General features: G+C 43.1%; 1 protein-coding gene across 2 annotated transcripts; it reads left to right on the forward strand.

Moving 5' to 3' along the window:
- Positions 1 to 5,003: 5,003 nt before the first annotated feature.
- On the forward strand, positions 5,004 to 57,455 carry Bub1b (BUB1 mitotic checkpoint serine/threonine kinase B). 2 transcript variants are annotated; one of them, NM_138540.1, is made up of 23 exons: positions 5,052 to 5,261; positions 6,641 to 6,787; positions 11,812 to 11,871; positions 12,995 to 13,139; positions 19,818 to 20,014; positions 22,111 to 22,277; positions 24,319 to 24,533; positions 24,809 to 24,900; positions 26,740 to 26,969; positions 30,333 to 30,445; positions 35,578 to 35,693; positions 36,767 to 36,816; positions 38,438 to 38,495; positions 39,687 to 39,795; positions 42,886 to 43,148; positions 44,060 to 44,193; positions 44,850 to 44,990; positions 45,476 to 45,576; positions 50,215 to 50,364; positions 51,781 to 51,923; positions 53,587 to 53,761; positions 54,693 to 54,799; positions 56,197 to 57,455. In NM_138540.1, the coding sequence occupies exons 1-23, from the start codon at positions 5,248 to 5,250 to the stop codon at positions 56,426 to 56,428; spliced, it is 3,159 nt and encodes a 1,052-aa protein (NP_612549.1). In that variant the 5' UTR covers positions 5,052 to 5,247; the 3' UTR covers positions 56,429 to 57,455. The 2 variants fall into 2 exon arrangements, 1 of the variants encoding a protein (NP_612549.1); XR_352538.5 differs by lacking the exon at positions 53,587 to 53,761 and having other exon boundaries at positions 5,004 to 5,261; positions 56,197 to 56,214.
- Positions 57,456 to 65,701: the final 8,246 nt, after the last annotated feature.

Consider the following 65,701-nt stretch of genomic DNA (forward strand, 5'->3'; position numbering starts at 1 on the left):
CTCAATTCCAGGCGAGGTTGTTTATTGTGGCAAGGTAGCCACTGGGCAGAAATTGCCTATTTCATCTGCAGACCAAAACTGTCCAGGAAAAGGACACTTTATGCAAAATAGTCGACTAGAAGGCCAGAGTCTGATGCGCCAAGGTTTTGAGGAATGAGGGGCTGTCCAGGTAGTCAGCTGTCTCTACAGTTGTTTTAGAAGCTTTGTTTGGTGCTTCCTATAAACTCAGGTGATGTTGAAATCATTCTCATATTTCTGATGGGGTTGAAAACTAGTTTTAGTCTCCTAATCAAACTCAAGTTAACATTGAGAGAGAGAGAGAGTTTATAGAGTGGATGACATGGTTTTCAGATGATGTTACAGGCTAAAATCTAAACATGATCTAGAGAAAAAAAATCATAACCCAGCAGGAATGGTGGTAGAATATTTTATCTAATTGACAAATGTGATGGACTGGGTGTCATTTGTGTCCCGTACCGTGTAATTTACATGATTGTTATGATTTTGTTCAATTTATATCTGGGAGAAGAGGTGTTTTTTTTTTTTAATTATTGGACAGAAAAGGTGTGGTGCAAGAGGAGGTTCTGACGCTTGCCCTGTTCCCCAACTGGTCCTTGATTTGTCAATAAAGAAGGCCAGGGGCCAATTGTTGGGTGGAACCTATAAGTGGGACTCAGAAGTCCCACTTCAGGAGGAAAGGGCAGACACAAGGAAGGACAGAGGCCTCTTCTGCCGTGTTTTGGAGGAAGACCAAAGCATTAATCATGCAAGGCCTGGGGTTGGGGGGTGAGCTATGACCTGCGGCCTCCAATACAGGGGTGGGGGGGTTGCCAAGGGCGTTTCACAGGGGCATGACTAGCCACTAAGTTTAGGGCAGAAGGAGAGACAGAGATAATACATTGGTGAGGGCAGCCTTTTCCAGGTGAGAGATATCTGCACTCAGTAATTGTGCCTTGAAGGCAAGTTAAAAAGCAACAAGCTGTGTGTTCTTTATCCGTGGATTCAAGAGTCTCCGGTGGGAGCTGGTGGCATTACCCCTCCCAGAGCAAAGGCGGGTAGGAAAGGAAGCCGGGTTATGGGGCATGGACAATCCCAGAGCTAAAGGCAGGAAAAACAAAAGGGTCTCGGGAGGGGCTAGAAGTATGGCTGCAGTCCTGGGCAAAAGCGGATGCATTTTTAAACTAAACGCAACACCTATATTTTTTAAATGTTTTTTTTTAAAGATTTATTTATTTATTTCATGTATGGGAGTACCCTGTCATTGTCTTCAGACACAGCAGAAGAGGGCATCAGATCAGATTACAGATGGTTGTGAACCACCATGTGGTTGCCGGGAATTGAACTCAGGACCTCTAGAAGAGCAGTCAGTGCTCTTAACCACTGAGCCATCTCTCCAGCCCCACGCAACACCTATTAGTAAAATTTATTCCTTTATAAATTTTCTTCTACCAAAACTCCCTGTTAAAATATAGAACACCCTGGAGGGGGCAATATATTAAGTAACATATTCCCAAATTTATCCTGAAAGAAAAAGCATGGAAAGGTTTCTTTATGATTAAATTATTATAGAGGCAATAGAGGTGTCTCAGGGTTTTATTGCTGTGAAGAGACACCATGACTAAGGTGTCCCTTATAAAGGCGAACATTTAACTGGGGCTGGCTTACAGTTCCACAGGCTCAGTCCACTGTCCTCACAGTGGGAAGCATGGCAGCATGCGGGCAGACATGGTGCTGGAGGAACAGAGAGTTCTAGATCTTGACCCAAAGGCAGCAAAAGAAGACTGTCTCCTGCAAGCAGCCAGAAGGAAACTATCTCCCACACTGGGCAGAGCCTGAGCTTGGGAGATCTCAAAGCCCACCTACACAGTGACACACTTCCTCTAATACGGCCACACTTCCTAGTAGTGCCACTCTCCATGGCCAAGCATTCAAACATGAATCTAAGGAGGCCAAACCTATTCAAACGACCACAAATACCGATGTAATTTTCAACCTGAGGTTGGTAGAGTAATGACTCTTCAAATGGCTCCTGTGACTACGTCAGCTTATGTTGCCAAAGGGACCTGGCAGAGATGATTAGGGTTTAGAATTGGGGCATTGTGGGTTATTTGATCACACTGTGAACCCTGTCTTATGTACCAAAAAGCCTGATTCTAGCTGTGTGCGGCTCAGCCCCCTAGCACATACTTTTAATCCCTCTGGCTGGAATAAAGACACATCCCAAACAATGAAGGTAATAGCTAGTTTGTAGAAAGAAACATCAGAAAGATTAATGGGAAGTGATGTCTAATTGAGTGGCAGACAAAGTGATGAATCAGAGAAAGACGTTGCAGAATAGGATCTGCCCAACTCTCATGAGAAGAGAGATGAAAAGGGAGCTACTTAACAGAGAGTAGTGCAGAGAGGAAGGAGGGAAGAAGGGGGAAGTTTTACCATGACAGTTATAGGGTTCCAGAAAGAGAACAAGCCAGAGAATGAGAAGGAACCAGAACAGTAGAATCTAATGTCAAAGGCAGTGTGAGGCCGAGCAGAGCAATCAGGCAGAGGCCAAGAGAGAAACAAGATTGAATCAGTCAGCCGGAAAGGAGATTTGAGGCAGGACAGTTGAGTTGACCAGCCATCCAGAGTTTGGGAAGAGCTAGAAGACTTCCCAGGCCTAGATTAGATCATATGGAGACGTAAGCTTCCAGGGCTGGGCCTGGCAGTAGGATTAGCAGGTGAAGGCAGTAAGCCTCAGAGACAATTACTCCAGGCAAATAGAAGATACAATTACATTGAGGGGTTCATTCTCCAGGTGAGCCCCTGCTGATCTCATGAGCCTTTAAAAACAGAGAAAATGTCCTGAGTATGATCAGAGAAAGGCACCCAATGCTGGAGCCGGGCTGAAGTGACGCCATATCCCTAGCCTTGAGGATACAAAGGGAAGCCTGAGCCAGGGACGACAGTTAAGCCTCTAGAAAGCTATCAAACGAGAAGCGCATTCTCCCACAGCAGCGCTGGAAAACAAATCAGAATTCTCCATGCCTCGGTCAACCCGGAGAACCAGTGTCGAACTTCTCACCCATCAGACCAGAACACAATGAGTTTGTGTCACTTTAAGCTATTGAGTGGTGGCATTTCCTACACGTGCATCAGGAATACCAACACCCTTAGAGGTTCCTGGTGCAATCTGACTGATTAAGTCCTCGGGGGAGCTGGTCACATAACCCAGCATTTCAGAAACAACCAAACGCTAAGTCTCTAGTCTCCTATAACAGGTATTGGTATCTTAAGACACCCACTCTCAGGACCACCTCATCACCATTTAGCCCTGCTTTCTATATGATGGTTAGGTGAGAAAATGGAGCACTTTTTGATGGGCCAGCATGCAGGTCCAAGAGGGGAGACCTGAGGGAGGAAACTCACTGGACAGTGGTGATAAAGAGGTGGAAATCTCCCACAGACACACTTCAGTTGCTTCAGAACGTGGTTCATTCTGATCAGTAGATTGTGCCAACTCATCCTTTTTCTTATGCTCACTGTCTTCTGTAGAAAAATTCCCATGGCTTCCCTTTCTACTCCAGAGCCTAGCTGGAAGCTCCTTTTATAAACTAGTTTATCTGCTCATAGGACTAGTTTATCTGCTTCTGGTCTGGGTAGCGATGACCTGAAATAATTTGCTTCTTTGCCCCTCCCCTCACGAACAGACTAAAATTTGACAGAATAGGCTATGTCCACCTCTAAGGAGAAGGAGAAGAGAGAGGAAAGGGAAGCTACTTAAGGGAGAGACAGACAGTCCAGGAAGCAGAGAGTGCAGTACAGGGATACAGGAGAGTTCATGGAGAGCTGTACAGCAGAGTGGAGAGAGTAGAGCAGCAGACAGGGGGAAGGAGGCGGTTTTACCTGGAGAGTTTTACAGGCAGACTGAAGAGAGAACGAGCCAGAGAATAAGGAGACAGGAGATTAGAAAATAGGAAAGATTGCTAGAGTTAGTTTGAGGCCAAGCAGAGCAATTCAGGGGCCAAGAGAGAAGCCGGATTGAATCAGTCAGCTGGAAGAGGAGTTTGAGCCAGATCAGCTGAGTTGAACCAGCCAGGTAGAGTTAAGTAAGAACAAGAAAGGGTGAGCTTATTCGACAAGTCTCAGAGGCTAGAAGTTTCTAGGACTGGGCCTAGGTTAGCAGATGAAGGTAGTAAGCCTCCCAGACAAGTACAACAGGAGAATAAAAGTTACTTTTATAGCCTGGTCTACAGAGCAAGTTCCAGGACAGTCAGGGCTCTACACAGAGAAACCTTGTTTTGAAAACAAACAAACAAAACTAAACCAAACAAAAACCAAAGTGAACTTTTTATTTGAGGTAAGGACTCACTAAGTTGTCCTGGATGGTCTTGAACTCTTGATCCTCGTATCTCAGTCTCCAGAGTAGCTGAGATATAGGCCAGACCTTTAGCCCCAGTGAAACAAGAAAAGGGTTTACATTGTTTGTATTCTGTGTTATATCATAGTTTACAGGACTTCTGGCTAGGCTGCATGAGAGAACAACTAATGGTACACTTCCAAAAGAGCTTAAAGGAAGTTGGTCAAAGTTGAGAAGTTGTAGAGGTGAAAGGGCTTACTGGGGGAAAGGAAGTGCAGTGCTAAACCAGGTCTTGTGTAAAAGATAAAAATGAGAACATAGTCTTTCCACAGGAAACAGCTGGGCGAGAATGGTCTAAGGATCCCTGGACAGGTGGAAGACCTATGGCGTAGCCAACAAAACCTAGGGGAGCACAATTAAGGGACCCAGAAAAGCAAAGCTAGGCACGTGTACTCAAAGACATCTTGTTATTAAGGTGTCCCTCCCTGGGTTCGAAGACTTGCCTTAAAGAGGAAACACAGAGTAAAGCTGAAGCTTGCCTGAGCCTGCTGCAGTGCCAGGACAACCACTGGCCGCTTCCCGAAACTACAACTCCCATTATGCACCGCGCAGCGCGGGCTTAAACCCGGGATGCACTACAATCCCCAGAATGCTTTGGGAGGAGCGAGGCGGGGATGCGGCCACGCTACGTCTGCGTCCGGAGACGTTAAATTTGAAAGTTGGCGGCCCTGGCGTGATGGGGCGTGAGGTAGTTTCTTTGAGACGGATTCGGGCGAGTGATTTTGTTTAGGAGTACGGGATAACGGTCTTCGCAGCTCCAGAGTTAGCTGAAGGTTGAGGGAAGCTCAGACAGTTGGCACTCCGAGGAAAAAGGTCTGCGGACGGGCGAGAGCAAGAACTTGGAATGCAGGATGGCGGCGGCGAGGTAAGGACCGGAGCCAAGTTGTTGCAGCTGGGTGCTCGGCTGGCGAGGGCAGGATCGCGGAGGTCGGCAAAGAGCAGGTCTTCCCCAAACCCCTTCCCAACGGCGTGGAGCCCTGCATCCAGCCAAGGGTCAAAACTGGGAGAGTTGGAATTTGCCTTGTGATCTGGGTCTGAAACTCAACTCAGCCGTTTTTATTTGACCTTGAACATGTTTGTATGGGAACCGGGGTATCACGCATATATTAATACTGTTTTACGGAGTTCTGGGAGAATTCAAGATATTTGTAAAGTTCCTGCTTTCAACTAATAGGTGTTCTCATTTTGCTGGTAGCATAGGGATCTAAAGAGGAAACACTTGCAGCTTTTCCTCATCTGTAAAATGAGAGCATCTTTTCTAGGTTAGAATTTAATATGCGTTTCAATTATGGAACTCATAATAACTGGGTCATCGCCCTGTCATAAGCTGTCATTCACGGAACAGGATTTATTGACTACCATTTGAGCACTGAAGGTGAACAGTGAAAGACACACACTCCCAGACTTTGTGAAGCTTAAGTTCTGGGAAGAACAGTAAGACTCATTTAAAATCAGATGGAATCAGTATTAAAAAGTGTAAAGCAAGAGTTGACAAACAGCACGGGAGATGGAATTTGCAGTTTCAGAAAGGTTTGGGCGAGTAACTAAGTAGAGAGAGCACTTAAGGTATGTGAGGCCTTAGATTCATTACCTAGCAATGAGGCTTGGGGGTGGGGGCAGGGGGAGATTCCTCACTGATAAGATAGGATTTGGGTCAAAACTAGAAGGAACTAGTCATGGACTGGTGAGGTGGCTCAGTGGATAGAGATAATTGTTTTGGTGACTGAGAACCTGTTTGCTCATCCCCCGTGGTGGAAGGAGAGAACCAACTCCCCAAAGTTGTCCTCTGACTTACACGCATGCACACACACGTGCAGAGAGGGAGGGAGAGAAAGAGAAAAATAATTTTTTAAAAAGAGCTAGTCATGTACATATTTAGAAACAGGAGTGGAAGCTGCTGCTAGCATCCGTTGTCACTGGAACTCGTGTGACATAAAACTGCTGGCTTTTTTAAAAAATCTATTTTGCTAAATTTATGATGCTTTTAAAAATACTTTTTCCCTGGCTTTAACTTTATTTGCATAATACTATCAACCACACCCTTGCCAAGTTCTCTCCTCTGTTGAGCATAAGCTCGGAGAACATGTGGTAGGCTTAGAAGCCTTGAGAGAATTAACGATGCTCCCAATGGACCAGCTTCGTCCCACCCCACAGATCTCAGAAATCACCTTTCTGACGATGGTGTCACAGTGTTGTGCTGTAACAGTGTTGGCGTTGGGTTTATTTCTGGTTCCTTCTTCCTAGTGAAGCCACGTGCGTGGAGGGAGATGAGTGGGAACTGAGTAAAGAAAACGTACAACCCTTACGGCATGGACGGATCATGGCCACACTTCAGGGAGCGTTGGCACAGCAGGAGTCAGCCTGCAGCACTACCCTGCAGCAGCAGAAGTGGTATGTAGTGGGGTGCTTTGTCCCAGGTGTGATGGACTGCATGGGGGTGAAGCTGCAGAAGGCCTAAGGCAGCGCTTCTCAACCTTCCTAGCGCTGAGACCCTTTAATACAGTTCCTCATGTTGTGGTGACCCCCAACCACAAAATACTAAGTTGCTTTAATAACTAATGTTGCTACTGTCATGTATCTGATATATAAGATATCTGATATGTGACCCTGTGAAAAGGTCCTTTGACCCCCAAAGGTGTTGCAGTTGCAGCCCACAGGCTGAGAACCACTGCCCTCAGGAATACTCTTCAGTGCTAGTGTGGGAATCTGTTCTCGTCTTCTGACTGCAAGCTCTTCTGTTGCCTGAGATAGTATTTATTTCAGGCTAAAATGTACTGTATAACCACAGTTATTGAATTAGATCTTTGAAAACAGTCTTTTCATGGTTTTGCTGTAGACCGTAGTATTCTGTTTTTGTTTGTTTGTTTGTTTGTTTGTTTGGGGGGGGGATGGGCTCTTTCTGTAACCCTGGCTGGCTTAGAACTCACTATGAAGTTCCAGGGTGGCCTTGAACTCACAGAGATCTGCCTGCCTTTGCTTCCTGAGTGCTGGGATGACACCATGTGCCACTGTGCCTTTATTTTAATACTTATTCTGGTGCCTGGAACTTGCTCCTGTCCTGGTTTCTCTACTTGTCTGACTCTTCTCCTTGCTGTCAGCCCCCTGCCCTGTTTTATCCCAGTCTCTGCCCTTACTTTTGCATTTACAACTCCCATTGACTCCCTTGCCTTCTCAAAGTATGAGCTGTAATGTGTAGACAGCCCCAAGCTTGAGAAGATTCAGCTTATGATTGTATGGCTCTGCGAGTGTGGAGATGATCCTCGTTTGATGGAAATCAAACTATGAAATGTCATCTCTTCCGTGGTGAGGGATATGCAGAAGGCTGCCTTGAGATGCTGGGCAGATGGAGAGAGTACCCAGTGACCCTGAGGCTCTGAGGTGGCCACGTGCTGGGTGTTATGTTGCTGACTCGTGGCACCTGGCAGGATGGATGTATTAATTCGTTTTCACCTAGGCTGCTTTCAATGAGGACAGGTTTAACTGGATGCAGTTCTGTTGTCAGAACAAACCTCCTCATTCCTAATGACCTTCCCTTTTCTATTTCCCTGTTTTGGTTAATGTTATAAAAACTCATCTGAATAACTTTTATTCATTGCCCCCCCCTTTAAATTACTTATTTTCAATTATATGTATGTTTATGAGTATGTGTGAGTTCAAGTTCCCAAGGAGGTCGGTCAGAAAGGGCTTTGGTCCCTCCAGAGCTGGAGTTAAAGGCTGATGTGAGCTGCCCAGCACAGTGTCCTCGGCAAGAGCAGTGTGTTCTCGTAGCCCTTGAGCCATCTCTCCAGCTCTCATGCTCTCAGGGACTGGCCCCGGCCTCCTGATCACTAAGCATGCCTTTACCACTGAGCTATCCCATGGTGCTGGAAGTTTCTTTGGAGTATAGTTTGGATACAGTGAGTGCTCAGATCTCAGTGAGTGTGCTGAGAGAGAGCGCATCTCGTCATAAGACCTTACTTAGGTCTCTCCTCATTCTCCTCAGTCCTCCCCTCCCCACAAAGCACCTGCTGACTAGATAGAATTCTGTCATGATAAGTTACTTTGGAGTTGTGTTGTTTGTTTGTTCTGTAGCCTAGGCTGGCCTCAACTTGTGAGTCACCTTCTGCAGTCTCCCAGATCACCTTGTGGGTCACAGGTGTGTCACTGCGACCAGCTTATTGTAGAATGTTCTATAAGTAGACTCCTATGGTTCCTTCATTCGTCGAAGTTTTGAGTATTTCTCATGTTGCATGTGTCAAGCGTCTCTTTTCACAGCTGATAAGTACTCTTTACCACTCACCAGTTGCTGGACGTTTCAGTTTGGTCTTTTGTTCTTTGAAAATCAAGCCAGTGGATATTTGACAAAGCTTGTTGTGGCGCCACTACCACCCTTAGAGTAGCTTAATCCCAGGACCATGAAGGCAGATGATCTACTAGAAAAATCCTCCTTTAATATATTATGATTGCTTCCCAGTTCCCACCTCCATTTTGGCTTCTTAAAACCTGTACTAACTGTTCCTGGCAAGGGCACATCTGCTTTGTATTGTTGATTGTTTTTGTTTTCCACATGTATACTTTGCCTTTTTTATTAGAGGTATAATTCTTCTGTGTCAGAAGCTCTTTTGTTTATTTATCTATTGTTTTTGGACAGAACTTCTCCAAGTATCCTAGGCTGTCCTTGAACTCACGGTGGCAGCTAGACTGGCCTTGAACTTTCAGCCTCTCTTGTGCATCAATTACAGTTACTGACATAGGACGCTTTGGCTATTTTTTTTTTCTTTTCTTTTTTTTGGAGCTGGGGACCGAACCCAGGGCTTTGCGCTTCCTAGGCAAGCGCTCTACCACTGAGCTAAATCCCCAACCCCACGCTTTGGCTATTTTATTATGAATGTTTTAAAGGATTTTCTGTTTGTTTTTTAGTTTTTGATTTTTTTTTTTTTTTGAGACAATTTTGGTTTTTTTTATGTAGCCCTGGATGTCCTGGACCTTGCTCTGCAGACTAAGATGGGCTAAAACTCACAGAGAGAAGTGAGATTAAAGGCTTGTACCCACTACTACACCCAGATTAAAGTTTTCTTTACAATAATTATTATTTATATTTTTATTACTTGACACTTTCATATGTTTATATAATTATATGGGTAATTTTCACATCCTCTCCTTTGCCCTCTTATTTCCCTCTGATTCCTGCCCAACTTCTTTATTCCCAACAAGAACCATTTCTATTTTCATGTCTTTTTGTTGTTTTGTTGGGTTGTAGGTTGTGTGTGTGTGTGTGTGTGTGTGTGTGTGTATGTGTGTGACCACACTGAGAGGAGCTAGGGTTGCTTCCATGAGTCATGGGTTACTCGATCATGAGTAGCCAACAGTAACAATGACCTGAAGAAGTGACCCCACTTTCCACCAACCATTAACTGCTGGTAGTGTTTCAGGGAGGGGCGCAGCCTCATAAGCCTGTCTCCATCCATAGTTGAATGTCACTGGGCCTGATCTTGGTTGTAAGTTTGTTTTGTTTTTTTAAGTACTTATTTATTGTATGTGTGGAGGTCAGAGGACAGCATAGATTTCTATGATTTTTGAGGTCAGTCTGGTCTACAAAGAAAACCCTGTCTCTAAAACAAACAAAACAAGTATGTATAGGAACAAACCCACTGAGTAATATTATGATCTCCATTTTATAGGTGAAGAATCAGAAAGCAGAGAAGTAGCTATCCATTGTCTGAGCTAAGAATGTAGAGCTGGGTTTTGTTTATTTTTAATAAGCTTTCATGTAGAGCCCCGGCCAGCCAGGAACTCACTGTATAAATCAAGCTGTCCTCAACCTCAGAGAGATCTCCCTGCTTTGAGTTCTGGTGTCAAGGAGGGCTGTACCACCATACGGTTGAGAATCTTAACTGTGACTATTCTTTTTACGTGTTTATTTAATATTGCTGGACTTTCTTGGACCCACTAGTAGATGAATAGTGATGCAGACTTGTGAATTTTTATTACAGCTTAGGCTGGCTCATCTGACTTAGTTAGCCTGACTATTCTAGTTTCTTCTCGCATGTTTACAAAATACTGAGGCAAGTGATGGCCCATAAGAATGACAATTTCAGAATCCACCAGTACTCAGCCAGGATAGAATTAACGACTGTATACAAAGACAACCTTCACACAGTGCATCCCCCAACAATTTAGGATTTATTTTTATAACTTAAAATTGACATATATGTATAATTGGGTATGTGCATGTGGATGCATGTACTTGCTAAGGCCAGAGGCCATCAGATCCCTGTCACCTGGAGTTCTAGGTGATCATGATCTACTCCATGGGGGTACTGAGAACTGAACTTGGGTGGTCTGGTTTGCTTTTTGTTTTGTTTTGTTTTGTTTTGAAAGATTTTATTTTTGGAAAGGTGGGACTAGAGAGATGCCTTAGTGGTTAAGAGTACTTACTGCATTTGCACTGGATTCAAATTTGGTTCCCAGTCACTCACGATGGCTCACAGCCAACTGTACTTCTCTCGTATTTCTTTCAGCCTCCTTGGGCACTGCATACATGTAGCACACACATACATACATGTAAGCAGACACCCATACATAAATAAAGCCGTAGGTAGTTGTGAGCCACCTGGTGTGGGTGCTTGGAATCAAACGTGGGTAGTCTTCAAGAGCAAGCAGAGTAGACTTGCTCCCCAGTTGGTGGAACAGTTTGGGAAGGATTAGGAGCTGTGTCCTTGTTGGAGGAGCAGTGTCACTGAGAGTGGTCTTCGAGGTTTCAAAAGCCCACACCAGGCCCCCTTAGCCCTGTCTGTCTGGCGCTTATAGATCAACTCCATAAGCCCTCAGGAACACTCTAGCTGTGCCTGCCGCCGTGTTCCCTGCAGTGGTGGTCACAGACTCTAACCATTTGAAACTGTTAGCCCCCAATAAACTCTGTCAGTTGCCTTGGTCATGGTGTCTTATCACAGCAACAGAAAAGTAACTGAGACAGCATTCTCAACTGCTGAGTCATCTCTCTAGCCTAAACAGTATTCCATAATTGATTTGTGTGATTTTTGTCGTCGTCGTCGTCATCATCATCATCATCATCATCATCATCATCATCATCATCATCATTATTATTATTTTTTTTTGGTTCTTTTTTTTCGGAGCTGGGGACCGAACCCAGGGCCTTGCGCTTCCTAGGCAAGCGCACCACTGAGCTAAATCCCCAACCCATTATTATTATTTAAAAAGGCTGCCTTCTGAAATCTACTAGGGTCTTCATGAGTACTGTACCACTGAGTTAAACCCTGTCTATTCTTTTTTTGTTTAACAAATTCTCAAACTCTAGTCTAGTTCCTTACTTAGGTCACGGTGAACTCCTTGAGAAGTGAATATACTTAGAAAAGAGACCTGCTTCCTGGGGCGGTCAGAACTGTGAGTGCTAACATACTTTGTTTCAATTCCAGGGCGTTTGAATCTGAAATCCGCTTTTACTCTGGAAATGACCCTCTGGATGTTTGGGACAGGTGAGGATTTTTATCTGGAAAGAACGACAGACATTCACAGATAAGTGTTTTTGGCCTCATTTCTCATATAGAGTGGTGGAAGGAACGGAGAGTGCTGTTTGGCAGAACATTCCAGAACAGCCACGGTGGTTTTCTAAGATTTGTTTTACAGAGCTGTACATAGAGCCAGAACTTTACATATGCTAAGGGAGGGCTGGTTGTACAATAGTTAAACTGCAGATGATACAACCTGAAGGTGTGTCTGTCTATCTCTTTCCTTAGAGTATTTGTTACAAGTAAGAGAGGCTTGCTGCCATACAAGAGTTGGGAACCCAATTCAATCCTCTGGAAGAACAGCCAGTGCTTTTAACAGATGATCAACTGTTCTGGATTTGTTTTTAAATATTTTTTTTTTTTTTTTCCGGAGCTGGGGATGGAACCCAGGGCCTTGCGCTTCCTAGGCAAGCGCTTATTCATTTATTTTATGTATATGAGTATACTGTAACTGTCTATAGATATACCAGAAGAGGGCATCAGATCCTTTCACCCTAGCATCTGGCTCCAGAGTTTTGTTTTGTTTTTTTTTTTGTTTTGTTTTGTTTTTTTAAAGATTTATTTCATATGTGAGAGTCATTGAGAACTTCTAAAGAAACATGCTTTGAATATGTTAAATATTTCTGCTTAAAATCCAGAATAGAGGGGCCTGGAGAGATGGCTCAGTGGTTAAGAGCACTGACTGCTCTTCCAGAGGTCCTGAGTTCAATTCCCAGCAATCACATGGTGGCTCACAACCATCTGCAATGGGATCTGATGCCCTCTTCTGGCCTCTAATGGCACTGCACACATTCAGGATAGAGACAGACATATACATATACATGCAACTAATAAAATATGTAAACCCAGAATAGGTTGGGTGTGGCGGGACATGCCTTTAATCTAAGCATTCAGGAGGCAAAGGCAGGCAAATCCCTTTGAGTTGAGTCCATCTTGGTCCACATATTTGAGTACAGGCCAGCCAGGGCTATAAAGCAAATAAACCATTCAGAATGAGCCTTAGAATACTTGTATACTTATAAAAATGTATACTTAGAGCAAAAGTATACATCAGTACAAACTATGTTCTTTTCTTTCTCCTCTCATTCAGGTATATTAATTGGACAGAACAGAACTACCCTCAGGGCGGGAAGGAGAGTAACATGTCAACGTTACTAGAGAGAGCGATAGAAGCCCTCCAAGGGGAGAAGCGCTATTACAGTGACCCCCGGTTTCTCAATCTCTGGATCAAATTGGTGAGTGTCATCTGAACTCAGAATATTAAATTGATAGTTTCCTGTAAAGATTTCTAGTTAAAAGGCAAAGGAGGAGCTATTTAGCCGGTTATGATTGATAAGTATTTTAGATCTACTGAGTTGCTTTGACTTAAAGGTTTAAATGTAATATTGCAGGATATTTGATCACACTGTAAGCCCTGAGATTGTGTTACTTACTGGAAAAACCTGTTTCTAGTTGTGGTGCGGCTTAACCCTAGCACACCTTAAATCCAAGAATTTTCTTTTTATTGTAAACAGGATTAAATAAAGTCAACCGCCAGTCAAGAGGAGGAACAAGCCGTTGACAGGGAGTGAACATAGGAAAAATGATAGAGAGTAGAAGGGAGCCAGGAGGGCAGGCAGAGAGGCCCAGGAAGTGGAAGGGAGGGACATCCAGCCTGAAGGGGTTGGGACTGGTGTGGAGGAGGAGAGCTATGTTTTCCTTTTGTGAATTTGGCTGTGGAGGAAAGTCAGCCGGGTGCTTTCCCTGCCTCTCTTGAGCTAGCAGCCTTTCACCCTAGCATCTGGCCCCAGGGTCTTTTTTTTTTTTAAAGATTTATTTCATATGTGAGTACAGTGTTGCTGTCTTCAGACACACCAGAAGAGGGCATCAGATTCCATTACACGTTGTTGGGAGCCACCATGTGGTTGCTGGGAATTGAACTCAGGACCTCTGGAAGAGCAGTCAGTGCTCTTACTTAACTGCTGAGCCATCTCTCCAGCCCTGATTCCAGAGTCTTTATTGGTAAAATTGAACTTTTGAGATTTTGTTATAAACAGTGTAACATCCTAAGGCTTTGTGCTTTAAGATTGATCATAACATCTCTAGATTTTTAAAAAATGAATATAGGGTTTTTTTGTCTGTTACTTGTAAGCATAGTTGAACCATGTAACTGTCTTTGAGGAAGAACATACAGGACAAGCTTCCTTGGTGAGTCTAGAATTCCTCTCTCCTTTATGAGAGTCACTATTATAAAGGGTGATATTCTGGGTTTATTGGTGTTTGGGCATCTTTCTTCCAGGATATCACTATAGCCAAAATTGTCTGCCTCCTGACATGCTCTGCCTTTATATCTAGAACATGCCTGAGCTGTTTCTCCATGACCGTATCTATGTTATAAAGTAATCCCAAGGTCTCTCAGACAAATTTTCTTGCATTTACCTTAAAAGAAATTTTAAAAAAGGAGGGTGTTTAGAATTGTTGGCAAGGGCTGGAGAGATGGCTCAGTGGTTAAGAGCACTGACTGTTCTTCTAAAGGTCCTGAGTTCAATTCTCAGCAACCACATGGTGGCTCACAACCATTTGTAGTGGGATCTGATCTCTGATCCCCTCTTCTGGTGTGTCTGAAGACATAAATAAATTAAAAAAAAGAAAAAAAGAAGGAATTGTTGGCAATCACATTACATAATGAAATACTGATATTTGAAACTGACAAAATTTAGAGCTGAAATATATTCTTAAGGACTTAGCAAACTTCAGATAAGTCAGGTGTGACTCATTCATGTTTTTCTTAGCAGGAGAATCTTGAGTTTAGACTAGCTTGGACTATAAAGTGAGTTTCTTGCTATCCTGGACTACATAGCAAAGCTAAAATAATAATACCACCAAAATCACGTATAAGAGGTCATGTGATCCTTATTTCTGTGGAGTGTTGGCATGTTTTGACATTCTAGTGACAAGCTAGAATTCACCTGAGAGATACTAGTTATAAGACTGTATTTATAGCAAAGGATTGTTCTCAGAGAACGGTAAATTGATTTCTTAGCTCAGAAGCTGTGCTCCCTGCTGGCTTATCAAGATTTTTGTCCTTCATTCTATCCTGTGTAATATTTGTGTGTGTATATGTGCATGCACTCTCAGGCACACGTGCACGCGCACACATATGGAAGCTAGACAACAATACTGAGTTTTTCCTTATTCGAGACAGAGTCTCTCACTAACCCTGGTGCTCACCATTTTGGCTAGGTTGGCCATCCAGTGAACTCTAGGGATCTCCTGCCTCCTTCTCTGCCTCCCCAGGGATGGAATTCTACATTGATGCTGCCACAACTAGCTTTTAAATGTGGATGCTGGGAATCCAAATTCAGGTCCTTGTGCTTGTGTGGTAAGCATCTTACCAGCTGAGCCTGCTCACTAAAATAGTCTTATATGTGATTTATTCAGATGTTAGACTGAATAAACTTCCCGAGTTATTTTTAATTCTAGGAATTCATGACTATTTAATTGGAGTTATTAAAAATAACAATTACAGGGGTTGGAGAGATGGCTCTGCAGTTAGAGTTCTTGTTTCTCTTCAAAAAGGACTCCCAGTTTGGGTCCCACTAGTTAAACTAGGCAACTCACAAATGTCTGTAACTGCAGCTCAAGGGAGTCAGCACTTCTGGTCTCTGAGGACACCTGTACTCGTGTGCACATATCCCTCCCCCACCCCAATTAATAATTTCTTAAAAAAATCAATGAGACTAACTTATTTCTTTGTTCAGTTGTGTTGTCCTGATGTTAGAAGAAGGGAATAATGATATTATGTGGTGGAAAGTGTAGTGTAGGGCTAGCTGATTGAGCTCAGTTATAGAGGGAGAGCACTGCCTCGCTAGCATGCATGAAAGTCTGCATTCTGTCCCTAGCGAAGAAGAAGAAAAGTGCATAGTCTAGATCCACAGAAGTTCTGCAAACTGTTAACAATACTACAAAAATTAAGAGTAAACGTTTAGAAACTTGAATAACCATTTGAACTGGGCTTGGTGATGCATATAATCTCTTATTTGAAAGGCTAAGGCTGAAGGATCATAAGTTTAATGCCAGTCTTATTGCTGTATAGTTAGTCTGTTTTATAAACTAAGCAAACATAAAAAGTCTTGAAAAAAATAAAATGTTGAGATTGTGTGTTAAGCACCTTACCAACTGAACCATCAGTTTTCAGTAGCTTCTATGTGTGGTTTTTTGTTTTTTTTTTTTTTTTCCTTTTCTTTTTTTCGGAGCTGGGGACCAAACCCAGGGGTGTTTTGTTGTTTCTTTTTAAACAAAAGTTTATTCATTTTTATTTTATATAAATGTTTTCCTGCATATATGTAAGTGTACATGTGTATTCAGTGCCTTTAAAGGGTATCAGATCCTTTGGAACTAGAGTTCCAAATGTTTGTGAACTTCCAAGTTGGTGCTATGAACTGAACCTGGATCCTCTGCAAGAGCAGATCTCCGTAACTACCAACCCACTCTCCAGCCAACTTCTGTGCTTAGTGACTACTATAAACACTAACTAAGCAGACTTGTTGGTATAGACCCATGCGTGATCCCACTACTTAAGAGGTTGAGGCAGGAGGATCACAGGGCAAAGCCTGCCTGCCTGGACTATGTAATATACTCAGGGCCAGTCCAGGGAAGTCAGTAAGACCCTGTCTCAAAATATAAAAAGTGCAAGAGGGCTTGGGATGCACCTGGGCAGAGCACTTGCCTAGTGACTGGTGCTTTACCACTGGGGTCAGTGCCAGGTTCATATCCCAGTAGTGGGGGAAAATGGCAGTCGGAAATGAACTAGAAGTCTACACACACACACACACACACACACACGCACGCACGCACGCACGCACGCACGCGCGCGCTAAATGATTTTTCTTTTTCTTTGGGAGGGTGGTCAAAGGTGTAACTGAAGAACTCTTCACACTATACCTTTTCTTTTTCTTTATGAAAAGATTTTTCTAGTCAGAATTGTTTTATAAATGATTTCTGTAATCTAGCTAAGAAAAAAATTGTTCCTAGAAAATCAGTATTTTCAGTTAAAGAGGGAAAACTAGTTTGGATATTTAGAAGTTGCCAAAAATGTTCATTTAACTTTTGAATCTTTTCATCTAGCCATGTTGTCTTTTTATTTATGTTTTATGTCTTAAGCGTTCTTCTACGCTGAATAATTTGGCCTTTACTGCCTATGCCATATGCAAGAGCCAAGGTCACTCAGAAAGCCGCATAGATTAAATTGTTAAGCTTTATCTGTATGGCAGAACCAAAGCCTGGATCTTAAACTGACATTACACTCAGTAAGTTTTCCTAAAGCATCATAATGAGAAAACATCACTAATTTAGTTAAGCAAAAAACCCACAAAAGTGTTTACTGAATTACTGTAAATGTACACTATGAAGTAATGATGGTTTTTGTTAAGAATATAAGTGGAAGAGGCTGGAGAGATGGCTCAGTGGTTAAGAGCACCGACTGCTCTTCCTGAGGTCCTGAATTCCGTTCCTAGCAACCACCTGGTGGCTCACAACCATCTGTAAAGAGCTCTGATGCCCTCTTCTGGTGTATCTGAAGACAGCTACAGTGTACTTATATATAATAAATGAATAAATCTTTAAAAAAAAAAAAAGAATATAAGTGGAAGCTGGATGTAGTAGCACAAGTCTGTAGTCACACCACTTTGAAATTAGAAACAGTAAGATCCTCCAGCGTTTGAGGCTGCCCAGTAAATAGGGAATCCAGGCCAGCCAGAGCTAGCTGGTAAGACCCTGTCTCCAAAAGCAGAGTGCAGTACGAGTAAGGGTTTAGGGGGTATGCTTGATCCAGTCCATGGTTTTCAAGTGGACTGTTTCATTTATTCCAGAAACACCCTGGTTAGAGACAGGATAATGTGTAGGTGGCAATGCTCTCTACCATTGTGCAGACTGTCTGAGGAGAGAGAGGCTTGAGGCCATTGAGTGTAAGAATAAGGAAAGCCATTCAGAAGGAGCTGTATGTATTCCATTGTTACAGGGAGTAGGAACACACATAAGGGCCTGATCTAGTGTTGCTGGGCAGGAACAGATAAACATGAGAGCAAAGTGTGACTTACTACACTGTAGATTTATATAATCCTCTTAGAAAACAACTTACTACTTTTAGCCTAATTTGATCTCTAGGGGTTTACTTGTTTCCTGTGTGTGTTACTGTGTCTTTCTCCATGCCTGAGCCACCCCCGCAGCCTGCTGCAGTTATTTTTAAATGGATGCATAATGTTACGTCTAGTTGATGTGCTCTAATTTGGTAACCGATTTTTCTGTATTTAAACTTCTAATTTTGCCCAATTATAAATAATTTGTTAAGAAATCTCTTCGTGCAATTTACATTTGTTCCTTAAACTCCTGGAAGGCGAGGCAGGTGGCTGGGCTGGTAAAGTGCTTGCTGTATAAGCAGAAGGACCTGGGTCCTCGTCCCCAGCGCACATGCTCACCCAGAGAAAGGGGGGGAGACAGACAGACAGACAGACACACTAAAACACTTTGCAAACACAGTAGCATGGAAAATGCTGCATGCTGTGATTGCTGTGGCTACCTGGGCTGTCAGGTTCGTGCAGTAGTTGAATATATCTGTCCTCATAGTTATTTTAATTGTGATACTGTTGGGTGCTTTTGGGGACTTCTTCCCTTGAAGAGTCCTGACTCGACTAGGTGAGTTTGCATTAAAACCTAGTAGTTACTTGTCCTCCTGCTGTTTCTAAGTGTTGATCCTCGAATGCTCGTTGGTTAACCTTCCTGCGGTGTCTGACTCTTCACAGAGTTCTGTACAGTGCAGGCTTACACTCTGATTTAGATGATTTTCTGATAGTTTAGGGGCATGAGTGGCTGAATTGTACAGAGTGGTATCAGTCATAATACCACACGCTGTGTAGACTTACTGTTTATTCTGAATCAAGCTTGCTACTTATTCTAACTTCATGTGTTAGGTGACATTGGATTATTGTTCAGTAAAATTTGAGGCCAGGTATGGTGGCTCTGTCTATAGTACTAGCACTTGAGAGGCAAAAGCAAGAAGACTACCACATGTTCAAGGCCATTCTATTCTACACAGTGAGTCCAAGTCAACCTGGACTATAAGTAAGACCATGCCTCCATAAATACACAAACACACACACAATTGATATAAAAGAAAAATACAGCGAAATAAAATTTTCTTATGGCCAAGAAATGTAAAAATATGTCAAACATGGAATTTTTCTTTTTTGGTTTTAAATTTTTCTACACTTGCTAGATAGTGGTAGCACATGCCTTTAATCCCAGTAGGCAGAGGCAGGTAAATCTCTGAGGTCCAGGCCAGCCTGTGTCTAGAGTGAGTTCTAGGAGAGCCAGGGCTACATAGAGAAATCCTGACTAAAGCCAAACCAAACCAAGCCAAAACAACAACAACAAAAATTCTACACTATAGCTGATCTCAACGTTTCTTAACCAGACAGACTTAACCACATCTTGCCTTTGCTTTTAACTCTCTTAGCCCAGAATATATTTACTCTCAGACAGAAACAAAATCAGTTAGTTTGACACTTAAGACCTGTGACAGTGTTTTCCTCTGGATTCCCCATCTTGCCCTGACTTGGTAGACTGTCTTTCCCTTACTTCTGCCAGACATAAGGAAAATACCCTTCGTTTCCCATTCTGTGTCTGATTAGAGTCCAGTTCCCTGTTCAGGCCAAGTCAAATGTCACCTCCTGTTTGAAGCCTTCTGTTCCCTTGCCTACTTGTAAGTTGATCTCTTCCTCTTGTGTCTTTCTTGGGTCCTTATCCCAAGTGTATTCTATATGTATTCATCAACGCAGGAATTGCATGTGGCTTCCTCAGTGGTTGTTTGGCACATAACAGGTATTTGAGAAGTGAAAGGAAGTTGGTTAACTGTTACTACTGTTACTATATTGCAGGGGCATTTGTGCAATGAGCCTTTGGATATGTATAGCTATTTACACAGCCAAGGCATTGGCATTTCCCTGGCCCAGTTCTATATCTCGTGGGCTGAAGAGTACGAAGCTAGAGAAAATTTCAAGAAAGCAGATATAGTATTCCAGCAAGGGATTGAATGCAAGGCGGAGCCCCTGGACAGACTGCAGTCCCAGCACAGGTAATCTGTTTCCCCAGAGCCTCCCTTCATGCCTATTTAAATATCCAAAGACTGCTTTGCTATGTTAAATTTACTTAATTAAAGACTTTTGACTTGCTGTAAAATCCATTTAGGTGGCTTACATGTTTTTACCACTCTCCAGGGTGGGGTGATCCCATTCCCTGTAAGAGAACCCTCATGTTGCTCTTTACGGTTCATAGCTATTCTGTCTAACCCCACAGACACCTGCCTGCAGCTCTGTAGTTTTGATTTCCTAGGATGTCACAGAGCAGCCAGTATGTAACCGTTTGAGTTTGTTCCTTTAACTAATTGTGGTTCTAAGAATTCCTCTTACGAGTAAGGCACTTGGGAGGCAGAGGCAAATCCATCTGTGAGTTTGTGGCCACTGGTCTACAAAAAGAGTTTTGGGACAGCCAGGGCTGTCACAGAGAAACCCTGTCTTAAAACAACAACAACAACAACAAAAAACCAAAAAGAGTTATTTTTGTAACATAGATATGATTTATAAGTCTATTTCTCCTGGATTAAGTAGTTTTTGTTTTAGAAGAATTATAGTGTTGGGAAATGTAACCCATGGCCTCATTCACTATTCTTTAACTATCTTACAGATAAAAATTTTCAGCTTTGAAAAGCTCCATTGAATTTAGCTTTTTGTGTTGTTTCTGTCTAGTCTACTATAGTCCCTTACAACAACATAGAGGCTTTATTCTAGAGGATCAGAGGATCTGAAGCCCTCTAATGGCTTCTACAGGTACCAGGCACACACATGGCAGGCAAAACACCAGACATGTAAAAATTAAAAAAAAAAAAAATTTTTTTTCTGATGAATCGTAGTTATAATAGCTATTTTAAAATCTCATCAACATCTGGAATCTTTGATATTGGTATTTTTTTTTTCCTTTGAGAATTAGTTGCTTTTTTTTTCTATGTGTCAAGGGATTGTGAATTACATGCAGGGCATTCATTCTAATAGTGTGCTAGATCCTTGTCTCTGGAGAGTGAGTGATGTTGTCTCCGTAAACTAAATTCCAGATGTCTCCAATTCTCTCACCTTACAGCAGTGGTTGATCTATTGCCATTGAGCTTTGACACCTTTGGGATGCTGTTTTTGTTTGTCTCCTACTGTACTGCTTGGTTTGTGGAGACTTGGGCAGAAGACTGTCAAAGTTCAGTTCCCAAAGCCTGTATGTACATAGCTCAGTAGTGAGCTGAAAGGCAGGAGTTAAAAGTGCCTCGTCTTCAGCATATGGCACTCATATATTCTTCTAAGAGTTTTGGCCCTCAGAATCTCCTGTGCCCTCTCTGTTGGCCAGAAAGGTAGGGTTTCTCAAGGAATTGAAGGTTTCCCAAACCTTCATTCAAACAGGACATGAAGGTCATGTGTGTCCTGCTCCTCTGCTGCTCATGGAGGTCATGTGTGTCCTGCTCCTCCAGCTCACCTGCTATTGTTGACCTTCCAGAGTCATGGCTTTCCCTTTTATGTGTATTTAAGTGGTGGGAGAGAGAGGTGGGGGTGAGTGTGATGTGTCCTACTTGGCACCTACAATCTGTTTCTTTGTTTTTCTAATACTTTAAAATGTTGTAGCAGCGGCGTAGGAGTTTAGTTTTTACATTTCAGACAGCTGTGTTAAAGTAAAATGTCAGGTTGCATGGGAACTCGTTTCATTTGAGTAAGAAAAACGTGTGTTGGGGGAGGGGGGATACAGCAGGATTCTAACAATTGGTTGGCCTGGGTGAAGGGTATTTGGATACTCATTTTCTCCTGACACAACTCTGCACGTTATTTTCAGATGTATAATAAAAAGTTGCTAAGAAACTTGAATTTCATCAAGTTTCTAGTCTTGGCTGGTCCTTAGATGATTTTTAAAGCATCTCCAATTAGTCACATATAAATTTTAAAGGACTCAAAGTTATCTAGCCAGTCCTTATGTCATAAGCTCGCCTACTGATTCCTAGAGAATTAAGTTTTTGTAGAATAGTTCTATGTATTTTTTCTCTATTTGTTCTTATTGTTGACATTATCAAATTAGAAATATAAAGTCTGATGACAACTGGTCATTTCTATTCAAAGCTGACTGTCCTTTGTCTTGCTTTAGACAGTTCCAGGCTCGAGTGTCTCGACAAGCTCTCTTGGCTCTTGGGAATGAAGAGGAGGAGGTCTTGGGGTCCTCTGAACCACAAAGAAGCACGCTCGCTGAGCTGAAGAGCAGAGGGAAGAAGATGGCCAGAGCGCCCATCAACCGTGTTGGAGGTGCTCTGAAGGGTGGGTAAGCTTGTTAAATATTACTCTGCAGAGCCTGTAGTCTCTTGTAGTAGGCAAATTATGTGAGAAGGCAGCAAGCACATAAATACACGTAAATGCATGTGTGGACACTGCCCTAGTTTCCTGAATACTAGGTGGCAAAAAGAAAAGCCAAAAGAGCTAATTCACAGACTGCAGGAAAGCCAAAGGTGCAGTCTTTATGTTGTGACTGTGAATGAGACTGAGCGTTGAGATGTGACATTTCCAAATAGATGAAAGATGTATAGTAATACAGTAGTATTATCAAATAAAGCTTAAGTGTACTAATTCCTTAGAGGATTTAGGTAATACCATTTTCAGCTGTTTAGCCCTACAAACGGTTACTCTTTTGTACTGAGTCAGGGTTTTATATAGTTCAACTTGACTTCAAGCTTGCTGTATGTTAGAGTCTGGCCTTGAACTCTTTCTTTTGCTTCCACATCCAAGTGCTAGGATTATTTGTAGGCAGTACCCCACACCTGCATAAACTTTCCCCCTCTTTTTAATTAGCAGTGACTATTTTTCAAAACTGTTCTAGAGACACAGAATGGTTGTCCAGAAAGTAGGGAAGAAAATAAGCTTTGGTTACCTGAAATTATAACCATCAGACATGCTAACCAGATGGGTTTCCCTTACCCCTTTCCTTGTTTCATTTTATCAGCAATCAAAATGTGGGTTGAAGAGCCTAGAACTGGGGCAAAGGGAGTGTCAGGCTATTCCATGATGACCGTCACAGTAAAGCTCGAAATAATTGTCTTACAATAGAAGGTACCTCTAGTAAGTGTGCTGGCTCTGTGATTTTGGTTCTAGTACATCTCTATTATTTCAATTAAGATAAAATAGAAAACTGAAAAACACTTAGGTTAATTTCTGATAAAACTAAGACAGTGTGCTGGGTGTGGTGGTACATACTGTTGATTCAGCACTCAGGAGGAAGAGGCAGGTGGATCTCTCGAGTTCGAGGCCAGTCTGGTCTACAGAGTGAGTTCCAGGACAGCCAGGGTTACATAGAGAAACCCTGTCTCAAAACAAAAACAAAACACCTGAAAACTAACCATCCAAATGACATAACGTTAGGCAGTGATACAGTGATGACTGAAGGAAGCTGTGAGACTCTTTACGTTATGAGCAAAAGAGAGGTTGTGTGGGGCTGGGGATTTAGCTCAGTGGTAGAGCGCTTACCTAGGAAGCGCAAGGCCCTGGGTTCAGTCCCCAGCTCCGGAAAAAAAAAGAACCAAAAAAAAAAAGAGCGGGTGTGAGGGTCATGTATAGTAGTGGACTGCTTTCATATGGTGCTTGGGACACAGAGGCAGGCAGATCTGAGTTTAAAGCCAGCCTAAAACGTCTGAAGTATGGGTCGGATAGAAAGCTCAGGAATTAGAAGATGCTCAGAGGTTAAGAGCACTTGTTATTCCTACAGAGGACCTGAGCTGTTCTCAGCTTCCATATCAGGCAGATTACATCCGTGTGTAACTCCAGTTCCAGGGGACCCATACCTCTGACCTCCACGGGCACCTATGCTCATATACACATACTCAGGCAGACACACCCTTATACATAATTAGAAATAATGAAGATAAATCTTAAAAGACTGAAATGTTAGGACAAAGGGAAATGTAAAGGAAAATGTACAAAAATGTCACTAGTTGAATCATTGAGAATTTATTATTTTTTTTTAACTAAGATGTATTTGTTTTTAATGATTAGTATGTTTGTGGGTCTGTGTATGGGTGTGTGCATGTGAGTGCAGGTCCCCTTGGAGGCCAGGGAGGGTTCCTAGAGTTTCAGGAATTACGAGCCACCCCATGTGGGCACTGGGAACTCAGCTTGGGTCCTCTGCAAGAGTAGTATTAGCTGCTGAGCCATCTCTTGACCTTAACTTAAGGTTTTTAAAAAAATCTTTTAAATCTCATTTTGAAGAAATCTTCCTCTTAATTTGGAGCAGAATGTGTGTATCTTATATGGCTTCTAAGTTAATACTTAAAGCTTTTACATGACATTGTTGTTGTCACCTTCTCCCTAGCTCCAGGTCAGAGCAGAGGATTCCTAAATACACTTCCTCAGCCAGTACACAGCAATCGCAGGATCACTGTTTTTGATGAAAATGCTGATAGTGCTTCTAGGCCGGAGCTCTCTAAGCCTGTAGCCCAGCCATGGATGGCACCCCCTGTCCCTAGGGCCAAAGAGAACGAGCTTCAGCCAGGCCCGTGGAACACAGACAGGCCCTTGGAATATAGGGTAAGGACTCATGGTATTTGCAATGTAATGAAGACTTGATTGGTCTCTTGGTTTGGTCTTGTTTTAGGCTAACCTTGAACTTGCTGTGAATCTCAGGCTGGCCTTCAACTCTCAATGCGCCTGCCTTAGCTTTCTGAGTGCTAGCACTACACTTGTGCACCACCCTGCCTGGCTGTGTTTAACAGTGCTTAACTCCTAGAATATTTAGAGATGGTCTGCATAAGTTGGTGCAGAAACTTGTAAATTGATTGTTTTAACTTTTTTCTCCTTCTTAGCCTCATAGCAACCCAGCCTCTGTGACATCTGTACCCAGTGTGCTTCCCAACTTTACTCCGTATGTGGAAGAGAGCGCCCAGCAGACAGTAATGTGAGTGCTTCCAGATCCTGTGCAGAGGGATTGCCAAGGATGGGCAGAGTTCCTGAGAGCCCCAGACAGAGCCTCTGGTGGTGGGCATGACGGCAGAGAAGCCTGTCTCCTTTGTATCTGTTGCCTATGCTACTAGTGAACTAGTAGGATTACGTATTCTTGCTGTAGCAGAAATAACCACCGTACTCCACGGGAGAGACATTGCTCTGTTACTGACAGTAATTAGACAGAATTTTTGTCTTACTCTGTTTTTCTCTTCTGGTTGTCTCTCTTCTCCTTCATAATCCTTAACACTTTAAAAAAAAATTAGATTAAATAATCTGTATGAGTGCCAGCATGTATGCATGTATGTGCTCCACATGCATGTCTGGTGTCCACAGAGGTCAGAAGAAAGCAGTGAATCCTCTGGGATTGGAGTTAGAAACAGTTGTGAGCTTCCATGGGGGTGCTGGGGATTCAGCATGGTCCTCTGAAGGAGCAGGAGCTCTGACTGCTGAACCAACTCCTCATCCCCTAATGTTTTCGTTATAAGAAAAACATCTGCAAAATGGTAGATAAATAATCACCCCAAGTTTTAATCTTTAAAGATTGTGAGTTCCAAATACTAGGTTTAATTCATGTTTCAAAGTAAGAATTTCCTCATAGCTAATATGTGCATTTATTTTAATTTTTTGGAAGACAAAGTTCCTGTTTAGACCATGCTCTTGTAAACTCAACGTGATAGGAACCATAGAGATGCAAATCGAGTACAATATTGAGCAAGAACTCCATGTAAGCATAAAACACGGGAAGCCATCAAAACCTTTATAGAATTGATTTTGAGCTTAATGTCAATTTCATTTTAAATTTAAATTTGTTTTTTTTTTGAGACAGGTTTCACTATATGCAATGGCTGTCCTGAAACTCATTTTGTAGACCAGATTGGCCTTGAACTCAACCAAGATCCACCTGCCTTCGCCTCCCTAATGCTGGGATTCTAGGCATGTGCCTCCACTCTGGCTCCTTTTTAAAAAAGATTATTTTAGTGCGCGTGCGTGCGTGCGTGCGTGCATGTAGTGTATGTGTATGTGTGTGTATGTGCACTCGTGTATGTGCGCATGCACGTGTGCATGTATGCACATGTGTGTGGTGTGTGTGTAAGCCAGAGACAACTCAAATGCCGGGATTGTATACTCAAGTACCCTCATGCCCAGTGAGGTGGTTTTTCTTAATGATTTGTAGTTGCCTTTCATGTTAAGAGAATCATTCTTTGCTGGAATTCTCCGGCCTAGCTGTGTTAAGCAGTTTTCTGTCATTTTCACAAATGCCTGAACAACCAGATCAAGCAAACCTATCATGTTGAGTTTACAAGAGCTATGAAGCTAAAGGTATAAAATGCCTTTAATCCCAGCACTCAGGAGGCAGAGACATGGAGCTCTATGAGTTCAAGGCTAGCATGGTCTAAACAGGAACTTTGTCTTCCAAAAAATTAAAATAAATGCACAGAAAAGGTTTGTTTTGGCTCAGGTTTAAGAAGTTTTAGTATGTGGTCATTTGGACTGGATGACCCTAACCTGCTACTAATTCTCCTCAAAGCAGGGGTGGTCCTCAGAACTCCCACCTCCCACCCTAGTGTGGAGACCAAACTGTTCCTTGATGTAAGCATATACCTTACCACTGGGCTCTGGACATAATTACTGTGACCCTTGAGTTATTTTAGCCCCATTTTCAAGTCTCACTTTGTTTGTGATTCAGAAACATCACAATAGTCCTGCTGCTGGTATTGTCCATCTGTTTGGGCGAAGTAAAGAAGTAATGCACTCTGGCTTTGAGTGAATGATAATTGTTTCCTTTCCTTAGGACGCCATGTAAAATCGAACCTAGTATCAACCATGTTCTCAGCACCAGAAAGCCAGGGAGAGAGGAAGGAGACCCCTTGCAGAGAGTTCAGAGTCATCAGCAAGGGTGTGAGGAGAAGAAGGAGAAGATGATGTACTGTAAGGAGAAGATTTATGCCGGAGTTGGGGAGTTCTCCTTTGAGGAGATCCGAGCCGAAGTGTTCCGGAAGAAGCTGAAAGAGCGAAGGGAAGGTATGGGAGTTGTTCTAAGAAAATAACTTTCCAAGTATGAGAGCTCGCCTCCCTTGTACCTTCATGTGCTAATGTTTCTATGCTGGTGTAATTCCTCCCATAAAACATTATGTTGAGAACGCAGCCTGTTCTCAAGAGTAGAAAAAGAGCTGTCCGACTGCAGGAGCGTCCATTGCACAGGAGCAGCAGGCAGCTGTGCCTGCTCTGCAGATGGGGCCGCTCCTCCTCAAGCACCTTTCTTGATGCGGTCTGAAACAGGGGTCTCAGTTTCTCTAGCAGCCTCTTTATATTAACATATTCAGTCATACCTCAGTCACTTAGAGTATTTATTTCTATTATTTTTTAAGTCATCTCATTTTAAAATTAGGGAAGATTTGGAAGTTGAGGAGGAGAGAAAGCAGTTTCTGTTCTAGAGCTGTGTGTTCTGGGAGTTAGGAGGCAGCTGATGGAGTGGGATAGTTTGATACACAGGAGAGGGAATGCCGGAAACTTAGGGTGTTAGAACAAGAGGGTAAAGTAGACTTCAAATACTCTTACTGAAAACTAGGCCCTCTGCGCCTGTGTGGGAAGAAGACATGGTTGCAAAGCAAGGGGCCAGCTGATGGAGGCTCTGTTTTGCTCTGTTTGTTTTGAGGCAGGGTCTCATCTCACTATGTAGACCAGGCTAGTCTTAGCATCCCGAGTGCTGGGATTAAAGGTGTGAACCACCACACCAGACTGAGTACTGCCTTTTGAAATCACAAACTGGAGGACCGGAGAGATGGCCCCGCATTAACTGCTCTTACAGAGGACCCCGGTTCACTACCTAGAACACATGTTCACACCAAGCATTCTCTTCTGCTCTCTGAGGCATCAAGTACACAGTAGTACACAGTCATATGCACGTAAAACATGAGTGAGTGCACATAAAGGGTAGGGATAATCTCTTGTGCACTGTGTAAAAGAATCACCTGCCAATCAAAAGCTGATGTTCCCTAGCACAGGCAGAAAGTAGAAGGTGGCACTTCCGGGAAGAAATAGAAACTAAGCTGAAGGGTGAAGCTCAGTGATAAATATGTGTGGAGGCCTGCGTTCAGTTAGTCTCTGGCACAGGAAGTACCCCAAAGAGCCACGTTAACAAAGTACCTCTATAAAAACATTTTTCTAAGGAAAGTTTTTAGTTCATACCTACTGTATGGAAGTGAGGTGAAACACATCTTATTCTCCACTGAGGGAATCTCTGAGCTGAAGTTTAGTGGGATGGGTAGAGGTCTTATTGCTGTGAACAGACACCATGACCAATGCAAGTTTTATAAAGGACAGCATTTAATTGGGGCTGGCTTACAGCTTCAGAGGTTCAGCCCATCATCATCAAGGCAGAAGCATGGCAGCACCCAGGCAGGCATGGTGCAGAAGGAACTGAGAGTTTACATCTTCATCTGAAGGAAGCCAGGAACAGACTGAGCATCCTCAGGCAGCTAGGAGGAGGGTCTTCAAGCCCACCCCCACAGTGACACACTTCCTCCAACAAGGCCATACCTACTCTAACACCACACCATCTAATAGCGCCACTCCCTGGCCAAGCATATGCAAACTATCACAGTAGATAAATTCAATTTTATCTCAAATTTTCAAGTCTTACATCTGCAGCTCTGGTTTTCTGCAATAGTTTGTTGAAAGACCTGAAGCTTACGAAATCCAAAAGTTCACCCCCAGTAATATCCTTCCTACAACAAGGCTCCTACTCTTACTCCTACTCTTAACAAGGCTCCTAATCCTTGTGTAGTGCCACCCCCTGATGACTAAACTGTTGTGGTAAGATTAAAAAGGAACATTTTCTATCAGTTCCCGAGCTCTGGATCCACCCGCTCACTTTGGCTGCTACTCTTCCATGGGGTCTGCAAGCTGCCCTCTCCCAGCTCTCCCTTTTAGCCACCCTTCCCGAGTGGTTCCCTAGGCGGTAGTTACCACACCTGGCACGCATGCTCTCGAACACACACACACACACACACACACACACACACACACACACACACACACACACCCCTCGTTCTTCTGCAGAGTCTTGATAAAAGCCAGAGCTCATCTACATAACTAGTTTGTTCTGAGGAACCCCCTTCTAAAGTGCATTGTCAGGCTTGCATGGCAGGCAGGCACTCACACGGAGCCATCTCCCCAACCCCAGACTTCCTCAGTCTTCCCTTAGGTATTCTGTCTGTTCATGGTCATCAGATGCCTTTTTGCCAAATCCAGTGCCTATTTCTTCACAATACCACATGATTACCTCTCCAACCCCACCTTTTACTGCTTTACTTCTAAGAAGCTACAAGCAAGTTGGCTTTTCCTCTGGATTCTTCAATACAGTAGTAGTCTTCCAGTAGACTTTCCCTAGATCTCTATATGACTGGTCCCTCATCATTCAGTTTTAGCTTTATCATTGCAATTTATCAAAAAGATCACTGGTTTTTAGTAGATCTTTTTAAAAAAGAAATCTTACAAAAAAAAAAAAGATTTATTTACTTTATGTATGTGCTTTATCTGCATGTACACCCGAATGCCAGAAGAGGGCATCAGATCACATTACAGATGATTGTGAGCCACCTTGTGGTTGCTGGGATTGAATCAGGACCCCAGGAAGTGGGCCAGTGGTCACTGAGCCATCTCTCCAGCCCCACCCCCACCCCACCTACATCTCTTGAACAGTTTTGTACCCTCCTTGGTGCTGTTGCTGTACTAAGTATGAGTCTCAGGTTTGCACTGTGGATCAAGTGGTCTATCAGTGGCCTCCTACTTTGCAAGTTTGGTGTGGCTTTTTGTTTTGTTTTGGGGGTGGGGGGGTGTTTTCTTGTTTGTTTGAGAAATAGACTCCTGTAACTTAGTCTGGGCTTGAACTTACATGATATTGACTTCTAAACCTTCCTGCCTCTACCTCCCAAGTCCTGAGCTTACAGGCATGCATCACTGTGCCTTGTTCTTTCAGACCCAAGGTTTCATGCTAGGCAAGCACTCTACCAACTAAGCTACAGGTATTCCATGCCCTGTTTTAGAGATACTTTTGATGTTTTTGAGAAAGTCTTGCTTGTAGCCCAACTAGCTGAGAATGCTAAAGGATTCTTGTTACTTTGTGTGTTTCTGACATATTTAGATATTAGCTGCTTTTGGCCAAGGATTTTGTATCATTGGATCCTATTTCCCACTGTACTTGTGCGTAGAAGGTAATTTTTTCTAGACTAGATACATAAAAGAAAAGAGAAGCAGACCTCAAATTGAGGGCCCTGTTCTCCTTTTCTCCTTTTCACTAGTATTGACATGTGCACTGCGGGTATAAGCCTCAGAGGCAGTGTTTACATGATGAAATGCCTCAACTCATTTCCCTGTTTCTAGCCGAACTGCTGACCAGTGCAAAGAAGAGGGAAGAAATGCAGAAGCAGATTGAAGAGATGGAGAGAAAGCTAAAAGCAATGCAGACTATTCAGCAAGAAAGAGCTGGTGACCAGGTAAATGGTTTGGTAGTTTCTTAGTTATACTACTACCAGGAAAGTAATTTAACAAGTGACTCTTAAAGACCTGTGAAATAAGTGAGGTAATTCATTGACTTCTCAATTATATTTTTGTTGTTAATGCTGATATTAACTTTCTGTTTTAGTCATGGTCCATTCAAATGGGATTAATTTTTAAAATTTAATATATACTTGCCACTGCTCATCTGAGTACAACAGTACCACTTTGACTAGGAACCTAAGCTATTGGCAGGACTGTAACCACAGGCTTTTCTACCCATGTCCAAGTTCCCAAAATAATAACTCTGAGACTGAATTATTTATGAATGAATGCCTAGGCCAAAACTTTTGGGTCATTCCACTAGCTCATAATCCAATTATTTAGTTTAAACTAGTCTAAGTCCTGCCATGTGGTTAGTTATGTATCTGTCTCCTCAGAGTTTGGGGCAAATCTCTTCTTGTACCTGACTCTATCCCAGAATTCTCTCGCTCTTGGAACTCCCACCTCCTATTTCCTGCCTCAGCTCATTGGCCAATCAGCTTTTTATTGATAGGCAATGCTTCCATACACTACACAAGAGATTTTTCTCTATATTTCCTTCCTTTAATCCAATAAAAGGCTCTTTGTCTTTCAATAATAGACTATAAACAATAATAACAGTTATGGAAACTATCAGGTAAGATTACATTCACAATGTCCAGTCCATATGCATTTGGCTTGGAGAAAGCTTATCTATTCTGTCTTGGCAAGTTCAGAGTTCTGTACTTAAATTGTTTTTTATCATAACTTGCATTACTGACCTAAAAACATCTTAGGCCTAAAAATCATCTTAAATTCTAACAACTTGAGTTTTATTGTGATACTATAACTAGTCTTAATCCCATCAGAGACTTGAGGGGAATAAATATTACCTAAGGGTATAGGAAGTGCAGGCAGGCAGCTTCTAAAACTACAGAAAAGACAGAGAAAGCTGTCTGTTCAGTCCATCCGCGTTCAGTCTTTTGGCCCAGAATATCTGTAGACTTTTCTGTGAAGCAGAAATTGGGAAGGGCTGCTTACTCTGTCTTGGCAAAGCTTGGCAGTTGACGCATTTGCCTTCCCTGTGTCTCATTTGTCCAGTTTGGACGGCATACTGTCAGCAGTAGAAGCAAGGGCAGTTGTGCACAGTGACTAGTTTGCCACTTTTGAAATAAACTCCATAAGAAGGGTCTTCAGTGCTCATCATCTTCTTTGAAGTAGAATGGGGGTGCTGCCAGGAGCAGACCTGTCTTGTCAAAAAAGGCCTTTTGTTAATAAAACATTCTTACATGACATTTTCTATGGATCTCTGAGTGTTTTTATTTTTAATTTACTTATTTATTCTATATGAGTACACTGTAGCTGTCTTCAGTCACACCAGAAGAGGGCATCAGATTTCATTATCAAGCGTTGTGAGCCACTGTGTGATTGCTGGGATTTGAACTCAGGCCTTCTGGAAGAACAGTCAATGCTCTCAACCACTGAGCCATCTCTCCAGTTCGAGCTCTGAGGTTTTTGAAGACCATCTATCTAGAGTATATCAGAATAGGCAAACATTGATTGTTTCTAGCTATTTACTATCTGTTCAACTTTGAAAGCATCTTACTAGAGTAATTAGCTGGAGTAGTGTCTGACACGACCATGAGGTTGATTGTCTGAGTGCTAACTTTTTTTAATCATCCTAAACTGTTTGCAGTAGCAGCTTTCAAGGACTAGAACTTCATATTACATAGGTACAATACCTTAAACAAGAGTTGAAACATATACATAGTATATTGTAGCAAAATATAATCCTACCTGTATCAACATACAAAATCAATATTAATGTAAAAATATTTCTCTTGTTAATGTTCTTTGGTCTAAAAGTATATTCAGTAATCTGTCCTTGTATCCTATTATTCCTGTATTATCCTATATCCCTCCTTTTTTTTCTTTGCATCCCTTCTCCCCTCTTTCCCCCTGACATTAGATAGGAGAAAAAGAAATATAGAGGAAAGAAAAAGGATGAGAAAAAGAAATTCTTGAATCTAATCTCCCTTATTTTGTTTCTTCCCTGCCCAAGACCACACATATTTGTAACCATTCCCCTTAAACAAAGACAAACATCCAACATCACTGAAAACCAAAACCTACCCAGCCCATCTCTTGGGAAGTGGGGGCTTCCTGCTGTCTGTGGGCATCATTTTCCTTTTTGGGGGTGGGGGCTAAGGAAATTGGGTTAGCCCTAAGAAACCCACCTGTAACATCTGCTGTCCAGTTTCTGTGTGCTGAGAAAGTCCATGGCTTAGAGGAAGTCCTGACTGGAACAGTCTGTGATGCTGGTTGATCTAGCTAGCCAATTTGAAATTGTCCCAGGTGTAGACTTTTGAGAAAACCGCATTGAGTCAGTCTGAGGTAGGATCAAGCAGGAAGCTGGAGTAAGTATGTCTCCGCTTGTCAGCATCCTTCTCAGCATCCCTAAGGGTGAATCTTGTCAGAGCCTCTTTAACTTTATCAGTGCCTGTAAACATAACCTCTCACAGGTAACATACATTTCTGCCTTAACTTACGTGTGGAATGCACGGTGTGCACAGAAAGCTAAGGATGAGTTTCTGCTCTCTCTAGTCAAGCAGGTATGGCACCTGTCTGTCTCTCTAAGTCAGTTTGGGCTGTATAACTAAACTGTAATATAAATTTCTATCTGTGCCATTTGAAAAGATGGTGTGATTAGTCCTGAGGATTCTGTAGCCAACAAAGCTTAATGCATAACTGAAGTCCTGGTTGGAGACACTTTCGTGTCTCAGCCAATCTCTGAGCTGTGCCATGGAGAGGGGTCAGCATTTATGTCACGTGTTTTGTTCTTCTTGGTTTCTTCCTTCATGGGTGCAGCCTAGATCTTTAGGGGGTCTTCCACTGTCAAACCTGATTTTTATCAATTTGGAGGGAATCCATAGCTTTTTCTCTCCTATTGTAACAAAGGCAACCTCTCTTCCCCCAAAGTAACATATTTCTTTCCTTCCTTTCTGAGGTTAGGACAAAGACCTTAATTATAAACAGGCTGATTTAGTTCAGCATGTTTTTTCCCCATAATACTCAGCAGCTGTGTTATCTGTCTCACTGACATTTTAAAAAATTAAAGTCAATAAAACATTGTTTTATCTATCTCTGGAAGATCTCATATCTCCTTTCTGCTCTATGAGTGTTCCCCTTAAAGTCCTGTTAGAGCTTTTTTTTTAAAAGATTTATTTATTTTATATATGTGACTATACTGCCACTCTCTTTAGATACATTGGATCTCATTACAGATGGTTGTGAGCCACCATGTGGGTGCTGGGAATTGAACTCAGGACCTCTGGAAGAGCAGTCAGTGCTCTTAACCGTTGAGCCATACCTCCAGCCCTTGTTAGAGCTTTTATAACTGCTTGACCTGCCTGTAGGAGTGTAAGGTATATATGCAACTAGTTTTATGCCATAATGACTAGAATGTATACATGTACCTGAGCATCATGAGCTTTAGTCTGCAAAGGCATTTCTAAGATAGCTGCCAGCTCTGATACATGTGCAGTCTCGGATCAGCCTTTGCAGAATCTAAGGCAGAAAGAGGCCCATTGGATTTCTGAATATATGTCAATAGTATAGTGCATCATCAAACTGTGTACATATCTTAATTCTTCAGACTCTACAAAATAAATCATATAATCTATTGTATGACGTCACTCTAAAGTAGCATTAAACCTACTTTGTATTCTTAATTCAAATATTGCATCTCTATGGATAGCCACTCTAGTTCCTTAAGCCTTTGTGGAGTTTTCTCACCTGGAACTACCTTATTTACTGTTAGTGTAGATTTCAAGTTGGATTATTCTGAATGTTCTTTATTTCTGATTTAACGAATCCTCTAACCTCTATTCTGTGACCCCCAATCTAGCATTCCATCTTTCAGTTCTCTCCTTATCTAGGTGTTTTATTCTGGTCTGTCTTAAAAAGGATATATAAAAGTGTTAGTCATTAATGTAAAAGTAATTGTTTGTATGCTGATAACAGAAAAAATTATATGGGATCCAGATACATTGTGTCATTGCATTTTTTCATTTTAACATAGAAAATATTTTTCTATTTAATTTCCAACTCTCCTTAAGGACTTCTTTATTATTTTCAAATTAAATATTTCTTTCTATGATTTTTTTTTTATTCCCAGTGTTTATATGTCTGTTTTCCCCTTTTATTTTCAAACTTAATACCAGTTCAGAAGTTTAAGGCTCCCAGATGAAGTTCCTTTTGCCTTTATGTGTATCTTACAGGCTCCTGAGGCCAAAGCATGTCTATGGTGGCTAACTCCATTTCTTCAACGCAGTCTAGCAGGCTGCCCTTACTGGTTCTAGACTATAGACACAGTTTGCACTTTGAGAGCTGAGCCTTATACCCTTCGGTTTTGCCTGGGAGCCAAGCATATTTGCCCTAGCTCTGGGAAGTTTTTCTGCCTGTGGGATATGCCTGAGGTCAGCTTGCTCTCTCTCAAAGGGATTTAGCCTCCTGCCCAGCTGGAAAGCTGGGTGTGGCTCTGCAAAGTGGTTATTTCTTGCCTTTCCAGCTGTCATGGCTTTCTTACTGGCTGCTCTGAGCCTTCTCATGCCCTATGCTTGGCTAACATGCCTCTTGTTGACACCATTCTGTGCTCAAATTTCAGAAAGGACTCTGAGACCGAATTATTTTCCAATGAATGCCTAGGCCAAAAGCTTTGGGTCATTCCACTAGGTCATAATCCAATTATTTAGTTTAAACTAGTCTAAGTCCTGTCCTGTGGTTAGTTACCTCTCCTCAGGTTCATGTATCTGTCTCCTCAGAGTTTGGGGCAAATCTCTTCTTGTGCCTGACTCTATCCCAGAATTCTCTCCCTACTGGAACGCCCACCTCCTATTTCCTGCCTCAGCTCATTGGCCAATCAGCTTTTTATTGGTAGGCAATGCTTCCATACACTACACAAGAGATTCTCTCTATAAGAGAGACCTTTTGTCTGATGTGGTTGGCAGATGTCTATAGAAAGTGGTAAAGCAGACATTAGCACTAGAACGTAAAAATAGGATTTTCTGTATGGGAGGGACATTTGTTTTATTTGTGTTAATGTAAATAGCAAGAAGAGAGGATGCTTTCAAAGGACTCAGCCAGATTGGAGATTGCTTCAGAGTCTCAGGAAATGTCGGGAGTGCCTCCGTCCTGTTCCATCTGGCCACTAAGCTCGAATCCTAGGTAAGACTACTGTGGTGGACGGCATAGTGCTCACAGATCATAGAGCAAACTTGATTCTGGCCACTTGGAGTCTCCTTATCCTTTTGCAGTCCTGAGCGATGAGTTGTACAAATGTTAACGTAAGGTTTCATGCTAAGAGGGAATATATGATGCTGTCTTTTCCTAGGTAAAAATAAAAATGTTTTATTTATTGAGCCAACAGTGGTACACGCCTGTAAACCTAGCACTTGGGGGGGGGAGGGGTTGGAGGCAGGAGGATTAAGAATTCAAGGCCAGAAGCCCAGCCTGGAATACATGAGGCCCTGTCCCCACCCCCAAAAGTAGAAATGTGCTGGTGTGTGTCCTGTAACTCTAGTACTCAGCTGATCAAGGCAAAATGATGAAAGCCCATCTGACTGATAAAGTCAGTGTCTCTCTCAGGAAAGCCAAGTGTGGGATAAGGACATATACTTAAAGTGCATTCCATACTTGAATGAAATGTCCTCATCAACCCCAGTCCAGTGCTGTGTACACTGAATATATACTAATTAAAATCAAAACTCAAAGACGGGCATGGTAACACATGCTTTTAATCCCAGCGCTCGGGGAGGCAGAGGCAGGTGGATCTCTGAGTTTGAGTCCAGCTTGCTCTACAGAGTGAGTTCCAGAACAGCCAAGGTTACATAGAGAAACCCTGTCTTTAAAAAAAAATAAAATAAAAAAACTCAAATAATTACCACACAAAAAAATCTGTTGTTCACTCTAATATGTGCTTTCTGTGGTGCTGTTTTTTTCTGTTTTATAAAATTGGTGGCTTAACTTACTGTAATCTGCCTTAACTGTTCTTGTGTTATCAAGTATATTGATAGCATTTTCAGTGTGTAACGGTTCCTCTTCAATATGAGGAGCAAGGCCGTGTAATAGAAAGTCCTCAAACTGTAAAAGCACATGGCTGGTCGTGTGGCAGTTCAGACCCCTGTCCACTGTGTTAGCTGGAGCTTGCCCTGGACAATGTGAGCTTCTCTCTAAAACAGAAGGTTCTTCTTATGGATATTAAGCACATTTATTTTTCTTTTTAACAAATTTCTTCACAGGGAAATCTCACCTGCTGAGAACATTTTGCAAGAACAACCTGAGACCAAAGGTAAGTTGTATTTGACAGCGTTTTTGAGAAATGCAGCAAGTGTATTACATAGTAACAATGTGTGCTTTGCTTAATTATAATAAAATAATTATAAGAAGACAATGGTCATATAGTGTTTATTACATGTGGTTTGAAAAAATATTTTCATAAGATTTTTCAACTCTTTGAAATACTTAGTTTAGGGCCAGCAGAATGTGCTGACAGGTTAAGGCACTTGTAGAGCCCAAATCACCTAAGTTTTTATCCTCAGAACCCACCAACCTTCACACAGTCACTGTGACTACACAAATAATCCTCACACATATGCAAAATAAGCAATTATTTTACTTTGCACTTAAGCAAACGTAGCAGGAGTATTTAGCAGTCAGCTCTGTAAGGAAAGCAGCACTTGGAGAGGGGAATGTCTTAAACGATTTTATATTCAGATTGGTTTTCTTATCTGCTAACAATATGTTAAAAGTATTAGGCTTCCCATCTGTTAATCTCAGTTGAAAAAGATTTCACATTTTTCCTCTCATTTTTTTTTTCTTCATCAATGATTGTTGTATAAAAGCTACTAAAGAAAAAACCTTCAAGCTATGAAAAATATAAGTAAAAGGAGGCCTAAGGACGGTAAGACGGCTCAGCAGTGATATTAAACAGAAACACGTAAAGCATACTAAAATGTTTTAAGTGGTAAAAACATGAACAGCCACTAAAAAGTAGTTTTTGTAAAACTTAAATCTAGTGTCCTCTAAGTCTGTCCTATAATATCTAGGGATCACTAAGCAGGGAGACGCACGTTCAATACAGAGGGACGGATGATAGCCCGCAAGACCCAGCACAGAAAGATCAAAAATAAATAGAAAACTAGAAGATTTGGGCTTCATTCTCATATTTATCTGTATACTTATTTATTTGTGTATGTACGCTTGCGTGTCATGGCACATGTGGAGCTCAGGTTGTCAGGTTCATCTACAGAGCCTCCTCACCAGTCAGAAGGCAGGCGTTTGACTCTGACAGCATACGGAGCAGATTATGCATTTCCAATTCAGACACATTTAAAAAAAAAAATTGGAAACAGTTTCTAAAATGTAAAACTAGCGGCTAGATATTCAGAGATATAGATATTATGTCTTAAATAATAAAAGAGCATTTTATAAATCTTAGAAAACATACCAGAACATTTGCAGATGAAATGAAGTGTTCTGAATCTGTCAGAGCCATGTCGGGCTAGATTTGGAGTTGGTAACAAGGCTGGGAGCAAAGAAGAAGTAGACACATGGTTAGATAATTATTATGAAATGAACTTTACTTTATAGGCCTTTTCTCTTATAAAAACCAATTTGAGGCTGAAAAATGGCTTAGTGGTTAGTATGTGCTGCAGTGGAGGACCCATGTCTGGTTCCCCACACGTGCACTGGGTGGCTTCGGGAAGCTGTACCCTTTTTCTGACCTCTTCAAACATCTGAACTCACTGATCAGTATGTAATGTACCCACATACAAGACACATACATACATAGTTAAAATAAAATCGATTTTTAGTTATAGATTTTCTTTTAAAACAGCATAGAATTAATTACTTTCTATAGTTTTCTTGAAGAATTAAATACTCCTAAAACTTTTTTTCTCTTTCTATAGGTCCCAGTATGCCGTTTTCCATTTTTGATGAGTCTCTTTCGGACAAAAAGGACAAAAGGTTTGGTTTTATTGTATTTGTTTGTTATAAAGAAATAGATCTTCCTATATATATGTGTACACTTTTTTAACTTAAAATTTTAGATTTTTCAGGCTGGAGAGATGGCTCAGCGGTTAAGAGCACTGACTGTTCTTCCAGAGGTCCTGAGTTCAATTCCCAACCATCATATGGTGGCTCACAACCATCTGTAATGGGGATCCAATGCCCTCTTCTAGTGTGTCTGATTGTTCTTCCAAAGGACCTGAGTTCAAATCCCTGCAACCATGTGATAGGTCACAACCATCTATAAGGGCATCTGAAACCTTCTTCTGGCCTGCAGGCTGGCATGCGGCAGAACACTCCTGCATTAAATAAATAAAAAAATTTAAAAGGAGGAGGAAGGTGGTCCTCTTTTAAAAAATTAGATTTTTAAAAATTTTAAATTAAAAAAAAAAGTAACGTGTGTGGGTATTTTGCCCATGTGTATATCTGTACATAATTTGTGTGACCAAGGTGGCCAGAAAAGGGTGTTGGGTCCCCTGGAACTAGAGTTACCAAGCAGCTGTGAGTCTCCGTGTGGGTGCTAGTAGTTGAATCCAGGTCCTCTGTGAGGGCAGCCAGTACTTAACACTAACCCATATCTCTAGCCCCTTATCTTAAATTCTTTTGTATAAATATTTTGTAAAAATATTTGTAAAAATAATTTGTATGTATTTATTAATACATATGTATATTATATACATGTGTGTATATATACATATGTGTGAATATATATACATATATGTGTGTGTATATGTGTGTGTGTGTGTGTGTGTGTGTGTGTGTGTGTGGATATGGGGGGGTATCCTTGCCAGTCTATACATATGGAAGTCAGAGGACAGCTTTGAATTGCATCTCTCTCTCTACCATTGGGTCTCTCAGATACAACTCAAGTTAGTGGGCTTCTACTACAAAGCATTGAGCCCACTGAACCATGTTGTTCCCCAATATCTTAGACTTGTTAGTGAGGGTGGCTAGGTACTTTGGTGTACACATTAAGGGAAGGGAAGAAGGGATTGAGATAGGAAGATCATGAGTTCAAGGCCAACATGGGATACATAATACAACTTTATCTCAAAAAAAAAAAAAAAACAAAAAAGCATAAATCAGAAGTTTACTGTTATTCTATTTGCAATAGCTGGGAGTGCTAACTGGAATATGTTATTTTCCCAGTCCTGCTACAGATGGTCCACAAGTTCTCAATGCCCAGCGAAGACCCCTTACAGTTCTCAAAACTACAGAAGTCATCCCTGCAAATGAGGACATATCTCCTGATGTTTGTGTAAGTTAACATAAGTGGAGTTATCTCACTCCAATAGCTCAGAAGTTTAGCGTTTGGCTGGTTAGATGGCTCATCGGGTAGATACACCTGATACCTGAGATTGGTCTCTGGTTCCCACACGGTGAAATGAGAACTGACTCCCACAAATTATCTTCTGACCAACACATAACTCCCTGACACACAGGCAGACAAAATAAAATTCAAACAAATGTTAGACATTCAGCAGATGTTGAAACCTCAGTGGGCAGTGGAGTGGAAGAGAATCTCACAGTCAGCCTAGGCTGTGCAGTGAGTTTTAGGCCTTGAGTACATGGCTAGATCTTGTTTCAGAGATTTAGATGAACCACATTAGAATCACAATGTGACCAGGGCACGTGAAAAGATATGCATAATTATGTCACCAGGGAAATGCAAATTAGAGGCACAGTGAGATACTACATTGTACCCACTGTAATGTTTATAATTAAGAGACAGATAATAACAAATGTTTGGAGGCAAAGATGTAAAAACATTAGAACCTTCATACATTGCACCAACAGTCCTTTTGGAAAACACGTTGGTCATTCCTTAAAATGTTGAACCTGGGGCAGTTAAGAGGACTTGTTCTCCCAGAGGACCAATCTGGGTTTGATTCCACAGCCATCTTGTGGCTTCCATGGGTACTGCACACATATGCTAACATACATGTAGGAGAAGCATCCATACACATAAAATAATTACTAGACAGGTGGTGGTGGTGGTGCACACTTTTAATCCCAGCCCTGGGGAGGCAGAGACAGTGGATCTCTGAATTTGAGGCCAGTCTGGCAAAGCAAGTTCTTGGACGCAGAGAAACCCTGTCTAGGGAAAAAAATTCTTTTACTAGTTAAACATAGTTACTGGGGCTGGGGATTTAGCTCAGCGGTAGAGCACTTGCCTAGTGAGCACAAGGCCCTGGGTTCAGTCCCCAGCTCCAAAAAAAAAAAAAAAAAAGAAAAGAAAAAAGAAACATAGTTACTATAAGCCATAGCATATCCCATCCATGACATACCCATGATAACTAAACTCATACACAGATAGTATAGAAATATTATTCATGATAGAGAAAGCAACCTGCATGTGATGAACTAATGAATAAGTAAGATATATGTCCACACGGTGGCATATTACTTGACAAGTCAAAGGAATGAGTGGAAGACTGATATTTGTTACAGCATGGTTGACCCTCACAGTAAGTGTAGGAAACTAGGCATTTCGAGAAAGTGAAATCATGTGTCTGGAGAGAGCAATGCTTTGAAAGTGACTTCCATGCTCTCCTTCCCTGGTACAAATAATATCACTTTCTCCACTCAGAAACATAAACTGAGTGTGTGGATCTGGTATGATATTAAGAAACGTATGGTAAATATTTCCCATTTACACGGAGTATCCATAAGAAAGCAGAATAGATAGGAATTATGGAGAGGGTGATAGCAGGCGAGGCACGGGTAGTGAGTGCTCTGTACTTTCTACCAAAGTAGCACACTGGTGTGAACACACTAGAACACTGAGATGCACACTGTGAAGTGATGAAGTATATCTCAGAGTCTTGGGGGGGGAGGGTGTCACTGATTTGACAGCCTTTTTATACTTGGAATTATTTTTTTTTCCCAACATACAGGTAACATGCCTTTTGTGACAATGGAAATATTATGTAGACCAACCATTTTTCCTCTATTCTCTTTTTATTTACATGTCATTGTTGTGTTTATGTGTAGGGAGTGCTTGTGTGCATGAGGGCAGAAGTTCTCTACACCATGTGAGTCTCGGGATTGAGCTTGAGTCACCAGGCTGGCTGTAGGTGGCTTTACTCACTGAACTGCCTCATGTCCCTCCTATTCTGTTCTATCTCCTGTCATAGAGACTTAATAATACCAGGGGTAGAAAGACAGGATATAGGCATTCTAGTCAGATAAAAAGACCTTAGACACTGGCACTGGCATGCACTTTGTTGGAACTGTGGGGAAGGAAAACCCTGCAGATGAGCCCCAGGCATTGCTGGAGGGGGAGGGGGAGAAGGGAGTGGCTGAGGAGCTTCAGTGACTGTTGGTCCCCAGTTGCTGTGGACAGCACAGTGACTGAAAAGAGCAAGCAGTACATGCTGTGCTCTGGGGAAGCCACCCAGTGCGTGGTGGGCCGGACTGTTAACCTGGTTTCCTCGTTCACTCTCTCTGCCTCCTCTTCCTTCTCTCCCTTTTCCTTTCCTCTTTCTCCCCCTCCTTTCTTATCCCTTTGTAATGTCTTCCTAGATTCTTAAAAGAAGTACTTACCTGAATATTTTAACCATCCCTTCCCCAAGTTATATCCTAAAGGTCTAAACTGGTAGATAGATCCATAAGTAGTATTTTATTTTACTTTAAATGCTTTTTATTTATTTATTTATTTATTTACTTATGCGCACGCGTGCGTCTGTGCGTCTGTGTGTCTGTGTCTGTGTCTGTCTGTGTGTGTTGAGGTATCAGTGGAAACCAGAAGAGGATACCAAGCCCCTTAGAGCTAAGCTATCCTGACAGGTGCTAGGACCTGAACCTGGGTCCTCTGGAGAGGCATCAAGTACTCTTTGAGCCATCTCTCCAGTTCCTGGAATACTTTTTAAGTGAGAAAAGTAGTCTCAGTTCTTCAGCTCTCAGATAAAATTATTTGGGAGAGGATATTAAGCAGTTTTTCTATCGTTGAGTCCTCCAGGTATATTTTTTGATGAAGTAATAGTTTTCTTTATTAACAAAATCATTTTCCTCAATTTTGTCCTGTGCTTTTTTTCTTTTTTTCTTTTTTTTTTTTTTTCTTTTTTCTTTTTTTCGGAGCTGGGGACCAAACCCAGGGCCTTGCGCATGCTAGGCAAGCGCTCTACTACTGAGCTAAATCCTCAACCCCTGTCCTGTGCTTTTTAAAGTGTCTTCAACTAGAGGTCCTGGTTTGTTATTTCTAAATCCCATGTCAATGATCCGATGTCTTACATTTTTTAAAAACTCTGTGTGTGTGTGTGTGTGTGTGTGTGTGTGTGTGTGTGTGTGTGTGTGTTGTATCATGTTTGTAGACTGTGCTAGCTAAAGTGCATTTGTTTTATTTTAGGATGAACTTACAGAAATTGAACCTTTGAGTGAAGATGCCATCATCACCGGTTTCAGGAATGGAATTCTTTGTCCCAACCCTGAGGACACTTGTGACTTTGCTAGAGCAGCTCGTTTTGCTTCTACTCCGTTCCATGAGATACTGCCCTCGAAAAGCATCGCTTCTGATCCCAAGGAAGGGTTGCAGGAAGAGGATCTGGATGGGAAGGCCACTGAGGGTCATCACATTGTTCATCTCCAGACTCTCAGCGTAAAGAAGCTGAGGTGATTGCATGTTTGCTCTCTTGGTCTGTGTGCTTATCAATTACAGTGACTAGGTGTCAGGCTTTTACTGTTTGCCCCATGCTCAGTAAGAGAGTGAGTGTTGCAGTGTAGTGTCGGTGAAGGTTCTGCTTGGTTTGGATTTGAGGATTAGAAGAAGAAAATTGATGGTTATGAGACTCAGGTACAGAAGGAGAGATGGCTCAGCAGTTAAGAGCACTTTCTTGGGGTTGGGGATTTAGCTCAGTGGTAGAGCACTTGCCTAGCAAGCACAAGGTCCTGGGTTTGGTCCTCAGCTCCAAAAAAAAAGAAAAATAAGAAGAAAAAAAAGAGCACTTTCTTATAGAGGACCTGGGTTTGATCCACACTCACATGATAACTCTCAACTCTGTAACTCCAGTTGTAGGGTATCCAGTGCCCTTTTCTGACCTCTGCATGGACCAGACACATGCATGGTGCACAGAGTTGTGAGCAGAATGAATGCTTGCATACATATAATAGATCTAAAACTTTTTTTAATCTATTTCTGATTTGGGAAAAATTATGTGCTTTAAAAGCAAAACTAATAAAAATAAATTCTATTACAAGATGAGTTCAGTTTAAAATTTATAATTTAAAATGTATAAAGTTGGGCTCTAAAGAGATAGTGGTTAAAAGCATTGGCTGCTCCAGCAGAAGTCCCAGAGGCTCAGTTCTTGGCACCTACAATGGTACCTCCCAACCCTCTATAACTCCACTTACAGGGATTTGACATCCTCTTCTGGCTCTGTGGGTGCTGTCCCCACACTGGTGCACTGACATGCATGCAGGCAAAACACTTGTAAAAGGAGATGGGTCTTTATTAAGAAATATATAAAGTTCTGACAGTTGGTGTATACTGTCCCTGACGACAGTTTCACTCTTGTTTCTTGCAGCCCAATTATTGAAGACAGCCGTGAGGCCACCCACTCATCTGGCTTCTCCAGATCCTCTTCTTCAGTTACCAGTACATCCTCTATCAAAGGCTTTCAGATTCTGGAAAAGCTGGAGCTGACTACTGATGCAGCAGGTAACCACCCAGCCAGTAGGCCAGCTTCCGAGTCTGCTTGGTGAACATTTCCATCCCTCCGCAGGCTGGCCTGTAGCTACTGACACTGCTCCAATTGTGCTATTTCCCAAAGAAACCAGCACTAACTTAACATAATTTCATATGCCCAAGGCAAATGAATGTCGTCAGGTCACCAGTGTTCACTTTGTCATGTTGGAGTTCCCCTCCCCTCCATCTTCTCTGTTTTTATTTTTGTTTTGTTTTTCTGAGACAGGGTTTCTCTGTGTAGCCCAGACTGTTCTGGAACTCAACTCACTCTGTAGACTGGACTGGCCTTGAAATCAGAGATCTGCCTGCCTCTGCCTCCCAGGTGTTGGGATTAAAAATGTGTACCACCACCCCCCAAATCCCGATCTGTTTTATATATTTGTGTGTGTGAGAGACAGACAGACAGACAGACAGACAGACAGACAGACAGACGGACAGATCATACAAAGGCTAAAAAAGGGCATCAGGAATCCTGGAGCTGGAGTTATAGTCAGTTGTGAGATTAAGCGAAACTCAGATCCTCTGGAAGATCCAAGAAGTGCTCTTAACTACCAAGCTATCTGTCCAGCTCCTTTACTACTGTATATTAAACATTAATTTTTATATTTTTCAACTTCTTTTCTCCACAGAAAATGCTATTCAATCACCCTGGTGTTCACATTATCGCCTACAACTCTTAAAATCCCTACCAGAACTAAGTGCTTTTGCAGAGTTTTCTGTGGAAGACAGGCCGATGCCTATGCTGGAACTAGGGAAAGAAATTGAGTTAGGTAAGTAGTGTTGAGTACGTGTCCTTTTGCTGTGACAGCATTTACAAATAAGTGACTTGAATGCCACAGGCCCTGAACACTAAATGTTCCTAGGTTGTAGTAAATAGCATGAGAGACGTTAACACATTGTAAATTCGTACTTTTATTTGCCTCTTTTAATATTTTTCTTATATTTATGTATTTTATTTAATGAATGTTTTGCCTGCCTGCGTGTGATGCCTGTTGGATCCCTCAGAACTGGGGTCACAGATGGTTGTGGGTGCTGGGAATTAAACCTGGGTCCTCTACAAGAGTAATGAGTCCTCTGACTGCCATGCCATCTGTTTGGGGCCCTTTGGATTTTTATATAAATGACTTCAAGAAGTATTCTAGATGCCACTTAATGGCAAAAACACTAGCACCTCTCACACATAAGCCTGGAGGTAAAGTGTAAGGATCTACATATATTCACAGTGACTTCAAGATGGTACCAAACCTTTCCACAGGTCACGAAGATTACTGCATCAAACAAGAGCACCTAACATGTGAAGATTACAGGTTATTCTGGGTGGCACCAAGGAACTCTGCAGAGCTGACCATGATAAAGGTGAGATGACTCTCTGATTTCATCACCTTGTAAATAAGCAAAGAAGACAATATGTCCCTTATGGTACTGTAAAACCTGGAATCAGAGACACCAAAAAGTCGACTTAGTCACTGTTCTAGGTCAAGATCAGAGCTAAGAAATGAGGGAAAGTTGTGTAGAGACTCTTGTGTTAAGCATACTAAGTAAGTGTTCTCTTGACTTTATCTTTCTGGGGTGTGTGGACTGCCACCCTCTGGGCAGGTTGTATTCTGGTCTTGACAAAAAGATGTGCTAGATCCTCGACCAAGCACACCTAGAGACAGTGCTCACTGGGTTTTTATTCTTATGTGTGTGGTGACACGAGGTGACTGTCTTTTCCCAATTGGTGGGGTCCAGCCTCACAGCCTTTAGCTTTTGGCTAGTATTAAAAGAACCAGTATGAAGAGATGAAGGAAAAGGGGTCAGGAGTCAGCCTCTCTGCCATCAAGTTATACAAGTACGGTGGGGCTTTCATGTGAACAGTTTACCCCGGTGGGAGTTGGTATTGTAAGATAAAGGTCATTATAAGTAGGCCTGGTTGGCTTCAAACCAGTAATAATCCTGTCTCTGCCTCCTGTATACCTGGATTATGGGCATGGTGACACATTTTTATTCTAGTAACTTTGTGTGAAATTTCTCCCTGTCTTTAGATCCTGGAAGTCTTGTTTGTGGCCAGCATGTGGCCGCGCTTTGATATAAGTCTGTTATCATCTGTGTGCTAGGCACATAATCAGTACACTCTCAGTCTGACATTTTCGGTCTTGACATTTTCTTTGAAGAAAAACATGTTTCTTTCAATTTTCTGCTTTCTCAATTCGTAATTTCTCATATTAGGGTATAGATTTCCCTGTACGGTTATATCTTTGTTAAGCACATATTTGTGTCTGTGTATATAGATCAGAGGACAGTTTCTCTCTTATCATATGGGCTGGTGAAGAACACCTTTACCCCTGATCCATCACACCAACAGTGGGCAGCTCACAACTGCCTGTGCCTTGGGATCTGAAACCCTCTTCTGAGGGAACCTGCACTTGAGTGTACTTACCCACCACAGACAAACAAAATTAAAAGTAAAATATTTTTATTCCTCCTCTAGCTTCTTCTTTGTCTTTTTTCTTCTGTAGTTGCAGTTGATTGTCTCTTAGCTACAGGTGACTGCTTCTAAAGCGTCCCCTACCTGTGCGAGGCACCCAAACCTGAGTGTCCTCAAGTCCTTTGTGTAGACTGACATAGTCTTTGCAGATAACATACATACATACACCTTCCCATAGACTTTAAAACACTGTCGTGTCACTTATAATACTGACATAATATACATACTGTGTGTTGCCCTGCACCCTGCCCACAGCTGAGTCCTGCACTGTACACCCTGCAGGCTCAGACTCTTATCCCCACAGTCCTATTCTTTTTATAGGCTTTTACATTTCTTTCATAGAGGGAATATTTTTTATTTTGCTGTGATATTAATGAAGTTTTAAATTGTTTTTCTTGGTATAGCAGGATGGCCCGGTGGATAATGGTGCTTTCCACCAAACCTGACAACCTGAATTCAATCCCTGAAACCAGCAGGGAAGAATATTGCCAGCTCCCACAAGTTGTCCTGTCACGTTCGTACCCATTTCATATAGAGGAGTGTTCTGTCTTCATGCACACCAAAGGAGGAGATCAAATCCCATCATAGATGGTTGTGAGCACCAAGACCAACCAGTGCTCCCTCTCCCCTCCCCTCTCCCCTCTCCCCCTCCCCTCCCCCCTTCTCCTCTCTCTCTCTCTCTCTCTCTCTCTCTCTCTCTCTCTCTCTGTCTGTCTGTCTCTGTCTCTGTCTCTGTCTCTGTCTCTGTCCTGGAACTCAGTCTGTAGATCAGACTGACATTAAACTCAGAGATCTGCCTCCTGAGTGTGGGATTAAAGGTGTGGCTGCTGCCACTGCCACCCAGCATAAGGTGTTCTTTTAAAAGAGAGAGAGGAAAAAAGCAGTCTGTGTCTTGTCCCTATCCTATCCCTGTCATGTCCTCTTCATGTCCTTGTCCTGTTCCCCTCATGCCCTCCCCTATGTTCCCCCCATGTCCCCCTCATGTCCCCGATCTGCCTCCCTTCCTATCCATTTCCTTTTTTTCTGTTTAAAATTCTGTCTTTTCATGTTAGCAACTTTGTTTGACTCTCTTCAGAGTTAGGCATGTGACTAAAAGCCAACTGAAAGCCTTGTGTGTATAGAGAGAGGCCTTGACAGCCACGGGGCTTCACTGTAGATGAGGTCGTTCTGGCATTTGATTGGCAAACCCACCAACTGTAAAGTCTCTTCCCTCGAGTGAACTGGATCTCTGAAAGAGGGTTTCTCATTTCCTGCCCAGAGAATATGCCTAACTGCTGGTGTAAGGAGGTAATGTAGGAGAGAAGCAACATGGAAGGCCCGTGTGTATCAGAAAAGCTCCTTCCTAGCTCCCATCCCATCCCCCACAGCACTTGGTGTCTTCTAGTCTAGGCCTGTTGTTTTACACCTGGAAATGACAGGAAGAGGAAGAGAATCTGGAGACTGAGTCTTAAGTGGGGTTCAGGGACTCTTGCAGCTACACAGCCTTACTCACAGCTGCTGCTGGTTTTCCTCGATAGCACCTGTGTGCCATGACTGACGTGTAGTTCCCACCGCTGCTAGGACAGTGTTTCTTGTGTCTTCTGAGTGCATTAACTTTTGAGCTTGCAGACCTGGATTGCCACTCTGTCCTCCTTTCTTACAGACTATGCTTTAGTGTTTGTTGATGGTCGTATGTTTTTGGCATTTTAGACTCGATCTTATTATGTACTCTTGGCTGGCCTGGAACTCACAGTGCAGAGTGCTAGGATTAAAGGATGCACCACTCTGCCTGGCCAGATTATGCTTTTAAATTACCTTTTACTCCACATTCGCTGGAGTGTGAGAGGGGCTGTGTGGTAGCTTCAGTAAGGATGGCTCATAGGTTTATGTATTTGCTCAGTCACCAAGGAGTGCAACTCTTTGGTAAGATTAGAAAGATTAAGTGTGGCCTTGTTGGAAGAAGGGTGTCACTTGAAGTGGGCTTTGAGGTTTCAAAAGCCCATGACAGGCCCAGCGTCTCTTTCTGTCTGAGCATCAGGATGTTTTCCAGCACTACCAGATCTGTCTGCATGCTGCCATGACGATAATGGACTGAGCTCTGAAACTGTAAGCACACCCGAAGCAAATGCCTTCTGTTATAAGAGTTGCATTCATTGGTCATGGTATCTCTTCACAGCAATGAAACAGTGACTCAGACAGGCTGGAAAAAATGTGAAGGGTTTTGTTGGTTTGTTTTAGACAGGGTCTCACTCTGAAGATAGTCTGGAACTAGTCTGGAACTGAATATATAGACCAGGCTAGCCAAAACTTGTGTTAGTCTTCCTACCTCTGCCTCCTAAGTTCTACAGTTTTTGTTATTTTTTTCTTTTGGGTTGGTTAGTTGGTTTTAGTTAGCATACAAAATAGTGGCTTTTATTGTAACATATATTGGGGTGTGTGTGTGTGTGTGTGTGTGTGTGTGTGTGTGTGTGTGTGTGTGTAATTGCACTTTTACTTCCTCCCCTCTGTCACCCTCCCTGGCCTCTTCATTGCTGCCCTCCTCATAGGTCCCTCCTGCCTTCATATAGAATTGAGATTCTCCGTATCCTAGCAGACTGTGTGTCTGTGTGTCTGGCTCATTTTATTTAACATAATCTCCATTTCTATCCACTTTCTTACAATTAATATGATTTTATTCTTTATGACTAAGCTGTGTTTTCTAGCTGGCCATGGTAGCATACACTTTTCATCTTAGGAGGCAGACAGAGGAAGTTCAAGGCTAGGCTATACTGTGTTGCCTATAGTTTTAAAAGCTGCAGCTGTGCTACCAGCCCCTCCTGGCAATCACAACCGTCCCCCAACCCCTCTCCCAGCTTCCTTTCCTAACTACTTTGCTCCTGCTTGGTTCTGGCTTGGCTCCGGGGTTGGCTGCTGCCAGCCCCATCCCAGCTTCTTCTTTCTCTACCTGCCTTTGCTCCAGGAGGGGTTTGTTACCAACCCATTCCCGAGACCCTAGAATCCACTCATGAAGAGAACACAACAGACAGTTTTATTGTTTTAGAGCTGGCCGACTAGGCACAATGGCTGAACACAGATTTCCTTCCTGGAAAGAAAGGCGTGCCCTCATCACTTATCATCTCCGCTTCTCCTCCTGCCCTAAACGTGTAGTGGTTTGTATCAGCCCTGCCAACCGCCATGGCCATCCGCCTGTAGTGGGGGCTATAGGCCCCAGCTTACATGATTTTACACGATTGCTGCGTGTTTCTTGTTCCCAAGCATGACAGAAAAGTCCCATCCCCGTGCCCGCCCCTTCCTTGCTTCTGCCTTTTCCTCCTGGCACCTGGAAGTTCCGCCTTTACCTTCCACCCAGCAATTGACTCCTGGCCTTCTTTATTGACAAACCGAGAACCAGTTAGGGAACTAAACCCTAGTATCAGGACCTCCCCTAACTGTACTGTAGAAAGAGTTCTAGGCCATCCTGGGCTACTCTGTGAGATCTTGTCTCCAACTGTTTTCAGTCGGCCAGCCCTCAGCACGTTCTAAGTGCCCTTCTGTTTTATGTCTTGCAGGCATCTTCTCAGCCTCTCCCGTGGGATTTTTATATCAACCTCAAGTTAAAGGAGCGTCTGAATGAGGACTGCGACCAGCTTTGCAGCTGCTGTCAGTATCAAGATGGCCATGTTGTGTGGTACCAGTATATAAACTGCTCCACCCTTCAGGTTTGTGAGAATACCAAGCACATACTGATGGCTCAGCAGGTGTGGCCCTGGATGCCAAGTCTAACGGCCGAGTGTGATCCCGAATGGTACCAGGATTAAATCCTGTAAATCGTTCTCTGCTTTCTACTCCCACACTATGGCATGCTCTCGAGCACACACACACACACACACACACACACACACACACAGAGAGAGAGAGAGAGAGAGAGAGAGAGAGAGAGAGAGAGAGATGTAATTAAAATTTTAAGATACTTAATGCGAAATTCCTTTCAATCATCTAGAAATAGACCAGCCATGCAGTGTTGGCGCACACCTTTAATGCCAGCACTGGGGAGGCAGAGGCAGGTGGATCTCTGAGTTCAAGGCCAGCCTGGTCTACAGATTCAGTTCCAGGACAGCCAGAGCTACACAAAGAGAAACCTTGTCTCAGAAAAAAAGAAAAGAAGTAGTTCAGTTTTAATTTTTATTTACGTACGTGTGTGTGTGTGTGTGTGTGTGTGTGTGTGTGTGTGTGTGTGTGTGTATGTGTGTGATGTAAATGGAGATTTGAGGATAAAGTCAGTTCTTCTGATGCATAGGTTCTAGGGATCAAACTTAAGTCAGCAGGCCGGTGGTAAGTGCCTAGACCTGGCTGGCCTGGAATTTATGGATGTTTTTCTACCTCAGGCTTCCAAGTGCTGGGATTACAGATGTATCTCAACATACCGTCTGTAGAGACAGACAAGTTCAATTGCAGTCTAAAAGCATTGATGACTCTTTTCTTGGGTATGCATGCTTGCTTGCTTTCTAGTGTTGAAGATTGGCAAGAGCCCAATGCAGTCTAGACAACCCCTGAGCTGTATTCCCACCTTCTTTTCCAAATGGCTTTGATCAAGTACCTATTTGATATTTTCTAGCATTTTATCTTGAGAGATGGAGAAGAGGGGCAGGGAGGAGAAATGAATGGGTCACCTAACTAGAATAATTATCAACTCATTTAAAGCAAAATAAAATCTGTGTCTTCCCTTTACTGTGTCCCCTGAAACCTTTAAAAATATAAACACAATATATCATTTTATTCTTTGCTGTGTTCTTCAAGTTTTGCTACCAACAGAATTTTTTAATGTTCTGCTTTAGGTGTGTGCGTGTGCACATGTAGGTGGACATGCATGTGGCTATTAGAACAGCTTGCAGGAGTCCTTTTTCTCTGTCCACCATATAAATTTCATGGATCAACAAGGATTTCCAGCTTGGCAGCAAGCGTCTTCCCTTTCTTTAGCTCTCTGTCCACAGTCTGACTAAATCCTTATTGTCTTAAGGAGGCCTCAGTGTTACTGCTGGGTCAGGGGTCTTGACTGCATCCCAGCAGGAAACACAGCAGCAGTCATGGGACGTATGCTACAGCCTGGGAAACAGTTTTCTCTCTTCTGTTTCCAGGACCTTCTCCAACACAGCGAATTTGTTACTCATGAAATAATAGTGTTGATTATTTGTAACCTTTTGACAATAGTGGAGAAGCTGCACAAAGCTGAGATAGTGCATGGAGACTTGAGTCCAAGGAGTCTGATTCTACGGAACAGGTTGGTTCTTTCTATTTCCTTCATTGGCTGCTTTTTTAGAAAAACACGAATAATTCTCATATGCCTTATAAAAAGGCCTGTGAGGGGCTGGAGAGATGGCTCAGCAGTTAAGAGCACCCGACTGCTCTTCCAGAGGTCATGAGTTCAATTCCCAGCAACCACATGGTGGCTCACAACCATCTGTAGAGAGATCTGATGCCCTCTTCTGGTGTATCTGAAGACAGCTACAGTGTACTTATATATAATAAATAAATAAATCTTTAAAAAAAAAAAAAGGCCTGTGAGGGGGTTTTCCCTGTTTGTATGTGTCCGCATGCCTGGTACCCACTAAGGACAGGAGTCAGCACCTCTGAAACTGGAATTACAGATGGACGTGAAGCTGCCGTGTGGGTACTGGGAGCACAGAGGTGCTGTGTGTATGAACAGATAGGTGAGGGTGTGCTTGCCTTGCATGTGTACAGCCCTGGGCTCCAATCGAGCACCAGGAAAAATGTGAAAGGACGTTATCTTTTATTTAACAAAATCGACAGGAAATATTATGTAGAGTATAAGTACTAAAAATCAGAAAGCCTTTTATTACTTTTGGGGAAAAAATATTTTTTTTCTTTAACATGTATAGCTGGAGTTATAGATGGTTGTAAACTACCATGTGGATTATAGAAATTGAGCTCAGCTTCTTGCAAGAACAATTAATGCTCTTAACCTCTGAGACATCTTCAGCCCCTGAAAAAGCGACTTTTGAAGTCAGTTAGTTTATTGCATATATAACTTGTAAGGAAAATGAGGTTGTGAGGTAGGAATATGGCTCAGTGGTAAAGTGATTACTAGCCTGGGTTTGATCCCCAGAGAGGGAGAGAAGCTAGCTTGGATTTGGTCTCTGGAGAGGAGGAAGAGAGGTTTTGCCCATGGCAGTACTAGTAGCTGAGTAGAGAGCCAGAGAAAGGTCATGATTCCTTATTAATTTGTGAAACACTCTCAAGCTCAGAAAAAAATGTTTTAAGTAACCATAGTTTAAATTGGATCTATGCCATGGAAAAGTGGGAGCTGCTGTAAAAATTCCTCCTGCTGTAGAGGTCGGTGGCATGAAGAGTGTCCCCTCAGGTTCATTGTTTCTAGATAGTCATAGCAAGTAACTAATGTTTGAAATACGCTTACTGGATAGTAAATTTGTGTTCTGAAATATTTTCTAATGAAGTAAAAGATAAGGTTACAACAAAAGGTAAAAACATGGTGATGGTTTAATCAAAACAGGAAATTTTACACTATAGATAGCAGTTCACTAGAAAATAATCTTATAAGTTTATTAACCTTCAGAGGTAGATCCTTGAAAACCCACCTGCTGCAGTAGACAAGAAGGGCTATGACCCCTGAGTGGGGCAGAGCTCACTTCTAATGCCCATCCTCACTGCATACTGTAAGCTTGAGAAGGCTCTGAGGTGGCCATGCACCATGGGTTAGACTAGATTCCTTGTGACCAAAGCAGCCTTAACCCTTTGGGCTGGACTCGCTATTACGTCTATGTGTGCATTTTCATAACTAACCACTGGAAGGCACTGTTGGCAAGGCTAAGATACACCTGCGGTCCTTTCAAAAAGAAAAAAAGACCGGCGTATGCAGCTGCTTTCACAGCCTGTTTCTGTAATCTCCTTTTAAATCTCCTCAGAATCCACGACCCCTATGACTATATAAATAAGGACGACCATGCTGTGAGGATAGTGGACTTTTCCTACAGTGTTGACATGAGGGTGCAGCTGGATGCATTTGCCTATAGTGGCTTTCGGACTGCACAGGTCCTGGAAGGACAAAAGATCCTGGCTAACTGTTCTTCTCCCTACCAGGTAGGTGGAAGACAAGCCTGGACAAGCATGGAGAGCATTCTTAACCTTCTCCTGTCTAGATAAGGTGTGAGCGCTGGTACTGACTGGCACTGACTTGCTTAGGTGACCCAGTTTTCAAATACTGTATCACTGTGCAACTTGAAGTTAACCGTTTTTCTGTCACAGTGCTCAGGGATATAAACATACACATGTAAATACATAGCTGAGGGGCTTAAGTGCTCCAGCCATTTCTGTTCCTCGCCATCCGTGTCATCTGTCAATCATTCTCTTGGCTCCTCACTGTACAGTAAGCAGCAGCCTGTGCTCCTTGTCCAAGAGATGTGGGAGGATTGAATGCAGTGCTGTGTGTGTATGAGGACACTATGCAGTGCCTCACGATTGTATCATGTGCAAACATCTTCTGACTTAGCTTTAGACATAGGGTATCTGCTGACTGGATACATGGTGTAGCTGAAGTGGTCATGTGGGCCACAGGAAATCACAGCTGGGGTCCATCCATGCAAATGAACTGATTGTCCTGATGTGATTGGTGATCCAGGTAATCTACAAAGACAGTCTGTTGTCATTGACTCTTAAAAATAACCCCTTAAACTGGGCAGTGGTAGAGCAGGCCTTTAATCCCAGCACTTGGGAGGCAGAGGCAGGCAGATTTCGGACTTGGGGGCCAGCCTGGTCTACAGAGTGAGTTCCAGGACAGCCAGGACTACACAGAAAAGCTCTGTCTCAAAAATGCAAAGTCATGATAATAATCCCTTAAATTATCTCTGATCATTTCTTTGGGGAGCTTCTCCCTGTCCTGTAAGGATAAGGAACATCTCCTAAAGCAGATGCCACGAACTACACAGTTGAGCTCTGCCAGTGCCTTTCAGCCCTGTGTAAATAGGTTCGTGGGGGACGCAGAGAGCACTCACGGAACGCTTTGTGATTTCAGGTAGATCTGTTGGGTATAGCAGACCTAGCACACTTACTGTTGTTCAAGGAGCACCTGCATGTCTTCTGGGATGGACTCCTCTGGAGACTTAGCCAAAATACCTCTGAGTAAGTACCGCTCCTACAGGCTTTCTACCATCCCAATAGTTTGCCCCTCTCTTCAGCAGTCTCTGCTGTGGCAGGGCAACCTGAGTTTTTTAAACCAAGTACTGTGGTTCCAGTGATGTCTCTGTGTTCACTTTAGTGTCTGCAGAGCACCTAGAGCAGGGGAAGGAATGGCCAAGTAGACAAGACACAGATTGCTCTGACTTTGGGGCATTCAGGAGTATACCGTGTCATATAGGAGTATGGATGTTTCTTAGCTTAGAAATACTAGAAACATTTTAGAAAGTTGAGTTTTCTAACCAATTAGTTAGTTAGTTAGTTAGTCTTTTTAATAGCTGTATTTATCAAAAGTCAACTGTCTTTTGAAGAGTTAAGTTTTCAAATGTATGCTGACTTTAGATTATTATTTAATGATTAGGTAGAGCCAAGACATGGAGCGGTCTCCGGGTGCGGAATAAGTGATCTCTCGGGCCTGTTGGGGAACTTGTTCGGTATCTTAGGTACCGCCTTATCTCAGCGTGGCCAGTGGCTTCCCAGCAGACGTTCACCAAGTAATGACTGCTGCCTGCCAGTTCTTTGTCTTCATTTTAAATCAGTTTCAAAAATTTAATGTCCCTTCCCTGCTTTCCTCTCCCAAACATTAAGTTGTATTTTCTTCTTCATTTGATTTGGAACTTGGCCAATCGCATTTGTCTTTTGCATATATTCTAAAAATAGGTTTGATCCTGACATGGTGGCTGAGGACTTTAACCCCAGCACATGGAAGGCGGAGGCCCAAGGCCAGCCAGAGCTCCACAGTGAGACATTGGTTCAGACAACAAAAAAAAATAAATAAGTTAATGAAATTACTTGAGGCATACTTTGAGATGTGCAGGGTTAACAGGCATCTTAGGCTGACCTGCTAGGTGTAGTTAATTAACACAAGCAGAAATAGACAGGGTGTGCTAGCCTTTGTCAACCCTGCTCTCTGCAACAGATGTTTCAGATAAGAGACAAGGAGAGTAAGAACAAGTCATAATCAAGTTCAGGATTCAGAGAACTGAGGATGACAGACCCTGAGGTGGGCGTGATGTCCTCATGACTGGCAGTGAGAAAGCTAGCAGGGAAACGTTGTGGAGAAGAAGTGCTAGCACGTGTCACTGCACCTTAGGGCCAGAGGAGATCTGTGGGCTCAGGAGAGAGTGGATTTCCTTCTGTGTGTGTCCAGGGCCACTATGGTAGACTTATTTTGTAGTTCTTCCTTGTCCTTTCAAGAGTGTTTGAATGATCTCCAACCTTAGATCTCTTGGTATTATCCTGTATCACTTTGGCGTGTTAATGTTCTGCTATGTTGAACTGAGAAAGAATTCTAATTTTTACATGCCCGATCATGATAGAAAATTTTTTTTCTATTTTCTTAGGCTAAAGGACGGTGAATTGTGGAATAAATTCTTTGTGCAGATTCTGAATGCCAGTGACAAGTCCACGGTGTTCATTCTGAGGGAACTTGCAGCAGAAATGAGTGGGGCTTTTGACACCACATTCCACAGCCACCTCAACAAAGCCTTGTGGAAGTTGGGGAAGGTAATTAGTCCGGAAGCTTCGCTCATTCAGCAAGACAAGCAGTCAAGTCTCTTACAGAACCCTGCCTAAGCCAGGGCTGTATTGTGGAAACTGGTCTGGAGCTGCTGTAATTTGATTTACTTAGAGCTGGTCCTTTACCAGAGGTTACTCTCAGTAGCACAGATTTTAACAGATGGTTGTGCTCTGGCAGCCTCATCTGGTTTATTCCAGAGCGATTCCATACAAATTGCTACTTCTTAACCCTCTGGTTTCTGCCTTTTCTCTTTTGTAATTTTGTAACATGTATTCTCCCTCTCACCATGTATTTTATAATAAAATAGTTTTTGTTACATTTCTGCTGCAGGCATTCTGTCCACTGTTGCAAACTAATGTGATAAATGTTTTCATTTTGGAGAGGAATTACTCTACGGCGGAAACTTAAGTATCCTAGGTGTTGAGCCTTTGGGTTATAAGCAGTCAGCTGGCTGGCGGTTTCTTCAGGTCTCTCTGGCCTTCTAGCAGGTGTCCAGAAGGAAAGCAGGTAAAGTGATGTACACAGGCCAACTTTCCTTAAGTTTCAAAGGTGTGTTTCATACTCACAGGCTAGTGGCTCACGCTAGAGCGTTTTCAGTTTTATTTGGTAGTTGCCTTACAGTGCTTACCAAACATTTGGGACAGGGTACTCAACGGCCTGTCATTTTATGCAGGACACAGGGTTGCAGAGGGGACAAAAGACAGTTTCACTTAGATGTGAGGAAAGCAGGGGTCAGAACAGAAAGAGGTCTCTGAGGCGGGGACTGATTTAGAAAATAGTAAATCTGATGGGACACTGGACACCCAAAGGGGAGCACCAGCTCCACAAGGCCTTGTGTTTCTAATGATAATGAAAGTCGTGTGTTTATTTCATGCTAAAATATCAGTCACCTGATAGCCATCCATGCTGGCGTCTGAGTCCCCTCTACTTGTCACTCTTGTTGCTCCAAGTTTGTTAGACAGTGGATTCCCTAAGTAAATCTCTCAACTGAAACAATTAAACAAACTTGACAGGTTAAGCCAGAAAAAAATGTTTTGTATCTAAAAGACATCAAAAGAAAATAAATATTTTCTTTAACCAAAATATAAGTCCAAGCACCTTGAGTTTGCTTTGTATAAAGATACTAAATGCTGTAACTGCCTTTCTGTAATCACGTTCTCCTTAGCCCCAGGGCCCTGTGTTGCCAGGAATTAAGGGACTTTACCTTCAGTAAGCTTCCTCCTGGTGAGCTCTTCAGTCTAGGCAGCCACGTTGCTGTATGGACAAACCTTGTTTCTTAAAGTACAAGCAGGAGTGGGGGAGTCAGGACACCCTGCAGTTGTGTTCCCATCCCCACCCTCTGCTTTCCAACCTCAGCCAATTCCAGCCTTTGAGGAGAGGAGAGAATGTCACCTTGTGCTGTCGTCAACAATGTCTGCCGTTGCCTCAGTTTTCTTTACAAAAGCATAAAACCAACACAGAGTCCATTTCCCTTTTACTTTTGTTGTGTTTGAGCTAGGATCACTGCATGGCACAGGCTGACCTCAAACTCCAAGTACTCTGGTCACAGTCCCCAGAGGGCTGGGATTTCAGGTGCCCGCCCACCACACTCCCTTGCGTTTGATGCCCATTGTCTTGGGAGACAGAAACCTTTGTCTTTGTGCAAAGGCTTCAGGTGGCTCTTGTCTGGTCTCACTAAGCATGAAGAGCAGAATGCTGGGCCTGGGAGAAGGATGCTCCACGGGGAAGAACAGGACTCTTGTTTGGAGGAAGACTTGTGGAATAAGGTCTCCCCATTCACAAAGCATCCTGTGCCCTCACTTGCTTGGGGCCCTGTTAGAGGTGCCCTCCCCACAAGTCAGAGCATCCTAATTGATGCCAGACCCGAGTCTGGAAGTGAACTCCTTCCTTCCCTCCTGCAGAAGGAAGTTGTGGCCTATTTCTTGAGCTGTGATCTCAGGTAGGTAGGAAAGCCTTTCAGCTTAGCACGGACCTTCAGAATAACGTGTTGATGTCAAGAACGGTGAAGGTGTGTTCTTCATTGCAACAGAAAACAAAGAATTCATGCTCTGCCAAGAGTTGTTCTATTCCGACTTCAGAAACAGCTCCCGACTGAGCATGTTTTTAACGTGACAGACTGATCTGATGAGGTCAGAGGCTTGGGAGCTGAGTATTTACCAAGACAGATGATTCTGGGTAAAGGCACTTGCCACTAAGCCTGACGACCAGAGTCCTAGCCTCAACATGGTGGAAGAGAGAACAGACTCCTCCAAGTTATCCTGACTCCTACCTGTGTATGTCACACGAGCCCGCATAAATGCACACATACCCACGATCAGTGTGAGAAAGGACGGACTGACAGCACAGCATCCAGTCTGAAACCCTGACCTAAAGCTCAAACTCTGTCCCGAGTCAGTCAGCTCAGATAACGCCTTAGTGTGAGCTAAGACTGCTCCAGTGTTTCCCAGACACAGCTCAACTCCATTTCAGCCCTTGCAACCCCCTCTGGTGCCTTGTGCAAAGAATATACTTTATATCCTTCTGCTGTGGTCTAACCTTTTATTTTATATCTGTATGTTGTGGTCTAACCTCTTGTACTCCTTGTTCCCCAAACCAATTTGGATAGATCAACTTAAGAAGAATAAAAGATAGCGGCTCATGTAGGTCAGGCTTGAATCTAGTATGTAGCCCAGGGTGGCCTTGAACTCCTGCCTCCCTCTCCCAATTGCTAGAGTTACTGGCATGTTCTACTACAGCCAGCTTGAGACAATTTTGCAGTGCTCTGCCTGGTTCCTTGTTTTTCCAGTGCAGTACTGATGGAGTGTGGAACTGTGGAGCGTCTTCTGTTCTTCGCGGGTGTTTGCATCACCTGTCTGCTGCCTTATCTCAGATTCTAGTGACTTGGTTCTCCTCCATCCTCCAGCCATCTCAGAACTCAGTTTCCTATCTCATATGGCCCCACGTCTCTTCCCTGATGCCTCTGCTTCCTTATTCTATGTCAACTGGTGTCTCTGGGCACTTTTTTCTTCCTGGAATTCTTCCCCAGTTCTGTGGATGACTTACTTTCTTCGAGAAGGTGCTTTCTCAAATCTCTTGACCAGAGAGGTCCTCACTGGCTTCCTTGTGCACCGTAGCATCCCATGGGTTCACTGCTACTTCCTGTCCTTTTTGCTCTTTGTAGTTTTTTTCATAGCTCCTTTCACTATCTTGTACACATCTAGGGATCCTGTGTATGCTTGTATATACAAACCCTTTTCTGTGTCTCATTACTACTTAAACTAAGGTAGGAATTTACGTTCTCAACTCTAATACCTAGTTGTAAGTAAAGCCTTTTACCAAAGTACTCAAAAACAAAAGAAAACCAGACTAGAAGTAGGAAATGAAGAGCCTACTAACACATTTAAGTGAGAAGTTTGTCACTCTCATGCATACAATGAAACCACATCATCATTTACAAGAATGAAAACTGTTGGTGAGAGGCTGGAGAGACTCACAGGTTAAGAGCTCTTCCAGAGGACATAGGTTTGGTCCCAGGCCCCACATGGTGGCTCACAACTATCAAACTCCAGTTCCAGGGCATTCAGCACCCTCTTCTGACCTCTGAGAATATCAGGCATGAATATGGTACACATATATACATGTAGGCAAAACGCTCAAAATCTAATATGTATGTTTTAAATATATATGTAATATGTGTGTGTGTGTATATTTTTAAAGCAAAGATAACAGTGAGATTAAGAAAGCAATCATTCGGGGTTGGGGATTTAGCTCAGTGGTAGAGCGCTTGCCTAGGAAGCGCAAGGCCCTGGGTTCAGTCCCCAGCTCCGAAAAAAAAGAACCAAAAAAAAAAAAGAAAGAAAGCGATCACTCACTAGCACGTGAGTTGTACATTGGTTCATCCTTAGAAGCCAATTTGGCGATCTTTTCTAAATTGAAGTATTCTCCAGCTGAGAAATTTCTCTAAGAATTTGTATTACTAAAGCATTGCTATAGTGGATGAACACTGCTGTCTTAGCGTTTCTATTGCTGAGAAGAGACACCATGACTAAGGGAACTCATAGGACATTTAGTTGAGGCTGGCCAACTGGCTCTGAGGTTCGGTCTATTAGCATCATGTCAGGAAGTGTGGCACTGGAGGAATTGAAAGTTCTACATCTTATTCTGAAGGCAAACAGGAGAAGACTGGCTTGGAAGCAGCTAGGAGGAGGGTCTCAGTGTCCAACCCCACACTGACATCCTCCAGCAAGGCTACACCTCCCAACAGTGCCACTCTGTATGGGCGAAGCATATTCGATCCACCACAACTGCTCTCACTGCTTCTCAGATTCTTTGTCACCAGTGGGGTGACCCATGTGACATGCAGGCATCTCACCATGAGCAGGCACCAGTTTTCCAGGAGGCCTCCTCAGAGAGGACAGAACCTAGGGCAAGTAGTCACTTCCAGCGTGTGGTTTTAAAAAGCTAGGCTGGGGTTGGGGATTTAGCTCAGTGGCCGCAAGGCCCTGGGTTCGGTCCCCAGCTCCGAAAAACAGAAGAAAAAAAAAGCTAGGCTGCCAAGTGTGTTTGCCCATACTTTAATCCCAGCACTCTGGAGGCAGAAGCAGGTGGGTTTCTGTGAGCTCAAACTAGCTTGGACTACATAGGACTCAAGCTCAAAAATAGGAAAAGAGAAAGAAAAGTTAAAAGGCTGGGAACTGTGGAAGTTTTATCACTTGTTTATTATTAAGGATTTGTTTATTTTATATGTGTGGGTATGTGGTGGTTTGAATAGGAATGGCCCCCATAGACGTGTGAGTTTGAATGCTTAGCCCATAGGAAGTGTCACGATTAGGACGTGTGGCCTTGTTGGAGGAAGCGTGTCACTGTGGGGCGCTTTGATATCTGTGCTCAAGCTGTGCCCAATGTGGCACGAAGTCTCTTCCTGCTGCCTGCAGATCAAGATGCAGAACTCTCAGCTCCTTCTCCAGCACTGTCTGCCTGGACACTGGCACACTCCCACCATGATGATAATGGACTAAACCTCTAAACTAAGCCAGCCCCGATTAAACGTTTGCCTCTATAAGAGTTGCCTTGGTTATGGTGACTCTTTGCAGCAATAGAACCCTAAGATGGGTTTCCTGCATGTATGTCTGTGCACAACATGCATGCCTGGTGTCTGGGAGTCAGAGAGGCTGTTGAATCCCTTGGAACTGGAGTTATGGATGGTTGTGAGCCGCCATGTGGGTGGGTGCTGGAAACTGAACTCAGGTTCTCTGTGAGAGCAGTGAGTGCTCTTAACCACTGAGCCAGCCCTCAGCTCTTCATTTTAAAATCATTAAAGAGAATGCATCTGAATGTCTATTCACGGTATGGTGAAAATTCATTTGTGTCTAAATGTTTTATGATCTGTTAGCTGTTTCTAAAATCACAATTTCTGTTACTATTACATTTCCTTATGTCTGCGAACAAGGGACTGAGTGACATACAGTCCAATTTTTCTTTCAGAATATTTAAGTGGCCCTTGAAATGACTCGGTGAGTAGAGGCGCTTAGCACCAAGCCTGACAACCTGAGTTTGATCTCTGGAACCCACATGATAAAATAGACCTCTAGAGCGTTGTTCTCAGCCCTCCACACGTGTCCTATGGCATGTGCATGTGTGTGGGGTGCTGATGACTGGAGTTGGGTTCTTGGGCCCCATACAGTGTAGGAGGACAGAACCACCTCTTACATGTTGTCCTTGTGCGTGCATGCACACACACACAAACAAACAACGTAATTTAAGAACACTGCTTTGCAATGAAAGCCTGCGTTTTCATAAGCTGGCTTCGTGTGATGATGAGATGGATGAACATCTGTAAACATGCTATTTCCTGCACCGAAGCATCTGCTTCTGCCATTGCTCCCGAGGGCCTCCTGCGCTGGCTTGAAGCTGAGCAGTGATTGTCCCACAAGTTCACATCGACCTCTCCCTGCGACGTAGCGCAGACTGCTAGTTTTCAGAGCTCTTGTAAGCAGGGAACCACGCATCTACTATCACTCTGTGTCCAGCAATGTGGATAATTCTCAAAACTGGAAATCCTGGGAGGGGTCCAGCTACAAATTTAGACACAAATTATACTGGTTCTGTGGTTAATCTCTATCCTTAGTGCTAGATCTCACTTTCAGCACACCATCTTATTACGCTGACGTAACATGCTAAGTGACTGTCAACTCACATTACGATGTCTTTAGTGTCTAGTCTATGTTAATGCCAGGTGTGGTAGGGCACAGCTGTAAACCAGAGGCCGGGCAGGGCAGAGAGGTTGAGGGCAGCCTGAGCTGCATATAGAGACTATCTCCTTTTAAAAAGTTATCTCTAGGGGCTGGGGATTTAGCTCAGTGGTAGAGCGCTTACCTAGGAAGCGCAAGGCCCTGGGTTCGGTCTCCAGCTCCGAAAAAAAGAACCAAAAAAAAAAAAAAAAGTTATCTCTAAACAGTGTTCTCAGCGGCGTGGACTTTTTATCTCCATGTAGAATTAATTCGGGTGCATGCTCAGCTGAGTTGGTTGCCTCTGTGTGCTGCATCGTCAGTCATTTTAACTTGCCAGCTTGGTCCTGTGGTGCTTCTCATCTAATTGCTGCTCTTCCAAGATTTGCAAAGCGAGGTTTGTACTTCATGAAACAACTACTAGGGATGCGACTCACTTGGCAGTCCTTGTCCTGGCATGCTCCACATCCTGGGTTTGATTCCCACCACCGCATACTGAAGGGGAAACTTGAGGGTTCTTTGGAAAGTCGGTAGGATGGTGTTTTCCTGGGGCAAACATGTGAGGGAACATTTAGCTGAAGCAGACACAGGAGAGAGGACGTTCTGCTAAAGCAAACACATTGAAAGGACACATGGTAAAGGATTCTGTGCTAACGGCAGGAATGTTGGTCTGCCTTATACTTTGAGCTGCATTTGTCAGGACTCCTTGGACTCAGGCCGACTGGATGCACCTGCTGAGGCAAGGCACATGGAGGGCACGTGATGTTTGGAAGGTATAAATAGGACTCGACAGAGTGACAGAGAGCTTGGCCTGCTGATACAGATAGTTTGTGCAACACCTATGGGTCTTGAGTCTTTGCTGATTTTCACTTCCCTGAGAGAGGCACAGCTGAGAACTTCTGGTGTCCTTCTGGGTCTATCCTGCTGACTGGAGCCGAGGCTGAGGCCTGGCTGTCTCTGCTAGGTCCTGTCACCACTGTTGCTAACGACTCTTCTGAACTGGACTGCTTACATATCGGTGAAGTGTTGGTGAGTGGATCAAGCTGCCACTGCCTTCTAACCTTCGAACTGAACTGTTGATTTCCAGACAACACAGATGGGAGTTGTTCGAAAGAACCTTTCAATACAGGTCCATCTCTAAACAGGATTCTGCCTGGACTGGATGTCACAGAATAAATCAATGGCGCCCTACTTGGTGGCATACACTTCTTATCTGTGAGTTCCAGCCCAGCCAAGGTCACATAGTGAGACCCCAGCTATGAACAAAATAAAACTACTTAAAACCTGTAAACGAGGGCTGGGGATTTAGCTCAGTGGTAGAGCGCTTACCTAGGAAGCGCAAGGCCCTGGGTTCGGTCCCCAGCTCTGAAAAACAGAAAAAAAAAAAAAAACTGTAAACGAGAGATGAATATATATTCATTAGCTTTTCTATTTTAAAATTTAAAAACATAGTACTACACTAAGGTGCTAGTAAAGGCAGAAAAAGAAGCACATGAAGTTTCACCAAGGTTGGCTCCAGATAATACCAAGGGTGAGTGGCTGCCATGCATTAAGTACAGGGGCAGAAACATACGCTGGGCACAGAAAATAGGTAACTTCCACTAACTTCTTCCAGATCTAGGGCATGCCATCACCACGTAGATAAGAAAGTCATTGCTCAGGATGCAGACTGTCACGCCCTGCCCCAGCGTGTGGAGCGCCGGCCAGTGCTTTCACAGGCTGAATGACTCTTGCATTTGCCTTGTGCTTGCTTTGCATTCCTGGTTCAGGTGAGCTCTGTGGAGGTGGAAATGGATTCTGTTAACATCCGGTTAGAATTTACATCTTAGGGATCGACTTTACAGGTCTGCACCTGCCCAGAAGTTCTCAGGGTGTGATTCCTGCCAGACAGGACAGTGGGGAGGTCAGAAGGCTGACTTTTATTTGCTCATTTGTTTGTTTTCAGGACGGCCTCACTGTATAGCATCAGTGGCCTTGAACTCACTGTGAAGACCAAGCTGGCCTTAAACTTACGGTGTCGCCCTGCTTCTGCCTCCCAAGGCTAGAATTATAAATGTATACCACCTCACCAGGCCTAGAAACGCTTCCTTTGAAGCCAGAATAATTGGACCTGTCTTTTAACTGTGACCTTAACTTCCCTGAGCCAGTGCCATCCTCTAAATGACACTACCCCAAGGCCCTGCTTTACAGTGTTGAAAGCTGATGGTCTCCTCATAAGCATGTGTGTTGATTTAGTTCTAGTGTTTACTGATCTAAGGCTCTGTGAAGATCTCTCAAGATCAGGATCCCGGCTGTTTGATTGGAGCCTTGCTGTCTCTTCACACATGTACACAGCAGTGGTCTCTCACACATGTGCACAGCAGTGGTCTCTCACACATGTGCACAGCAGTGGTGTCTCACACATGTGCACAGCAGTGGTGTCTCACACATGTGCACAGCAGTGGTGTCTCACACATGTGCACAGCAGTGGTCTCTCACACATGTGCACAGCAGTGGTGTCTCACACATGTGCACAGCAGTGGTCTCTCACACATGTGCACAGCAGTGGTGTCTCACACATGTGCACAGCAGTGGTCTCTCACACATGTGCACAGCAGTGGTCTCTCACACATGTGCACAGCAGTGGTGTCTCACACATGTGCACAGCAGTGGTGTCTCACACATGTGCACAGCAGTGGTGTCTCACACATGTGCACAGCAGTGGTGTCTCACACATGTGCACAGCAGTGGTCTCTCACACATGTGCACAGCAGTGGTCTCTCACACATGTGCACAGCAGTGGTCTCTCACACATGTGCACAGCAGTGGTGTCTCACACATGTGCACAGCAGTGGTCTCTCACACATGTGCACAGCAGTGGTCTCTCACACATGTGCACAGCAGTGGTCTCTCACACATGTGCACAGCAGTGGTCTCTCACACATGTGCACACCAGTGGTCTCTCACACATGTGCACAGCAGTGGTCTCTCACACATGTGCACAGCAGTGGTCTCTCACACATGTGCACACCAGTGGTCTCTCACACATGTGCACACCAGTGGTCTCTCACACATGTGCACAGCAGTGGTCTCTCACACATGTGCACAGCAGTGGTGTCTCACACATGTGCACAGCAGTGGTCT

This window comes from Rattus norvegicus, chromosome 3, assembly GCF_036323735.1.
Source record: "Rattus norvegicus strain BN/NHsdMcwi chromosome 3, GRCr8, whole genome shotgun sequence".
Classification (NCBI taxonomy): Eukaryota; Metazoa; Chordata; class Mammalia; order Rodentia; family Muridae; genus Rattus; species Rattus norvegicus.

Bases quoted from the DNA above. Each gene is read 5' to 3' on its own strand.
- Bub1b (NM_138540.1), top strand. The intron at 30,446-35,577 runs GTAAATGGTTTG...TAATGTAAATAG, and splicing joins AAGAAAGAGCTGGTGACCAG to CAAGAAGAGAGGATGCTTTC. The intron at 53,762-54,692 runs GTAGGTGGAAGA...TTGTGATTTCAG, and splicing joins ACTGTTCTTCTCCCTACCAG to GTAGATCTGTTGGGTATAGC.